The following is a 72,089-nucleotide window of genomic DNA, read 5'->3' as shown; positions in this document are numbered from 1 at the left end:
AACATAAATACCATCTTACAGTATAAGAATAAAGTAAAAGTGTAGAATTACCTTTTTTGCAAAACCCCATTTAGGAAAATAAACTATTAAGAGTTGCAGGCTGATAGCAATCTGAGAGTGTGAACACAAAAAAACATTAGTCATAATTCAAGTAAAACTACCCTAGGAGTACTACCAATTAGAAAATTGTGTTCAAGAAAGAGGGGGAAAAAATTAATTAGAAGAAAAAGCAGAGAAAACTGTGATTTTTGATAAAGATGAAAATGGGTATATATGACATCCTACTACATGAGATGGTGATTCAGTTATAGATGAAAATAGCTATTCATTGCTCAGATTACAGTCACCCGTTGGCATTAACTGGATATTTTGTTCAGCTGTTCATCCCAAGAAAAATTTTCTCTAGCATGTGTGATAAAAACCCCCACGCTTTGCAAATGTACAGATTTATGAATTGTATTTTCCCTTGTAGTATTTAAAAAAAAAGAGTTCAATTGTGACAGCTTTGTATTTTGCTTTAAACTCTAACAGAACTAAGATTTCACCTTAATTTTCTGTACATTCCTTTTATTTGGTGCTTTTGTAATAACTTTGATCCAAATTTGCTATCTTCTGTTTCATTTTATGATGAATTTAAGATTCTGTGTAAGCAAGAGAAAGGGAAATCTTTGAGACTTCTAATTTCAACCTATGATCATTATATAAACAGACTAGAAGGCAGAAATGTTTCATCCTGCCCCACAGCCAAAGAAAATCTCTTATGACTGTTGATGGAGACAGATTTAATTACGGCACAGTTTCACAGAGACCTGAGCGTATGAGCACAGAGGGGACGTGAAGCATTGTCAAGGTCATTTGGCAGTGTTTCAACTGCCAAGGGCAAGACTAGAGATAAAAGAGTCAAAAATCCTAATCGCTGCATGAAGCCTCATTTAGACCAGGCTTGCTGGCAGACCTAGATCAGACTCATTATTACTTTTGCTATTTCTAGTTATAGAAGAAAAATTAGGCTTGCCTATGAATGTTTAAAGGAAAAAGACAGAGATACTGAAGAAAATCCTTTATCCAGGGAATACAAGACCTTTTTTCCCTTAAATTCAAACTTGAGCACTAAGAATTTAAATTTTAGAGTTAAACTTAAGTCCCTTGTGAACTGGAGATTCCATCATATTTTGCTTGTGTCCTCTAAATCCCAATGGCCCCGAGGAATAAATCCTTTGTTGACTCAAGCAGAGTCAGTTAAAAGATGAGGTTTTGGATATAAAAAATAGGTCCTTCCTTTAACTGTTGCTTTCAGCGTACGCCAGCAGCAACCTATAGGTATGAGACTGCTGAGACATTTTTGTGTAAGTCTGTGCACTTGGTTAGAAGGCATGAATTTTTTTTAAGGACAAGGAAGACAAAAGAACTGCTTGCTTCAAGAGAAGGGAGAGAAAAAGAACTGTCTCCTCCCTTCCCCTCACCTCTCTTCCTCACAGAAAAGAAGGAGGGGTGCACATGCACTTACTTCTACATTCCTCTCTCTTGAGGGTCAAAAAAGTCTTCTCAATAAGAAGATGAATACATGTCTGTAATATACTTATCTTTTCCTGTTAACCAGAGAATCATTATCTTTGCTTGGCTAACACAAGTTTTACAACCCCAAGCCTGTATTCAAAAATAATTGAATTTCCCAAAATTTAAAACATGCTTTAAAAATAAATTAATAAATAAAAAAATAAATATCACACTCATATTTTGGAATGTGGTTACTCTGACACAGTTGTTGGTAGGGAAGTGTAAAGTAAAATAAGCTCCAGAATTTGGGTTTCCACTGGCTGTATAAAACCTTTGGTGTTAGAAGGCCCAGTTCAGTACCTTGGTTAAAGCGAGGCAAAGGCAGCTGTTTTGTCAGAAAATTGTTTCATAAAGAGCCTGCGTGTGGTGATTTTTCACCAGGTTCTGGGGAAAAAAAAACCAACCAAAACCAAAAGGTTAAAAAGCAGTAGGTCTCTGTTTTCTCCACATTGCTCAAAGTGCAAATGACCTTTCACTGTTGCTAAAGAGCTCTCTGAAGGCATTCTTTTTTTGATATTATCTAATCTTATTACTGAGAGAAAATAGCGTAACATTTATTGTGCACCATCTATACTGTATATCTGATACTTCCTGTGTCTCTTAACAACTACAACACTGACACATTTCTTTTCTCTGGAGCATCTGAGTAAAATTACGTGGTCATTAAATTATCTTTTTCAAATATTTTTCAATAATCCCCTATTATCAGCTTTCTGAGTGTTCATATAACCTTACAATCTGCAATAGCAGAACTAATTTTTGATGTTACATTTGAAAATTCATCCTGATTCAAAATTCATCATTTCAATACAACACACTTGTCTCATGAAATAGACTCTGGAACTATTTTCCATTAATCTGGTGGGAATTTTGCTATTTGAGTTCATGGGACTGGGACAGGACCAAAAGATATTCTTTATCCTGGGAATAATTCAGAATGCAGATTTACTAACTTCTTTTCTGATAAAACCTTTGGGATTTGACTTTTTTTTTTTAAGTGATCAATGTTTAACTGTCAGAAAACAATCTTTACTTCTACTTTACTTGTTGTGTAAGCTATGAAAGGAGGAAGTGGGATGGAAAATTGCTGAAGAAACCTGCCAACCAGAGGAGGGGGATTTTCTGTAGTCATCCAGTCCAAAATTCTCATGCGTCCAAGGGCAGTATATCAATGCCTACTCCTTTTCCTGTCCTCCCATGTTTCCTCTCCTTAGCATGGCATATGCATCCTCATCTTAGTCCCTCATTTCTGTAGTGATAAAATTCTTCTGCCCTCATTATTGAGAAGCCTTGAGACAACTCAGTTGCATAAATCTTTTTTGGTTTTTGTTCTGCACTTTCTTTTTCTTCATATTTTACAAAGTTTATGGCAAAATAACATTGACATAGAAATATCTCTGGAGCTTTCAAGACAGAACTGAAAACATGACTCAGTCTGTAGTTGAAACCTGGTAATCAGGTGACAAATATCCTTTGACAGATGCATATGCACCCACCAGACCAGATTATAAATTAGTCTCCAAAAGGGATTTTTTGTGGTTATGTCTGAGCCGCTCAGGCTGTATAAGGAGACTTGACAGAAATAGTTTATACTAGCTAAGTATTAAAAATAAATCTTTTGATTCAATTTGATTTAATTTTTACTAATTGCAAATCTCCTCTTAAAAGAGGCAGTGTAAAATGTCCAAGAAGATGTGAGTTTGGATTTGAAAGCAAAAACTCTTTGCATATGTTTATCATGAGTTCTATTTCAATGTTTTGGTTATGTCTTCACTTTTTTTTAAATACAGTAACTGATCACCAGTTGCAGAAGAAGCCTATCTGCTATCTGTAGTATAAAGCCTCTCTTTTCTTTACGATACAACCACAGGGATTCTTCTAGACTGAAGAACTGTGACCTGCTCTTGGTCCCTCTTGCTGGGCTGTTTCACTGGATGATAAGTGCATCAGCAGAATGTAGACAGACGTATTTATCTATGAAGATTAGTGAGAACATAAAAACACTTCCACGTTCGTTTTAAATAAGAATTACAGAATCGCAGAATCAGCTGAATTGGAAAGGACCCACAAGGATCATCAAGTCCAACTCCCAGCCCTGCACACACTATCCCCAAGCATCACACTAGTGCCTGAGAGTATTGTCCAAACCCTTCTTGAGCTCTGTTAGGTTGGTGCTGTGACCATTTCCCCAGGAAGTCTGTTCCAACCACCCTCTGGGTAAAGAACCTTTTTCTACTACCCAGCCTAAACCTCCCCTGACACAACTTCCCTCAAGTCCTGTTACTGGTCACCACAGAGAAGAGATCAGTGTCTGCCCCTTTTCCTTTTCTCCAGGAAAATAGTTTAATGGTCATGGATTAAACTCTAAGATACAGTTTACAGAAATAGAAAAGTTTTAGTTCTCTATCTTTCAAATGCAGTTTCAAAGAGTACAATTTTTTTTGTTATTTGTTCTCCAAGATTTCTAAAATATCACATATCTTCAACCTTCCTGTATGACTATTCAAGATAAACATTTTTAAATGGCACTGAGGAACAAATGAGAGAGATTAAATTGTGGTCTCTCAGAGGAATGTTGAACATCATGTGAATATCCACACTGCGGATGAAGAATTATTAAGATGACCTTAGGAGAGCACTTAAAAAAATCTGCTAAAGAATGATATTTTTCTGTGGACACACTCTCTGAAAATGTTTAACTCATTGTGTTGCAGGGGAAATTATGAAAAAAATAAGAGTCCAGCATAACAGAAATACTCAGCTCAAAATACTCAAAAGGGAACAATTTATGTCCAACTTATGAACCCAAATGGCTGAAAGAAGTAATAAGCACCTTTGATTTACAGACGTCCCCTAAAAAGAGAGAGCTATTGTAAACACACGTGATAGCATAATTCACCACATATGCTACAAATGTGTTCTTAGTTCATCATATTATTGAAAGATGCAAACACTTTTCACATTAAATAATGCTATTGAAACTTGAAAATAGGAGTCTTCTAAATGACATTAAGTGTGTTTACTAAAGAATGCCATACAGAGAACCACAAAATTTGAGAAAGCCATCTGTAAAACAAAAGTTCAATAATTTCTACTACAAAGTTCTGGTCATGCCTGCTTTTACATGACTGCTTCATGACACTATATATCTCAAACTAACAGCACAGAGGACCAGTGTGTCTGGTCTTGGGTTGAGACTCTCTGGCTGAAGCCCTGCTGGCAGCACACCTGTGCAGCAGGTGAGCGCAGTGGCAGGATATTCACTTTGCTTCTTGGAAGATTTTCCCTATGTGACTATAATGAACTATTGTACAGATAATGAATGAAAGGTCTGGGAATTAGGATGGCATTTCAGTTGAGAATTTCCTGAGAAACTTGCTCTTGTTGTTGCTCAGTTGGGGAACATCACCCTCAACTCTCAAGCTGTGTAGTGCATTAAGTTCAGAAGGAGTGCCCCACAGCATCCATAGCAAAGATATTCCATGGGCTACCAGTCATCTGCTGGGGGGAAGAAGAAGCTTGACCTGTAGATTCTGTAATATCTACAAGTCAGGCCTCTCACTTCCCAAGAAAGTGCTCTAACTTCTTCACTGCTCATCTATAAGGTAGATACAGTTACCATGTGCTTCTCTTCTGGCAAATGAGATCCCAAGTGGCTAGAGGTTCCTACCACCAACAAAAGCTTCTTTAGGGTAAAAAGGGAGTGTACAGCTTAGCAACATTTCTGCCTTTAGTCAACTTCACAGGCTTTATATTTTCTCACCTAATGTATGTGAGTTTTTCAGACTACTAGCTCAGTAGCAGGCCAGCCATCTGAATCTGAGGGAAATAGTGCTTCACTGAAGTAACCTAAATGGAAAGGCACTCAGAGTATATTCTTGACTTTATAATTTAATACCTGCACAACACATCAGAATACAGTGATGTCTGGAGTGGAAATGAGAGCTGTACTGTAACATTAAAATCTGCATATGCTACAGCAAAAAAACAAAAAAAAAACCCAAACCAAAGCCAAACCAAAGCAAACCAAACAAATAAAAAACCCCCACCCAAACCTAAGCTTTTTCTGGTGTTTTTATAACAGCTCCCCAAATGAAATAAATTGTGTGCTGAAAAATCTGTTTAAAATGTGATGGCCCATGGATCAATTCTAACATTTTTGTTAAAGTAATCCCCTCCTCCCTCCAAAAATTAAAACAACTTTTTTTTTTCTGCTGCAGCTTGTGTCATAAACACAGCTTGAGACAATAACGTTTGTATCATGTTTCTGAGCAGAGGAAAAAAAGAAAGAGTGTGATAGAATGGAGATTGCTAATGGACTGTCAGTATAATAGAAAACATTTCTGTCCCTGAAAGTTTGGTGCTCTTCTCTGCCAGCTCAACAAAACATAGATTATTTTTGAAGTTTGCAACAAGATGATCAGGGTTTTTTCTGCATTTAATTCTTTTAGCATTTCCATAGGTATAATTTTTATAAGAGGAAGCAGGATGAAAGATATTTATCTGTAAGATTTTTTTAAGGTACTCAGAATATTTATGGATGTAAAAAGTTCAGCTTCTTGCCATCTTGACATCAAGCAATGGAATAAAATTTATAGCATAATGTTGAGATGGTTTTAAAATAGTTTCTTTTTCTATGTTATATGTACAAGTATAGCTGCAACTTTTCAAGAACTGTAGCCATATTAAGATGCTGAAAATTATGTTCAATTAGAAATTCATAAAAGAAGAAACATTCAATTATTTTGGTAGGCAAATTTACCTGAACATGTATCTTCATGCAGCAAGAATGTATTGTTATTAATCACAATTATCTTTTGTACATTTAATCCACATGTTAGGCTACAGATCTGTGTAAATATTTCTGAGAAGTCAGTTAGCAGACATTTGCTATGGAAAATGAGTGACACATGAATATTGTATTTAGGACATTTCCTGGAAAAGAGTAACAAAGTCAGAGAAAATTATATAAATACTGCTCCCTAGAAATATTGAATAGGACCACAAATCAGCAATGGAAAATCAAAAAACAAACCAAACACTACTCAAGACCATCTTCTCCTCCTCCCTAGCATGACACCACTAAACCAACAGCCTTTAGCATGCCTTTTCCAAAGTTTAACTAAAAGTGAATAAAATGCCTGTAGGAATGCAGTGGCATTCCTTCTAAAACAGGTTAACCAAGTAGCCTCATGTGTGCCAGGCCTTCATCACAAATTTTATTCGACCTACACAAAAAGTTTCCTGGTGGTTCTAAAAACCTCTCCAAGAAATACCTGGATGAAGGTATTTAATTTCATGAATTTCTGTTCAAATGACTTCTTGAAAAAGTAATTAGATTTTCTGGATTGTTCAGCACTAACTAAACTGAAATGCATACGAATCAATTCCAACTTGCTGAGTAAAGAAAAACCTAGGTGATCTTCAAACATGTAGAGGGCAAACAGAACAGCCTGGCAGTTTTTACTGTTATGTGTATCTACTTGCATACATACAGGCATGGACAGAGCCCTGGAAACACCAAAAGAACTATTAACACAGGTAACTAAGAGTGAATTTTGGCCTAGCTCTTGCCCCGTCACTGTACTTCATAGTTTGTACATTTTGGTACAAACATTAAGAAAATAAGAACTGCAGACATTTCAAAATATTTTACGCATCTTTAAATTGCTTCTTGTTGCAAGGTGCTGAAGGGTTGCTATAGAACTCATTGAGGGGTAATATACAATTCAGCATGAGTCATGGAGACATAACAAAGGAACAAACATGTTGTGGGTGAATGATGAAAATGTATGTTCTGTTCTAATTCAAAATACTCAATGCGCTTTTATGTAGTCTGAAATTAAAATGACATCTCCACGTGAATATTGAGCAAAGTTGGTCTAAATATGAATGTAATGTAATCACAATCTCACAGATAAAACTATTGCAGGTAAGTATTTCATGTGTCCTAATCAGGCTAAGGCATTACTAAATCAAAACCAAGCGTTGCCATGGCACATAAACACCTCTGTCTCAGAACTGCACCATTTGTATGGACTTAAGTATCTGTGAAGTCTGAGAGAACTGGATTAGGGTGAGGAATAAGGAAGATAAATTTGTATGAGGTCAAGATGACCTTTAAAGGATAGTGCTGAGACAAATCCTAGTCATGTTCCTGTTTGGCTTCTGTATAGTGATCATTAAGTTTATTTCATTCCTTGAAAATTTACATTCTTATACAAGTTTAAATATGAAATTACAGATTTCTTTCCCCCTGAAGAGATATATTTGCTATCTTCATCTCAGGCTTTTTTTTCGTTGGTTTTTTTCCCCCTAAATATTTTCAATGTAATTGTTTTATTGGGTTCATATGGGGTACAGTGAATGGGGTCATATGGGGTACAGTGAATGTGATTCCTGGCCTGTTTTTGTCAGCCATACAAAACAACTTATGCAAATCCTAACAGTTCTTAATTCTTTTTAGTTCTACAGTGGAGGGACATGCTCCTGAAAGCTCTGTTGCGGTCAGGGTTTTTATGACAGGAAGGTGGTGGAAGTTACATCTTGGAATGAACTTGTCTGAAAACTAAAAGCAAATCTGAAATTAAACACAACACAATAATTATGATAAGATAGATATATTAAAAACATATGAGAGGACAGTGTATATTGCATATATATGTATTTTTTTCTGCATATCTGTCCAAACAGTTATGAATCAGGATTGTTTATATTCCCATAAACAGAAATATTTTCATTGCAAAAATGGTTTTAAAAGCCACAAATGTTTGCAAACAAATAACTAGCCCAAAAAAATTACAATTAATTTTAAAGTGCTTCTTCTATTTTGTATTTCAGTATCTGCTTTTCAGGTTTTTTGGTCCTTTCAGCACACATGGGTCATCTTTTTAAAACTTTTTGTAGCAAAAAAGCTGGAAAATTTGTATGGGATTTTGGACAACACTTAATTTTTCTACAAAATCTAGTCTTTTTTATAAAAAATAGGATTAAAATTGCAATTTTTCATATATGATATACCTTCATCTAATACTACAAGAAGAGAACTAAAGGGAGATCCAACTCCATATGCACTATTACATACCACTCCTCCCCATGATTTCCTATGGTAATAAGTAATTGAAGCACTGTGATGAATCTGGGCCTCAAATCCTTTTCTGTGTACAATTTCAAATTATGTCTCCTTTGTAATACAGAAAATTTAATATTCACTTCAATATTTTAATATAATGAGTTATCATAATTAGAAAAAATTGAAAAACCATATTTATGTGAATGCAATTATTCATAATTTTACAGAGAAGGGAATTCCTTTTTAAAGGAGTGATGGTTCATGAACTGATAGAAAAGATAAGTCTTTCTTCAGGAAATGGCAACATGCAAATATACTACAATAAATGAAGATTTGAATTTGTGCATTGGTAATTTTTCTACAGGGGAGAAACACTTGATTCTACAAAAGGGTTTTTATTGTTTGTTTTGCTCCATCCATCCATCCATCCATCCATCCATCCATCCATCCATCCATCCATCCATCCATCCATCTATCCATCATCTGTGTATATCTATGCATATAGGCTGGCATTAAAACACCTCAGCTCCAGTTTTCATTGTAAAGAGAGTGATGAATTCAAAGACAAAATCATATGTGTACAAGCCATTCATTATGGCTGAAATGCTGGCTTTCTGTGGATGAGAGATATAGCAGTACCAACAGATAAACTCCATAGATATGGACAATCTTCTTTTTAGTTTGTTCATCTTAGGAGCAAAGTCACACGCCGTGGACATTACGTTTAGGTTGCCAAGGGATGTATACTCTTCTGAATACTAGAACTGCAGAAGCCCAGTCACTTTTAGAAATGAGGCTATCACAAGTATAATTCAAAAAGCTCAACAACATAATACCTAATCTGAAAGATATTTTCTGATTGAGAAAGAGCTTGAATATTCTTCAAGGACCCAATTGTACTTGAATAACATTTCAGAGACCACCATGTGCACCATCTGTGGGGTTCATGGAACACAGCAGCCTTTCTTTTTCTTGCGAAGGTTGCAGGCTTGAGTGAAGGGGAAAATAACAGGAAAAAAAAGATGTCTCCATTCAATAAGCAATTCAGTTAGTGTACGAAATCACTGGCATGACATAAGTTAGCACATAGAAATCACAGTGTGCAGAGAAGCAGAATAGAGCTAGCAGAGACTGAATTATCAGAGAGGCATGTGACTTGTGTTATGGTCAGAATGAAAGCAGAAATTAGAAGGATTGTAATTAAATAATCAAGTCTTCAGGTCACAGAAACAGTAATTTCCTACAGTTTTCAGTTCCCAAGAATCAAGTTTAATGTTAACCCTATGCCTGCAGTACTTAGTGGAAGTATTGTTGCAGTTCCTTAATTATACTTGAAAGAGTGGGTAACAGAAGAGTAAGTAACATTCCTGCAATAGTAGCCACAAGTGGCTATCTAGTGAAGGGGGAAAGGACACAGGAAATACACATTTCCACAGAGGAGCGTCACAGTCCCAGACATCCTCCCCGCTTCTGGTCTTTGTCCCCCATGGTGGAAGTTTTGGGCTTAACCTGCCTCTCTCTGCTCCTGTCAGGAACCAGACAGGTTCTGGGGCTGCTCAGCTGCTTCTGTAGAACCACAGAATGGTTTGAGTTTGAAGGGACCTTAAATATTATCTGCTCTGAAGCCCCTTGCTGTGGTCAGGGACACCCGCCATTAGACCAGGTTGCTCAAAGTCCTATCCAACCTGGTCTTGAATGCTTCCTCTGCTGGGGCATTCACAATATTCCTGGGCAAACTGTTCCAGTGCCTCACCACCTTCAGTAAAGAATCTAAACCTAGTTTCTTTCAGTTTAATGACCACAGTAGATTACAGCTTGACATCTTAAAGTAGACTGCCATCAATTCCAGTTTTCTGTAATATGTCAGATTGTCATTTGAGACAATTCAAAAGCAGCTGTCTGAGCAATGCACCCATACCTGTGGTTTAGTGTTAAGTGGCAGCATGCTGTGGGTCACACATTCCTAGTGTGGAACTTCTTGGCCTCTTTAGGAGTATTGATATATTGATATGCAATGCCTAAAAAACCCACAACAACACCTAAGAGCACTGATTTGCTACATAATTTTAATGAAATATTTAGTAGTTGATAATGGCTGACAAGTGTGGTAGATCAGTAATCTCCATTCTCTGCGACAGACATAAGAATTAATATTGTATCAGCTACAAGCTGACAAGAGGCTGAAATATTGCTACTGGTCACTGCTATTAATTTTGCCTCACACTAAGGTGTTTTTGTAGGCTTTAGTATATATTTCTGTGAAAAGGAAATAATTTACTTTATATGATAGTGCCATGCAATTTAAGAGAGTTATTATATTAGCAGAAATAAAGATTCCAGTAAGGTTTTACAAAATAATCTAATGTGAACAAAGATTCACATTTTTTTACCTTGAAAATGTGATATATTTGAAACAAGTCATCAGAGATCGTTTATTTACACTTTGGATAAACTGTATTGCTAAATATTCTCCTCTTGTTGTCTTTAAAGTATGATGTGTTTTACAGAATTCAATTACTTCTGAATTCTGTATAACAATAAGCAAGTTCCATATAAGCATATAGCACAAAAAGACAGCACAATTGTAAAGGAAAATGTTTACCAATTCATAATGAATTTCCCATTAAAATGCAATTTTTCTTATTCCTCAAGAAAATGCATACAGGAAAAAGCAATAGATACAAAAATAATATATATTTTACCAACAAAATAAAATACATTGAGTAACACAGTCAAATCTACTAAAACATAGGGAGAGGGTAATAGCATATGTAAAAGAAAACAAAGACCAGAATTTAATTGTATGCTTGTTTAATTGTATGTTGAATCTCTCCTTAAGATCTTTTAAGATGAGTGAATCATTTCAAACTAGAAGATCTATACTGACTTGGAAATTAAGGGTTGATGTGTGAAATGGTACATGGTAATCTTATTATCTGTTGAGACCATAATCTGATATATTTAAATCATTATGTTTGGAACAGTATTTAAAAGTAAACTCTGTAAGCCAAGACTGAGAAGAGATTACAGGCAAGTTTATTCTTGTATCATTTTTTCGTCTCTTAGTGTTTTATCTCACTTCTTTAGTTTCTGATTTTCCTTTCCTTCTATCCCTTCTATATCTTTTATTATTTCTTTTCTCATAGCATTTTAGCAGCAATTTTTTGGTCAGAAGTTCTGATATTTGTTCACCTTATGATTTCTATCCTGTTTTTCTAGTATTGGGAGCAAAATCTTGAAAAAAATTAGTCCTGAAAATTGTAATTATTTATAAACTACACAAATCTTTGTGTCTTCACCCTGCCTATATTTAAAAGCAAAAAAAAATTAAATGAAGCAAAGAGCATCATTTCTTCATAAGTCTCCTGTGGGTGTAGTTTATGCTATTCAGTATATTATTGGGTAACTTGTGTTTTATATTTCTTTAGAATCCTTTAATTACCAAGATTAGTTAAAGGATACTAAAGAAATATAAGACATCAAATTAATCTTCAAAATTTCTTTGTCTCAATAGCTTGAATTTTAATAATTTTTGGGACTTCTGAGAAAAAAAAGGAAAAAACCCTCAAACCAACAAAAAGAAAGAAATGCAGTCAGAAAGAAATTGCAGAAAGCTTCCATCCTTTCAGAATAATTTTGAAAATAGCTAGAAGTTTTCTTTTTTCCTATGATGAGAAGGAAATTATCTTTCACGTTACCTGAGAAGTGATGCTTGGAATGTGTTAAATAGAAAATTGAAGGTGAAAAATTCTGTTTCCGGAGGTTTCTAAATTAGCAGCCAAGTACGATATGGCCTGACTGGCAAATCGAAGACTATTGATCAGGTGAGAGAAAAGAAAGAAAAGAAAGAGAAGAAAGAAAAGAAAAAGTGAAGACACATCAAAATGCAGCCAGAAAACTTGTTTGCTATAAAATTCATTACTAGATGGGATTACGTTTTTCTTCTTACCTATGAAAGAACCACAAAAGCAACCCAGTCCTCTAAGACGTAGATAAATTATTGTGCCAAAATGATTGTAAATTATTGTGCAATATATTATAACTATCATGATCACAATGTAAGACAAAGGAGCTTGAATTATCTTTACATGAGTGGTTGAGGGAAGGGAAGAATTTCAGTGGCAGCAGAGGCACACAGTGCACTTGGGCTTGGGCACAGCTCACTTAGGCAAACAGCAGTTGCCCCAGATGTGTATGTGCCTCTGCCTCTGCCAGAAGTTGTCACATCCATAACCCAGGATGAAGTGTTTGCTTCCTAATTAAGTTTTTGAAAAGTCAGGTGGCCAAATCGGACAACTGACAGACAATTTTCAGTAGAAAGAAATAAATCAATAAGCTGCATGGCAAAAGAAAAAAAATCAATGAAGAATCAGTTTGATAAATAAAACTGAACCTTTAAATATTGCTTATGAAGCTAAACAAGACCCAAATTCTCTACATTCCAGCCTTTACATTGGAATATAAATCTAAAATTTAAGATTTATCTTAAAAGGAAAATTGTCTAGATGTTGTTACCATATCAAAATTCATCTTTTTTTCAAAGGTGAATAAATATAAAAATATTGCCTTTAATTTTTCTGTTAGCTTTCTTCCCTTTGCAAATTTTGTCAAAATTCTTTAAGACAACAAATTACTGTGAATCATAATTATAATGGACATAAGTTGCTGGCTTCCACTGATGAAAAAATTATGGGAATATATTAAAAGACTGGTAAAAGGTTTCAAACATATGATGCATTTAGTTATTTTAAGGAAAAGTTGCTTAGATTACTTTTGCTAGATGGTACCATTTAAAACATTTTTTCCTTCCTCTGAAAAGATAAAGGAAAAAGAAACCTCTTCCTTCTTTACACTTTGATTTGGTTTATTTACATCTTTTCCTGAATTGAAACTAATTTTCAATCTCTTATGGCTGAATCCTATCCTGTACAGCTCTTGACTTTGGTGGGATTAACCCTCAGAAAGGCTGAAAGACTGAGGAGTACTTGCTTCTTTGACTTGCCTGCTATTTGAACTACCAGTTTTGTTGTCAGTATAGGGCAGCAAAGAATCACCTTGATGCTTACTGCATTTATTTTCCTTTGGAATGACTGGGAGGCCAAAACCTCTTAAGCTTTGTATTCACTTGTATTCCTTTCACTAATGTCCCTCAGAGAGGCATCTTTTTAACATAATGTTTTACTAAATTAAGCAGTAACAGGGGAAATGATATCTCTCAGACTGTTATCAGTCAGAAACAGATGGGAAAATTGTGGCTGTGATGCAGAATACATTAAACTGGGGATTGTAGGGTTTTTTTTGAGCATGTTTTCCTTAAGTGTTGTCCAGTTGACTTGATTGTTTCATCTGCTATTTATGTCCTATCCTTCAGACTGAAAGCTTTTAGGGAAATAGACTATTTCATTAGTTATGTTCATGCAGTGTTTAGCACAATGAGACCAAGACTTGTTTTTAAGTGGTAACAAGGTAAAAATAACTGGCAAATACAGACAATATTAATTATAATAAATAAATAAGTAAAAATAATTAATAATAATGCAAAACATTGGCTTCTCTGTCTTGGTTTGAAGAGGCCTTATTTATAGTTGACAAGATGAGATCAAGTGGGATGTCTGGAGGGATGTTGCATCTTTCCTGTGGAAACTACAGAGGGGAAACGGCAAAAGCAAGAGCTGCTCAGTCTCATGTAGACACTAAAGAGAGTGCAGTGGGCAGGAAGGACAGACAGACTTCAACCCTGCCAGATTGTGCTTCTAGGGACCAGTCAGAGGTGGTGTCACTGAGAAAGTCACTGACATTCAATAAAAAACACTGAGGGATCAAGAGCAAGGTCTGACCTTCAAGAACACAGATGGCAGAAAGACAGGAATGTTAAAGCCCCTAATTTGGATTTTCTCCAATTGAAAGCTGCACATCCAGTTTCAAAATGGAATTTCTATTGTCACTTTAACCAAATAAAACTGATTTCAGAAATTCTTACATCCTTGTGGAGAAAGTTAAGTACATCTAGATCTAGCCTTATGAGCCTATTGGAAAATACATACAATTTGTAAAAATATGAATCTGTTATTAAGACAATGCGAAATGTATAAATAAAAAATTTAAAATGTCATAGGACAATTTTTTTACAGAGAAAACCACATAGAACTAGTTGAATCTTCAGTCTGTCTTGCACCTTAATTATCATCAAGACTACAGCTTGCACTTACTTGGTTTAAGAAATACAAGCTGGCTCATGTGCACTCTGGCTGTGAAATAGACTAAGAATGAACAGAGAAACCATTGTTTTCCCCTTAGAACATAAGTAATTAGTAGTAATAAAAATATTTTAACAGGACAAGAACCTGCATGATACTGTTATTAAAATAATCCATCTTCTCTTTGCTTGAACACTTTGAAAGACAGTCCTTTTTCTTCAACTCTATGTAGAAGGTCATATTAATTTGTACAATTTGATGTCACATTCTGCTGTTTAATACTAATTTTATATGGCTAGGGGAAAAACCCACCTTATTCTGTGTAGTCAAGATAAACACCTGCTGCCATTTTATAAAATGTCCTGCAATTTGTGCTCATACTGCTTTATGCTGTGGAACAGCACACTGCTTTACCATGGTCCTTTCCTCACCACGTGTCTCCAAATTTCATTTCCATTTTATGCACATGCCACCTTTGCAGCAAATTGGAGAGGAAGCTACGAACTGAAAAGCACTTTGATAAAAGGGTAGCAGGGCTGCTGAGCAAATGCACGGATTGTGTTGACTGCCCTTTGTAGTAATGGCTCTGAACAAAGAAGGGGAAATATGGGTTAGTCTTCTTCAGATGCTGATGAGGATATTCTCCTGGACTTCACAAGATTTAGTACTTTTGCAGTCCTGTAGTCCAGGTGGATCTGATCAGCAGCATCCTGAAAGAGGTCAAGGAGGTGTTTGGAGCTATGGTTCTGTTCTCCCAGCTGCCCAGGGTTCCCTGACCAAGCAAACAACATGCAGCAGAGTGCATAGTGCCTCATGATTTAGTAAAGGAGAAAGTCAAGGGGCATGGACTACACTGAAGAAATCTGCATTTAAAGGTGCTTATTTATCACATCCTGATATTTGATCAAAACAATACTAAACCCTTACTCAAAATGTGTCTTACTCTAATGTTATTGTTATGTTCAGGTCAGAGTAAGGTTTTGCAGTCACATAAGGAAGCCAAATGAGATTGGAATGATGACTTTAACTTTTAAACAAAGTCAGCACCAGCATAATTGCTGATCTTCACAGAGGAAATAATGTGTAATACTGTGTAAGTTACAGATGAATATTTATCTGCATTCAACTGTGGACTAGTTTTAACAGTTAAAAACAGCCTGCAGTCATATATTCACACCAAATAAGGCCTCTTTAACCTGTCAGAAAGATTCTGAAATCTCTGTAGCTGACCAGATAAAACATTGAAATATTAAAGGATTCTTCTGTTTGTGTGAGCTTGCAATTTTTTCCAAGCACTTACTTTGTTCGACAATCTTTACCTTCCCCTCACAAAAGAAGCTGTAGCAAGCTGCTGCACTGAAAGAAAAGATGGATGGTGGATCTGAAGCTAAGTTCATGAGCAACAGAGCACAAGGGTACAAAGCTATGTTAGTGTCATTCTGACAAAATTTCTGTCTCAGACCAAGGGCTTTTAGCATGAAATCAAAATTACATTGAAGAAGTAATACTGTCTATGTGTGGATTGTGCTAATTAGTTTCTCTTAACAATTTTTACCTATTCTCTGAAATCAATGTTGATTTTGACATTCCCGCACCCCTTCAAGAGACCATTTTGTAGTTTGGCTTTTTATTTTTGGCATGATCAATATCTGTTCATGTTTTTCATTTTAGCAATAGCATGCTAATGGGATATTGTTCCAGAAATTACATGAAAAGGTCAATTATAGTACCCATAGTAGAAAAACTATAACATTAGTTTGAGTTTCTGACCATGTACAGTGAAATACTTCCTTATTTGCATTTTCAGCACAGGAATTTAGAATAGATTGTGCTTTGGACAGTGAAACTTTTATCTCTGATTCTCATACCTAGATTGAGATAAGTCTCTCTGAGTGTTGGAAACTCACATTTTCTTGGTGGAACAATGAGAGAAGATAATATTGTTGTGACTCAAAATCAAAAAAAACTGCAGAAATGCTGAACATATTTCATGATTCAAATTAGATTACAATTTTGATACTGTCCTTAAAAATGCTTGACATGCATATATAGTATAAATGAGAATGATTTGCCTGTTAAATATACAAGAGAATGTGTGCTTCATTACTAATTTTTCATGCTCTGTGATCTTTCAGAGCTGCAACTTCATCTACCTTAGACTGATTAGTTCACTTGTTTCGATTGCATCTCACACGACTGGATAATGAGCAGTAGTATAGGCTTTGTAATCCTACATTGAAAGGAAAGATTAGAAATTATAGTGCTCATATCAGAGATATAAAAGTAACTTTGAAGTCAAGATATTTCAGTTTAAAAGGGTGTTTTGTTTGATGTACAATTTTTATTCATCTTATTCAGGTTAAGCCCCCCAAACCTTTGGCTTATATTAGTTTAAACTATTAAAGCCGGTGAAGCTTTCAGAGTCTATGTTTTAATCACTTTCCAACATCTTCCTAGTTTGAAGAGCTCTTAAATTGAACGAGTTACATTTTCTCACTTAATATTCTTCCAACACCTAATAAGAATAGAATAAAACCCTATTAATTTGATATTTTGCAGGTACCTGAAACTCATAAAATTCTAATTAATTCAAAGGTTTTATTTTTTAGCCTGTATAAAACTTATAATCCTTTCATTCTATGATCTGATGATTATAGCCCCAAGACTTCATTTTTTTGTTACCTGCAAGGTAAAGGTTCTATTACAAGGAAAATAAAAATGCACTGTTCCAGGTTCAGAGCCTCAAAGCAAAACTTAGTTAAACTTGAATGGAGTCTTGTAAAAAAACATGTCAAGGAAAGCAAAAGAAAAAAAACCAATGTTATTTCTTAATTATCCTCTAAGGTTATACTTCAGTTGTTTCTCTTCACTGCCAAGCAATTTTACTCAGAGTGAGTACTGGTGTGTGTGAGCTAGAAGTAGCACACTTTAGGGTTGTATATTGAGATTTGTTTTTCATATGTACTATCATCACCTTGGTAGGGAAATCTCTCTGAGCAAGAAAAGTGGTGCATGTGCGAGCGTGTGTACGAGCACGTGTGCAAAAAGAGCAGCAGACCACAGCAGCGAGCTCACTGCTGGAGGCAGGTGAGTCCCAGCAGCTGCTCCACCTGCCCCTGGCCCGTGTGTCGGCAGGTTCCGTGCCAGGGTGGCACCGGGTGTGCAGGCTGGAGGTCACAAAGGCGGCCGCGGTGCCGCGAGTGCCACGGCTCAGTGGGCAGAGCAGTCGCGAGGAACGGTGTGTGCTGCCTCTGCACACCCTCCACACGCTCTGTCCATGCAAAAGGCAAGCATTTAGGTTTGAGTTTAGCCATACTTTGACATTCTATATCTGTCTCCCTCAATGAAGATCGTTACAATTCATGAAATTCTGTTAAGTAGCAGCAATAATTGATTGTCCTTAATTCAGGATGACATGGTTTGGTTTTATTTCTAGACTTCAGATCTCTCCCTCCCTATAAACTCCCACCCTATAAACTTGCAAAATTTTATTCTAGTAACATTTTGGGCATCATTTCTCAATACATACTTAATATCAAGCAGTTAGCAGAAAGTGCTGTAACTACTAACTACTCATTTTGATTTGAACATCAGAGGTTGAACATCAAGATAGGTCTTTGAAAAATGAATTGTGTAATAAGCAGAGGAAAAAGAATGAAAGAGAGGACGATGAGACAGCAGGAACACACATCCATCTGGTATTGTACTAATAATGGAGATGTAAAAGAAACCAGTTTACTCTTGCTGACAAAATGCACCAGCCAAACATAAACAAACTTTCAGTTATGGAAAAGAGGAGCCAGAGCAATTTCCCTTAGCTGGGAGGGAAAAAATTTAGGCAAAAAACTCTTTCAGCCAAGCTAAGACATGCAGAGTAACATGAGATGCTGCCCAGAGCTTTGAACATGATGAAATGCTCCTAACAAGATGTTAAAGCAGAAAAACACCCCAACCAACTAAAACACAAAGCACTGGTGAATTTTCCCACTCTTAAGGGATCCCTAAACATGTGTTGTGAGCCAGTGGTGGGTGAGTAAACAGATGAGGAAGATGACTACCTGCTTTAGTACCACAAAGGGAACCTTGTTCTTGCTATCCCTGCACAATGGGTGTGCCCTGCCAGCGTCCTTGCTCAGGATCTTGAACCTAGCAGCTGAAATTTAAATTCTGGTTATCTCCTTTCTGGTTATCATATGTCTAAAGGATGATGTATCCACTTTGTTGATGCTTTTCCATGCCCTCAATATTGTCACTCACAGAAGAGAATAAAACTGGGCTCTGAGTAATAACTGTTTTATTGTAGAGTATATGGAAATCATCAGGGAGGCAAACTGTTTTGACTAGTCTATGCTTCCAAGGTTTCCCAACCTGTTGTGGATTGCCTTATTCATCCCACAGAGTTGTAACTCTAAGACAGTCCCTCATTGCCCATTTTTTCAGAATGTATTTGCAGTATATTTTTCAATTTCATAGCCCACTGGTCAACTTAAAAATAAGAGAGAAGGAAAAAGATTGAATTATATAAAAAATAAAATATAGTATATTCAAGCTGACTTTTAAAATGTTTCCTACTCCTCATACCCTGAATGCTGAATTAATTTTGAAATTGATTGTTATAATAAAAGAAAGTTCAGAAGTTTCCATGGTCAAAAACCTGTGTCTGTTTTAAATCATATATACAACCTGCTTTTAGGTTATTGGACTATTCAGTCATTTAAATATGAGGTTGAGTAATATTTTAATTTTACTGTTTTATCTGAGATGTGACAGAAAGTATATTTTTTCCTATGGGTGAGTTGGAATATTCCCTACACTATCATCTAAATGAAGTATCACCAAAAACAAACAAACAAACAAACAGACAGACAGACAAGATATTCTTTCTCATATATAGAAAGGTAAAAAGATAAAAAGCGGTCTGTGTCCATATATTAGGGAATCTGAATACATGTCACTAACATGAAAGGCAACCAATTTTAAAGTATACCTATAATTCAGAAGCATACCTCCATTTCAGACTGATAAAAATCATACCTTTGAAGTAATTTACTCACTTGTGATTTTAGAAATCATAGCCAGAAGCAAATACCTATTGTCAGGAGAACAGGGTTATATCCTAAGGGAAAGGATTATTATCTGTATACCAAAATATGGCAGAGGAATGTACAACTTTGCTGGTTGTTTCAGATGATTTTATTTCAGATTTAATTTGGCAATGATCTTCACCCCCAATACCTTTCAGAATTACTTTCTTCTACTCCTCAGGAAAAGAAATAACTGGATAATGAACAATAAATATTACATTTTATATTTAGTCCAACAAGATGCAAAATGTTAAATAATTTCTGCATATTTGCAAGTTAGGGCAACATTTTAAATTTGAGATTTGTGTAGCCAGAAGACAAATTTTGTGGCTTACAACTGGGAAGCTGGCAGATATTGTTCCTTTGATTATATGCAACAGACATAATGTCATCCAATATATGGTCTAGAATCTGGCATTAGCTGCTGAATTATGTCAATCAAATAAAATAAGTAAAATTATCAAATAAGTAGATTTTTTTCTGCATGCTGTTTTATCATCACCCTCCTTTGACCTGTTTTTAAGTAATTCCCGCAAGAATTCACTCACACAGATATGGAAAGCAAATAGCATTTCTACCATGCACTTCTTTATCCTGATGCCCTTTTTTGGAGGCACAGTCTCTCCCTGTAGTTATGGATGGAAAGGTGTTCGTCCAGGAGACACAAAGTTCCAGATTTGATTACACCCTTGGACTAACTCTCTCCACTGATCACACTTTCAGGCCTGGCTGGTCTCCTGTCACCACTGAGTGTCAGCACATAATTCCCGAAGCAAATCCATTCTGTGCTTAGGAACAGCATTTTGTCAGCCCCAGTCTACACAAGCAAACAGCGCTGAGTTGTAGGAGTTGGTGGACCTGACAGATGGATATGCATCTGTCTCTGCCTCCCCCTACCCCCCTTCTCTCATTCTCTCTCTAATATATGGTCTATCCATAGGTTAGTGTATGTATGTATACCCCTACACACAAATATCCATGTATATATACCTGAAAATGCATATGTACAGGTGTATACGTGGGGGAACAGTGTATGCATTCTTACAGAAAGAGAATACATGTCAGCTCCAGTAGAAATATGTATAATTTTATGAGTACTATCTGATAAGAACACCTGTTGGTCAAAAAGAGTTAAATTTTGAAGCTGTTTTCATGTTAGTCCATCATTTCTAGGATGATTAATCTTATTTTTGCCAGACTTGCAATAAAAAAGCAAATGGTACAATGATGAGTAATATAAGCACTACCATCTAAGTACCACAAATGTACAGTCATACTCTTTCTTCCCCTATGGCAAACAAAATCCTTTTGCTAAATTCAAACACTACATGTTTACTAGCTCATTTGTTTTCCATGAACTTGAATATGAACCACAGGTGTTTTATTTTATACAGAAGCATTTAGTAACAATGCTTTTCTTCTATTTTTCCCTTTACCTGCTAATCTGTATAAAAACTATGGCTAACTCATAAACTATGGCTAACTCATAAACTATGGCTAACTCTTTCCCACCAAGCATTTTGCACAAAATTGCTATCCTCCTTTGGCTCATGTGAGGTAGTGAGAGCTATCTTTTTTTCTTCCTACAACAAAAGCTGTTTCAGTTTGGATTTCACAGTGGTGTGTCCAAATTAATTTGCACAATTTTCCCAAGAGACTTAGTAGACTCTGTTCACAGGGATTTTGTGATTTATAATCCTTCTATTTCTCACATCAAAGGAGATGACATAGAAGAGATTTCAGTGTTTTGGCTCAGATATAAGAGAGAAAATTTTAAAGAAACTAAACATAAATCTGCTAAATCACTGCAAAGCAAAAAAAAAAAAAGAATATCTGTTTGCCTTTTTTTTGAAATAAACTTTCTAAATATGCAAAGCTAAAATGTCTGAAGCCATCTTTCCCTCCTCTGACCCCATTTTAGTTTCTAATGCCAATTCCTCAAGTATGTACTGTACTGTAACCCTAGGCAAATTCAAACCACATGAACAAGAGAGCTGGCTTAATGAAGTTATACAACAGATAATTTGCTTTTTAAAATACAAAGTCAAATTGTCAAATGTATAAATATTCTACTGGCTCAGAAAATAATTAGGCTAAAATATTAACAGTTTTAAATTATCTAAGATTTTTAAAGCATTGTCTTTAAATTTTTGGTTTTTAACAATTCTCTGTTTTCAAAAAATGAGCATGTAATTTCTATTGAATAAAAACTGAACATTTTCCCACTCCTAACTGATCATTAAAGACATGTTATGAGCCAGTGGTGAGTAAACAGGTGAGGAAGGTGTCTACCTTCTCTGGTATCACAAAGTGAACCTTGTACTTGCTATCTACTTGAACCTTCTACTTGCTTCTGCATGGCACTGCAGAATGGCTGTACCCTGCCAGAGTCCTTTGTTCAGGACTCTGTACCTGGCAGCTGAAAATTAAATTCTGCACCTCCTTTCTGGTCTAAAGGATGATGTACCCACTTTATTGGTGCATTTCTATTCCTCCAATATTGTCACAGAAGAGAATAAAACTGGGCTCTGAGTACTTACCCAAAAGTGGAAACATGTAAACATATATTTGAAGAACTTTAATTGCTACACTAAATCACCTTTTTCAACATAGTCCACTCTTGACTCTTTCACTACCTACTCAACTTAACTCTTGGTGCTGCTGCTTCCCCAAATCCACAATTTGTGCTAATCTTCCAGCAAACACCAGAGTTCTTATGCATATGTGAATCTGGTTGCCAAAATTACACAACACTCAAGTTGCCACCATGAAGTATGTACCCAACCTCATCCTCCCAACTTTTGCCATATCAATGAGCTTATTTATTCAGCAAGACACTCTGTCCTCCATTAACTTTTTTGCTTATTTTGACAGATTTATGAAAAGCTTTTGAAAACATAATCCTCTGTAAAACAGCTGGAAAAATACTCAGTTGCATTTATCAGTTCTATTGGGTAAACATGATTGTAACTCTCTGCCCCCAGTATAAATAAGCATTTCCCATAATTAAGAACTAAAGTTTGATTGTTTGTGTTCAGTTTACTTTTACAGGTTAAATAACAATATTACATGCTTTTTCAATAATGCATGCTTTTTCACTGGGATCCCTTTGGAAATCCATGATATATTTCCACTTTTTAAAATAAAATCCATCCATTTCATTGATTAAACAATGATATCAGCACTACGAACTAGACAAGGCTTGTTTTGCAGGGGTTTTGTCCTCATTTGTCATGTTTAAATAGGGCCACTGCATTTTAAAGATAAGACACCAGGAAAATCAGCTTTCTAACTGGTGCTTTCATGTAATGCATCCAGTATTAATTGTCTCTTTGTACATATTTGCAAGAGATTCATTACTTTGACCTACTATTTTTGTGAAAAAATGTGTAAATATGAGGAACCTTTCGGTCTTTTTAATCATATACTTCACCTGAAGTATATGATTCACCTGTATATGATTACACAGACATCAACCTTGACAAAGTTTCTCAGTTACCACTTGAAATGTTGGTTACATGTGCTGACTTCCTGAGAGCTTTTGGCTTAAAGCAAGTCTGGTGCCCAAAGCAGCAGGACTTACAAGTACCGTGTCTGTCTGCCCTGAGGCACTCATTCCTGCCTACTTCTCTTACTCTGGGGAGTTATTTCTTGCTAGTTCATACCTGCAGCAGAGTAAAGCTTTTGTTCAAGTGTATTTTAACATTGTCAAGGATTGGGAAACTCTAGTTGTTACTTACCATGGAAATTTTGCCATTGACTTTGCCAGGAACAGGATCGATCCCAGCTGCCATAGGCCTGAACACTGTAAACCAAATAATATCATAAGAAAAGCACATGTACAGAGAATTAAGCTAACAATCTACTCATTAGTTTGTGATTTCAATTCCACAGTAGAACACCTCACACTGCTCTCAGGTGCAGAGTAGTGTCCAAGCTAAAGCAACAGCCCTGAAAAAAGAACTAACCTAACAAGGTCTCCACAGCCACCAAACCTTGGTCTGGCACCTCAGTCCCTACAAATTTCACTATCACCTCTGAAAAGTGCATTTAAGGTTTGCTTTTGAGTCACAAGCCCTGTATAGCTGAATGTCTCTCATTTTGAAAATTTGAACTGCATTGCTAAAATGACTCTTCAAGGTCTAGGTCAAAGAAAATTCTCACCATAACAACATGAATTCCTTGATACGTCATTTGTCAACCAGTAAGGGGAAACTAAATTAGAGTATTCTGTAAAGAGAGCATTCTACAATATCATCAGTGTAAATATTGCTTATGTTGATTTCTGTGTACAGAAAATAGTGCTTATTTTCAGGCAAATAAGAGTTCAATATTTCCAGCATTTGTAAATGCATATTCAGAAAAATATAATTTGAGAAAGTTTTATGCCCAAATTCAATTAGTCTTTTTCTAGTATTCATATAGTACTTAGGATGCAAAATAATATCTAGAATCCAAAGTCAATTTTTCTACGGCCTGTTATTTTTAAACTAGCATTTTTACATTGCCTAGCAGTAAATTGTCATTCAAGCACTGTCATTTTCAAACATTTCTTCATCACAAATTCTAATAATATGGATTTAGTCAAAGTGTACAACCAGTTAGCTTGAATTTCAAACTCATGTCAAAATATTTCTGTCATAATGAGACCAATTTAACAACTTGGGATCTCATATCTCTATCTATGTAAAATGCCTAGCCGAGAAATAGAATTTTTTCAGCTGATGCAAAATTAGGAGTCTGGATTAAACTAAGGTTCTTCTTTTCAGTTGCTGGAAGAACAGGTATCCACAACCAAACTTATCACATCGCCCCAGAGGAATCTAAATAACAATGATGTTAGGCTGGATGACACTGTGGTAGGTAAATCATGTCTGTGAAGTAATTGTGATACACCAATAGGTATTTTTGCATTTAGTACAGCAAAACCAACCAACAAACCAAATCCCCTAAAACCAAACCTAACCAAAAAAACCAAATCAACATCTGAATTTCATGAATGAGCTAGTTTGATATTTGAAGGAATTACGAGTCCAAATGGAATTTCTAATCCAAACTATAGGCACCACTGCAAATTTGAACTTGGTCTACATAAACACAGGGGTTAAGTAATTCCATAACTAACATTTTAGTTTCAGAGAAGCCAAGAGTAAGAAGTTAGGAAACTTATTACAGAAGTTTGTGGACTTATGCAATGAGTAAGTACAGAGTGTCCTGAAGTAAAATATGCAAAAATTCAGATAACTTGCTAGAGTCTTCAAGCAAAAATTGGTGGTGAAACTCTTGGTGGCAAAGGCAGCTTCCCTAATGAGAATCATTAAAATTGAGCACATCTCAATAATAAAACTTCCATTTCTGGAAGTGTAGCTGGAGACAGCCAAGGGAGGAAAAAGCCAAATTATTTCCATCCCAGAATACCAAGAAGTACTATGCATGATAGATTCTAATACATGTTTCTAAGACTTTCCTTAGTAATTTTTGACAATGAATAAATTAAGAATAGTAAATACATCTGAAAATAAATACATTTAAGAAAAACAGTGAGACTACTTATTTGACTACAATCATATGCTGATTTTTCGATCAAATTGAAAGAAAAAGTAGTCAAAGAGAAATAAAAATTGGTAAGCTCTGTATGGATTTGCTAAGGATAATTCATGCAGACTAGCTTCATATTTTTTATTGAGTAAACTAATATTTTACTTTAATTATAGGAAATGCTGTCAGAAATTTATTAAACATTTGCTATAATATCAGAAGTCCTACTTGCACTGTTCCTCATGCTTTTCTGCAAACATCTAGCACATAGCACTGCTGAAGGCAGATACTGCGCAGGTGGACCTTTGTTCTGGTCCTGTATTTAAGTGGAAAGAATGTGTACTGCATGGGCACTGTACTGTGCTACAGGGGAGCTACTCGTTGCTTCGCACAGATGTAACAGATTAACTCGGGACTAACACTCCTCTATCACAATATTGGAGTAAACTATCACATGCCTGCTCCTTTTCAGACTCAAGCTAATATCTTTTCATGATCTGCATGACTAATATGCATGAGGCTAGTTTTGTATCATCTTTCATTGTTCTAAAAACCCTCAGTTTTTTACTCTTCGAAAACAAAGGGAGGGAACAATGCAGCGACCCTCCAAAAATACATAATGATACATAAAATAGAAAGGCAGAAAGCAGTTTAAAAACCTTTTGGCACAAGAAAAAATAATGATGAACAAGCTGTGACTGTTCAAACGTTTCAAACCATCGCAGGAGGGAAGTTCTAGAGAAACTTCAGCAAGATGCAGTAGTGAAACCAAAGTAGTTTTAAGAATGAACATGATAAATTTAGGGGCAGGTTTATACAGGCAGGTTAACTAGGATATCACAGAACTAGATTTGCTAATGCCAGTTGTCCCCTCCAGTCTCTTAGTCCTGTGAATGAACACACGTCCTGATCCTCACTCCCTGGCTTTAAATTAAATTCTAATTCTATTAATGTACTATAGGCTTACATATCCTCATTGCTTTATGACTGAAATGTATTAAAATAAAATTATTTCACATGAATTGCTTGTGTCTTTTGACACAAGGGTCAAGCTGTGGTTGATTCATAAGGGATTCAGATCGAGGCATATGGAAAACACTAGTCCCTTGTAAACAGATTTTAAACAAAATTCCATGCAGGAGAAAAAAGTAACTTCCATCCTTGCCCATCAATAACTAAAAATGACACAGTGTGTGTAAGACATGGGCAAAATCTAACATGAATTTTATATTATGATAGAATAACCCAGTTATTAGGCTGCAAGTAGAGAACTATAGTTTCTGTGGGCAGTGATGACTCACAGGATTGCACACATTAGTGGAGCCTTACATTTGCCCCTGCCAGTCCTGGGATTAAGAAATATGCTTGGGTTTTTTAAGCCCAGAACCTGTCATCACAGGACATATGTTAAAATATACTGGCAAACTGGATTGCTCTGAAATCTCATGAGACAAGAGACATTTTGCAACTTTTTTTAAACCACTTTTCATCAAACCACTTTTCTTCATGCAATGCACAGATTAACACAGCTCACGCTATCTTAGATCCAAGAATTTTAGAATTCATTTTGAGGACAGCACAATTCCATTCTGGCTCACGTCCTTATGCAATGATAAAAAAAACGCCAAAGCATAGCAAAACTTTATATTTAAAAAAATGTACCTAGCTCAAACATAAGGAACAATTCTAAGTACCATGTGCACTTTTAAGCAGGAATTTAACATGAAGGCCATTCTGAACTGACACCTCAATATAATATCTAAAATGTGATGCATTTTTCTACAAGCAATAATAATTTTTAGATGACTGCTCTCCAAGCTTAAAAAAAAGAACACACTTCCTGACATCATTTTACCTTCATTCAGGACAGTACACACATAGCTCAGCTGTATGTTGAACTATTATGTGATGTCTATGTATGTGTATATATAATGGTTTATATTAATTTAAAATGTGCTAAAACTGAGCATATGACAATTGAATTGAGCATATGACAATTGAAATATTCCATGTAAACATTTTCTCTTTTGAATGCTGTGTTGCAATACATATCTATTTGTGATGTAAAGAAAACAACTCAGTAAACTGCTGGCTTCTTAATTTTCAAAGTAAGTATTTTTTAGCACAGCTGTAGCAATGACACCCATGGCTGAGATCTTGTTTTTCTTCTATTTTCTGGAGCAGAGCACTTGCTATTCTCCCTACATCCTGTTATTCTCCCGACATCTCCCTACATAGAAAAGTCTTCCTTATGTTGGAAGACTGCAGATCTGGATGCAGCACTCCAGGTGGGGTCTCAGAGAACTGAGGAGTGGGTCAGAACCACCTCCTCATCCTGCTGGCCACACTGCTTTTGATACAGCCTGGGATGCAGTTGGCCTTCTGGGCTGCAAACTCACATTGCCAATTTATGTCACTCTCCTCATCCACAAACACCCCCAAGTCTTCTGCAGCTCATCTTGATCCATTCTCCGCCCAGCCTGCATTTGTGCTTTGGATTGCCCTGACCCTGGTGCAAGGCCTTGCACCTGGCCTTGTTGAACTTCACAAGGTTTGCATTAGCCCACTTGTCACACCTGTCCAGGTCCCTCTGGATGGCATCCCTTCCCTCCAGCATGTCCATCACACCACACAGCTTGCTGTCATCTGCAAACTTGCTGAGGGTGCACTTGATCCCACTGTCCATGCCACCAGCGTCAGACCCAATACCGACCCCTGAGGAGCCCCACTCACCACTGGTCTCCACTTGGACATCAAGCTGTTGGCTGCAGCTCTGGGCAGCCAATTCCTTATCCACAGAGTATTCCATCACCAAATCTGTCTCCAGTTTGGAGAGCAGAATTCATGCAGGACAGTGTCAAATGCTTTGTACAGTTCCAGGAGGAATACTAGTTACAGGTAGGTGATATCAGGCACAATTGGACCTTAGTGAAGTCATGTTGGCCTTTACCAATAATCTCCTTATTTTCCATGTACCTTAGTACCATTTCAGAGGTTCCTTTGATGGTCTCAAATGCACTATAGAAACATCCACTTACATGCCTAAATACATTTAAGTATCTTCATGGATGGCTTGCAATTGAACATCCTATGCTTTTTATTCCTTGCTGTCACAGAAATTATTTGATCATTAATTAAATCTGTAAAAGTCTTTTGGGGATTTCTGAAAAGAAATGCTCTTCTTTTGTCTTAATATTAGTTTCTGTTATTTACATGGTACTCTGAATTGTAGTAATCGAAATAATAGTTCCTACTTGTTTCATTCTATCATAGAAATATTAATTTTTTTTAAAAATACATCCCTGACAATCTTCTGGAAAACTGATCATCTCAGAGCACATCATGAGAGGAAATTATTTTTAACTCATGCAGAGTTTTGAGTTGCTATAATCTTCTTCTTCTAGTCTCAGTGAATTTTGGGGGTCGGAAAGAACTTCCCCTGGGTATGATTTTATTGCTATGATTCTACGGTAAGCACTGCATCTCAGAAGAGATTATAGCTTCTAAGGTTCTCATAATGTGTTACATAGATGAAAATAACACATGGAAGCATTCATTAGTAAGCAGTAGGTTCTGTATTACTTTCAAAACCAAAATTTGTAAGTTTATGGCTACATTTATACTTTATGTGATACTTTGTATCTATCTAAACATTTTGAATGCTATTTCTTTCTTCTCTGAGTAAAATAAGGTACTTAATTTATTCTGCTAAAGAAATTATTGTCACTATACCATTCCATTAATTACATCTAAACTTTCAATTTAGTGAAAATTTATCTTCAAACACCTATCTCAAACCCTAACTAGCCATACCCTCAAATGACAGTGTCCTTGGAACTATTTTAATCTCTGTACTGGCCCAATGCTTGCAATGTACTCGATTTCCCCCAGTCTTGGAAGAAAAAGGTGCCTTTCTCAGTGTCTCCAGAACACAAAAAACAGGTGCTGCAGTCAGGAAATCCATGCTTGCTATGTCCAAAGGGATAATTTGTGTCGTGAGCAATAAGGCAAAATCTCCTTCAGAATCTTGACCAGATGCCATCTCTTAGAGAACTAAGAGCAGCCATAATGATGAAGCAATATGAAGTCACAGTGACTGTCAGTGGCTCTGTTCTGTTCAGCTGAAGTTCCTCAACATATTCATTATCATAAAATCAGTAATAATAGGCAACTTATATAAAACATCTTTACTCTCTGTCTTTTTAATTAATCCTACTGCCACTCTTGGAAACAGCATATTTTTGTTTTCTTGAATAGATGACTACAGTTCTTAACTAAAGAGACTACATTTAATAAAATGAAAAAAAATGTTGAAAAGGATCATAAGTGATTTAGAATTACTAGATCATGAAACCTTTTGAAAAATATGGAAAAAATAGGAATGGCTGTTTGTTACACAAACTAGTATAGTTGTTAATTACTGATATCACTGAGTTTATAATCTACCATATTCTGGGGTGCAATATTTTAAGGTAAAATTCAGTGCTGAGCTATCATTAAGACAGAATATTAACAAAAGTGACAGATTCAAAAGGTGTAAGATGCAATACTAATTCCACATTTATCCAGCATGTGAAAAACTGTCATTTATATGTGCTGAGAATATTAATGATACTTGCATGCAAAAGGCCCAAGTGTCAGATTCTGCACCTGGGATGGGGCAGCTTTGGATGTATGGACAGACTGGGCCAATCTTGCAATGCACTTGATTTGCCCCAGTCTGAGAAGAATCAGGCACCTTTCTCAGTGTCTCCAGAACAAAAAAACAGGTGATGCAGTCAGGAAATCCATGAATCCATCCAGAATGAGTTACTGGAAAGCAGTACCACAGCAAATGACCTGGAAGTCCTGGTCGATGGAAGTTGAACATGAGTCAGCAGTGCCCTGGCAGCCAGAAGGACCAACCCTGTCCTGGGGGACATCAGGCACAGCATCACCAGCTGGGCAAGGGAGGGGATTGTCCCACTCTGCTCTGCACTGGGGCAGCCTCACCTTGAGTGCTGGGGACAGTTTTGGGTGCCACCATATAGGAAAGACATGAAATTCTTAGAGAGCCTCCAGGGTAAGGACATGAGGTTGGTGAAGGTCTTTGAGGGAAAGCCACATGAGGAGTGGCTGAGGTCACTTGGTCTGTTCAGCCTGGAGGACACTGAGGAGAGACCTCACTGCAGTTACAACTTCCTCATGAGGGGAAGAGGAGAGACAGGCATTGATCTCTTCTCTGTGCTGACCAGTGACCGGACCTGAGGGAATGGCCTGAAGTTATGTCAGGGGTGGTTTAGGTTGGATATTAAGAAAAGGTTCTTCACCCAGCAGGTGGCTTGGTACTGGAACAGGCTCCCCAGGGAAGTGGTCCCAGCATGAAGCCTGACAGAGCTCGAGAAATGTTCAAACAATGTTCTCAGACCCATGGTATGTGAGGAGTTGTTCTGTGCAGAGCCAGGACTTTGGACTTGGATGACCCTTGAGGGTCTCTTCCAACTCACGGCATTTAAAACTCTACATGAGTGACAAGATAGCAAAACCTAGCAGAAAAATAAAATTGGCATAACTGCTTTTCTTCCAGTCATTTTCTCTCCTTCTGCATTTTTTTTTCTCTAGAGGTTTGATGGTGTAGTACATCAGCATCTGGGCTTTGCTTTTTACAATAATAATTTTTGTCTTGCTGGCATTTCTTGCTTTCCACTTAGATTTTTTTCTCTCTATCCTCAGATCTCCTGAGTCACAAGCAGAGAGACTTGGAGAGTCAGGCCAGCAATGAGGCTTTCTCTGTGTCTGTGTAGCACCCTACCTCAGATCTAAGCTCACCATTAAGGGCACACAGAACTTAAAAGGATCCAGAAATGACCTCTTCCTGTTTCAATTAACGATGCAATCATATGATCAACATTACTAGTTAATTTACTAAATAAAAGTATCACTCATGATCTGGCAAATGAAAGCATAAATTCTTCCTTTGATTAGTACTTAGTATAAAAGAAACTTAATTCACAGTTAGAAACTTACTCAAGGCAAGTTCATTTTTCCTAAGTTGCAAAGAATATTCAGTGAGTACATAATCTATTATCTACAGGGCCGTTTTTATACATAATTAAAATACACTGTGGAAATTATTAGTTAAGTGAACTAGCACCAATAGCAAGAGACACACAATACTCTGATTAATTACTTTTAATAATGAAGCCAAAATGAAAATAAGTTTGTATCACAAGTTTCGCAGTACAAGATGAAGGAAATGCAACTCATATAGGCAGACTATCTTCCATACTCTGGAGGAAAATCTCTCCTTGATTCACGAGGTGTAATAACGTTATGTATGATAAAACTGAAGCTGTTGCAATAATTGTTCACACAGCGAGCATTAAAACCAGCTCATTCTCCATTCGATCGTGCCTATCCTCAGCAGAGCCAATGGGCCTCTCCTACCTGGCTGCCGCGCCTTTGAACAGCTCACTTCCTCATCTTTACTACGTCTTCCTTGCCAGGCAGGATCGATCTGCCTTTTTTCTTTTTTTTCCCCAAAAGAGAAATGCAAGCAGAGAAAAAACTGACCGAAGGGCAGTGAACACTTTAAGACAGAACCTTTCGGGGAGGCCTTGAAGCCAAAACATCACCTTCTTGCGACAGAAGCAACTGCAGGAGTCAGAGCTACAAGACCTGTGCCCCATCACCACGGGGATGGTCGCTGCCTTCCACTCTTCTCACCGTCTCTCCATCCCTTCAGCCCCCGCCCTCGCTCCCGGCCGCCTGCCGGCCTCCAGCACGCAGGTGTTGCGCTTGCTGCGGCCGCCCCCCTGCTCCGAAAGACCTCTCTTCCTTCCTGGCTCCCGCAGCCCCCCTTCCCACTAACTCCCTTCTTCTGGAAAACCTACGTGTTCCCCGAGGAAGCTCTCTCCTGTGTGCCTACCTCCCGCCTCCAGGCCGTCCCGGAGGCCACCCCCGCCCGTGTGCCGCTACCCCACCAAGAGGAAGGCCAGGGCGGGCCGCTCCAGCCCGCCTGAGAGCCACAAGGACCTGGGGACCGTCACGAGTCTGGGCGCAGAGAGGCGGAGGCGGCAGGGAATAGGAAATAAGGATGAGGATAAAAATGAGGAACCCGCGGTGCCTAAGCGTGGCCGCGGGGATATTGGCGCGGCGGCCTTCTTGTCCTCACGCTGCCGCGCCTGCCTCCTCCCCGCCCGCCTCCGGCAGAGATGCTGCTGCAGGCGGGTGGGTGGGCGCTCCTCCCTGCGTCAGGAGGTGCGGCTCCCCCGGCCCGGCGCTGCCCTCCCCTTTCCTCTCCCCCCGCCGCTTTTATGTCTGTCTTTAAACGCCGCCGCAGTGAGGGTTGGGCACATGTGGCTGCTACCGCCTGCCCGCCGCTGAGCCCCGCGCCCGCACGGCCCCGCTCGCCATCCTCGCCCGCGGGGGCACCCGGCCCCCCCTTTTCGCAGCTGGCGCCCGGCGGGCGGAGGTAAGGCATGGCACGGCAGGGCAAGGCACGGCATGGCACGGCATGGCATGGCACGGCGCTGAGCGTGGGTGCGCGGGGCGGCCCGCGCCTTCCCAGCCCGGCCATGCGGCTGGGGCCGCGGGGGAGCGTGGCCGCCTCCGTGTGTCGCCGGGCGGGAAGGGGCAGGATGTATGGAGGGTTCCTTTCCGCCCGGTGTCCGCCTTCCTTGCGGGTCGGGGGTCCCCCCAGCCCACCCGGTGCTTTCGCCCTGATGCCAGCCTCTCGCTGGCGCGGAGAGAGCCGGCGCCTCGGGAAACAATAGCGAGTGCCGGTTAGAAGCCGCCCATGTGTTTTAACTCGGCGGTGGGTTAAAAGGATGTACGGGGCTGTTTTAATCAGTTTTATTATTATTATTGTCATTGGCAAGGACGAGGAACTTTTATCTTTTTGCGAGTGAAAGAAATTTCATTCATTTCCCGTGTGTTGCGTAAAAAATCTCAGATGCATGTGTAGCGCGTGTTCCGGGTAGCGCGGGCTGTCCCCCCCCGGGAGCACCGCGGTGATGCGCCTCGCCGCACGGACCAGCCCGGGCTCGGAGAGAGCGGGGCGAGCCGGCCGCTGAAGGAGCCGGGTACCTCGGGGAGCGGGGTCCAGCCCCAGCATGTGCCGCGGGCGGACGCGCTGCATTGTTGCTGCGGAGCGTGGGCGTCGCCCGGCGGGGCCGCCCGGTGCCTCCGGCGCCGCGCCACCCGCGTCTCGCCCCGCGAGGGCGGGGGCAGCCCCCGCGGCCGGGGGCTGCTGCGCCCCGGTGTCAGCCATGTTTGGGTGGGTATGGTAATGAGGACCTTCTCCCAACCTTTGTGCCTCTTGGATTTATTTTCTGTGCCGGATTTTGATGGTTGTAGCCCGCCGTGTACTACGACATGTCCACAGGGTCGATTCATACCTACAGTGTTCTCCCAGTGATTCTTTTTCTCTTCGATTTTTAATCCTTCTGATTTTCTATGCCCGCATTGCCCTGTTTTGTTCTCATTTTCCTAGTGTTAGAGCGAACTGGAATTTCTTCGTAAGCCTTTGCTTTTGTTGTGGAAGTAAATGAGATGATTGTAATATGTCTGCACAGTCACACTGATCTGGCACACGTGAGAGTTGTGATGGGATTTCATCTATTTAAGTAGATTGCACTGTGTTTTACTTGTTAAAGACCACATTATCATCAACGATTTCATTTTCAGTGTTCTACTGCTGCATAACAAGCTCACTGCTGTAGTGTTGTTTTCTAAGATAATTCTAATAATTTCTAAATAGTATGTTACCATCTGTGTGTCACTGTGGAGTACCATAGGATATGGACCCGATTTCCCCCCTACAAAGTGTAAATGAAGTAAAGATTTTGTTATCTGATGTCATATAAATGTATGCTGGCTGTATTGTGCAGGCAGCTTTCTCCATTTGATTAAAAAGCAATGACAACATAATCAGTTTCTGTCTATTTAGCAGTATATTTCCGATTATCTGCCTCACCTTAGAAAGGAAACTATGAAAAATACTTAGGAAAGATTGCTTAATTTCATTTTGGCTAATATAGAAGTGGTTTTTTTTACCCACACCCCATATTAAGATAACCATAGACTCACAGCCTGCACGCAGTGCATATTGGACACTCCCTTCGGGCTCAGCTCTGCACTTCAGAATCAAGAACAAAAAATCTCATTGGTTTTGATCTGTGCATGAGAAACCAAACCATTCATAGCCGTTCAGATGTGTCACCAGTACAGGAAACCGAGAATGTGAAACTGTCAAGGTATCATGAAACTACTTTTACAGCATAATCTGATTCCTTTTGACCTTTCATGTCTTGTTGTTCTTGCAGTTGTCTTTTTTCCATATTGCAAAAGCCCGTATGCACAAAATTTTTCAAATGCTGAATTAGTCAGAAAAAAAAATCACAAATTATTCAGAAACACAATCTACTGATTGCACCTCTTCCTTTTGATTTAGATGACATTGTTGAGGAGTAGTCACTGCTCAAGTGGTATGGAATTACCACTTGAAGTATTTGTGGTAGAATCTTTCTGGGAAGATTTTTTTTTTTCAGAAATTCTCTAGAATAGTGTACCGGAAGTGTACACAACATTAAGGACATTTTTACCTGCTTTTCCAACTACTTTCCATTGTTCTGACCATTTCACTCATCTTCATTAGTAATGTTCTTAAAAGACAAAATACCTGTTGATATTGGAAGAAGTTTTCAGTCTCAAATTTTAATAGATCAGCATAGTAATGGTAGCAGCTTTTACACATGACTTTAGAGATCTCTGAAATCTCAGTTGCAGAATAACTTTGACATATCAGCAAGTGGCTGCTTGGGCAACTCCATTTGTCCTTGAAAATTGATTGAAAGTAACCTTGCCGTTACTCAGGAAATGTATTGAAATAATTTAGGGGGAAAAAAAGCATAATTGAAAAATGACAACCAAATGCTATTCCACTGAAGAGCTGGAAGCGCAAATCCTGGTGGGACGGTACAAAGTGGTGTGAAAATGCAGTGGTAACTGCCAGAACGGTTGCATTAGGCAATGGCAGTAACTGGACTGAGCTTCCCATAAGCCTACACTGAAATAGGGCTCTGCATTCTTATCCTTCACTCCTAAGGCTAGGGATGCCTTGTTTGTATGGAAGAAAGCAAAGAAAAAGTTCGTGTAATGTTGTGCACAGCAGTGCCTCGAGTCTTGGTGCCAGTAGTCTGTTCCCCACTTTGGGGAAAGAGTTTCTTGCTGCTGGCAAATGATAGTTTTGCATTTCAAGTGTCAGAAATGTGTACTGCAATATTAATAATTCAGCTCACCTTAAGCCAAAATGGAGAAGGGATGAAAACTGTAGTAGGACATTTACAGTGTTCATAACTTGAAAGCATGATTGTGCAATGAAATCAAATAATCAGATGTGATGAGAAGTAAGATTTCCGCTAAAGCATATGTTCAGTTTGGCTTTTTGCTTGTATATAAAAAAAAGGAAGAAGTAATCACATAAATTCTTCCCAAGGACAACTTGATTTACTTATTAATGCATTCTAAAGCACAGAGGTCTGAGAATTAGGATCTCGGGGCAACTATATATCTGGTAATATCTAATTTTCAGTAATTGATTTTGCAACTTAAGTAACTTTAATACTTTATTGAAATATTAAACATACTTTTGCAACCTCTCACTTCTGAGAAGTGTGATAAAATTGTACAATAAACTCACGGTTCTCTTGTATCTTATATGATGAGTTTAGAATACGGAGATTTCGTTTGAAGTTGCCAGTAGCTACACCTTTTCAGTTTGACCAGCCAGGGGTAGAATTTCTTCATAATTGCTGAGATTGCTTCACTTGAAGGAGTGGTACCACTAAATTTGTTCCTTCAATGAAGTACATATAAGAAAAAACTGCTGAATTAGTGATATACTTTCTCCATTTGAAAAGGAGGTTGCAGTTAGCTTATCCTGTAAGTCTCTGAAATATTTCAGTGAGGTTGATTTGAGAGAAGAAAATACTGAGAAACCTGTACAGAAGTGAGAAACTACAATAAGGCAAATTAATTCTTTAGAGATTATGTGTAGTGAAAAAAACCCCTGACCTTTAAGAGCTCTAGGTTGTAACATTCTGTCTCTAGATGTTTCTGTTGGGCCAGGGATTTGACAGTAGTCATACAAGCTGTTAAGCTCAAGTTTATTGATAATGAGCAAACCTGAAAAAGAAACTTTGCTGGTTTTATTGTGGTTGTTCTATAATAGTAGGAAGTATTCTCCTGTAACTAAAATTTAAGGAGACTAATCTGGACCAGATTTTTTTTGCATTTGAGTCTGTGCAGGGTTTTGTTGTAGGATAAAGCCATGAACAAAATTTTGTACGAATGGAGAACAAATTTCCCTGCAGTATGAAACATGCAGTGTCACTGAAGACTGTATAACCTGTATGTGCAGCAGGTGTGAATTCAGTCTGGCATTTTTAAATAGTTTTCCTGTAATATAAATGATTTCTGTTGTAGACACCAGAATAAAAACTTTCTTCTGATTTGATTAAGTCTCCCATAGCCCACAGAGCTCTTATTTTTTACAGTGTTGTGAACGTGTAACAGATTTCTTTGCATTCTTCAGTGATGTTTTCTGAGACATGCTAATACAAGTATAACTGTACAGAATAAAATTATCTTTAATTGCAATTGAGTTAAGCACCTATTGAATCTTACTGACAGGCTATGTTAAACTAGGTAGGGAAAAATGCTAGCTCATGTAGTTCATACTGAAGAGCAGCATGATGGTTGCTTCAGTTTATAGCTATAAGATGGGCTTGACTAGGCAAAAAGGTTATGGTTTGTATTCCAATTTCCGCCAAAGAACACAATGCTGCATTGCAGCAGTAATTCAGTCTGTGCAATGAGTACTGTAACACAGTGTAACTCTTCCTGAAATAATTATCTGTACACAGATTCCCCCAGCGATAGCCATTCTTCACAGTCACAGTACTCCCATGAAACTTGGTTTGCTCCTGCAGTCTTCTTCCTCTCTTTTTCACTCAGATATGATGGTCACTAGGTATTCCCCACATCCTGTCTGGGTAGTTTTCTTTTTTGTAGACTTACAGCCATCCGTTGCTCCTAAAACTTCAGTTTTCATTTTCTGTATTGCTTGTTCCCATCATGCTTTTTCTTCCCAGCTTGTCAACTCATATTTGAGATGCATTTTGTACATTTCTTTTTGGTGCAAAAGGCTCCTCTTCTGCACTTTTGCATATGATTCTTCTCCAGTGATTTCATACAGACTGAAACACTTGGCATGAATACCAATAAAAATCATTTATGAACATGTGTCATCATGACAATCCTGACTTTTAGTTCCATGTCCTCTGCTTAACCATACTGGTTTCTTCATTGGGATTCAAAGGAGACTTGGTGAACAGCAATGTAAGACACGAGCTTGTGGGACTGGAGTAGTGCACCACACTAGCATAATCTACTTTCAAAACTGAGATTATAGTGATGTGAACTGGCTGCAGCTTTTTATTGCATTTTGCCACCCTCACAGCAGCATGTTGGTATGTAACTGCTTCCTCAGGGAAGAAAGCAGTGCTCTGAAGAATAGAATGTTGATCTCTTTAATCCCTTCAATGGTAAACATTGAACCAAAAAAAGGTATTGAGGATTATTTGTAAACATTAAAAATGAAATGTAAGTAATTTTGTGAAATCACTGTGTTTCCATCAGAAGTAAAAATAAGATTATAAAATAAAAAAGTGCACTGTGTTAGAAACTAATATTTTTGGCTCTCCTTTTCAGAGGGAAGTGCTGGTTTTAAGAAGAAATGTGATGTAAGAATTATTGTGTTGTAATTTATATTTGAAAAACACTGCTAGAAGTTCGTTAATACTTAGTTGTTGCAATAGTATTGTGGGATGTTTTAAACATGAAATTGCCTTACAAATGGCTTTTTATAGAGGTTTGTGCTGAATTTCCAAGAACGTGGGGCAGCTGTACTCATTATACTTTCAAATCCGTAAGTGAGGGGATTTTTTTGTGCCTCTTTTTCTGTACATGTTGGGAAAATCTCCAGTCTTGTAACCTTAATTGTTTATTGGTATTAGACAGCTGAGAGAACCAGAAGAACAGTGTTCTTCTAGTAGGTATCTCTATATTGATTGGCATGCAGATCTGATAGAGATGGATCACAAGGAGCCCAACACAAAGATTCACTGCCAGCGTAATGGTGAAGAGGAGCCGCAGTGTTGAACAGAACCAGGACAACTCCCTTACTAGGCATTCCTTGCAAACAAGATTGTGAGAAAAGGACATGCAGCAATGTTTTTCAATGTGTCTTTTGGTGCTTTGACTAATGACGTTCCTTTGGGTCTTACTGCAAATGCTTGCAAGTTTTGTCAGTGGAGGCATTGCAAGTCTTATCTCCCTGTGCCAGCATTTCTGAATGCAGGGCTGAAGCTGAAGCAAAAGTTCTATAGCGAGCTTGGATCTCCCAGGGAGCTAATTTGGGTCTGAATTCCCTGTGGCAAAGGATTATTATTGCTTAATCTGCTAGTGGTGTGGAGGTCTAATAAGGTTACTTCACTTGTGCATGCAGGTGCATTGGGTTGATTCTTTTTCCATGGAAAAAAATAACAAAATTCCTGCTGTGTTCTGAGAGAGAAAGGTGGGATCTGTAGTTTGCTTGATATCAAAAAAGTCAGAAAAGACTTATTGTTTTATCTTTCAGTATGTGAAAGAAATAGATATTAGCATATCACGGACAATGCTAGTAAGACATAATTAAAATCTAGTTCATATGTTTGTTTTAGTAAAGTTTTTGCAAAAGTTTGTTTATGCCAACTTAGATTATTGATTGCTCTTATTTCAGTGACAGAATAATTTTCTAAACGTTCCTTTAACTGAACCATGTACTGTTCATCAATTTCCATTCTGTTAAATTCCATCAAACAATACAGATGTTTGTCAGGTCAGTTTAAGAGTAATTTTAGATTTCTTTATAAAAGGAATTTTACATAAAAAAAAGGAAAATCATTCTTATTTGCTCATTTCAGTCATGGAAAATTCCAGAATAATAGTATATTCTCCAATAAATGTGGTAATAAAAATTTCCCTTCAGTGTTTTCATCTGACAGGTAACATCATTTGAGTCATGAAAAGGATGAGATGCTGAGAACATAATCAATTGATCAAATTCCATGATCTAAATTCAAGACAGAAGAAAAATACAACCCACAAACAAACAGCTTTAATGAGGCTAAATTACATTTTAGGCATTTTACTTTTAATCCAAGGTACTGGTTAAGTCATAGTAATGTTTTAAAATAGCTGACAAGATTTAGGACTTGGAGTCCTAATATAATGATAGTTTCTCCTAAGTATAATTTAAAAATCGACATAACAAATCCCCATTTTACTAAGGATTTACAAAATTACCTGTCTCATCATACAGTTCTGTATTTCTTTACAAGGCAGTGTAGAAGGTAGCAAGTACTGGAACTAACTGAAGATGTTTAACAGAATTTGGTGTGATATTTCCTAGTTTAATGCTGATGAACTTCAGTACCGGATTGCATCCAAGTGATGTGAGAGCATAGAATAGCATTTTATGTGGTGAAGTGCTCAAGTTCAATACTCTGATGAGGAAAAAGAAAGCCTGTTCAGTGGTTCATGTTTAGCTAATCAGTGCTGGTGAGTAACTCTACTCTTTCTCCCTATTCAGACTTCACACAGGAGCATTCATATCTCTACCTGGCTCAAGCTGAGTAGTTTGATACCAGTCTTCTGTGCAGGTTTGTTCTGGATCAAAGAGCAGCTTCTGTGCGTGTCACTGACTGCGCTCTGGGAGTGCTGAGCACAGAGCAGTAGACTCCTTGCACAAACATGCTGGGTTCACACTTCAAACATTTGTACCTGATGGTAGTATCTCTTGAGAGAGGACTCCTTATTTGCTTTAGTACCAGCTCCTTGAATACAGAGAAAAGTTGTTAAATCTGACAGTAGGAGAGTGCCTTTGGATTTGTGATGTGTCCGGAAGGACTGTCCTCCATCCTTGGTGCAGTCTGGCCAGTGATAATGTATTGAGCTGGGAAAGCAGTCCTGTTAGAACCATGCACCAGTCTGCTGAGCATGCCTCCCACATTTTCTCAAGCCCTGCAAATGTTGCAGTCTAGACAGGGATATTTCTGTGGATAACATACTGCTTAATGGAAGGTTAATGAAAGGGAAATTATTATGATACTGTGCTAGGAGTAGAAGTCTCAAGCCCAGCTTGTCCTGAAGCATAGCAGTGCAATGTTTAATGCATGACAGGACAGAGTGATGCAATTTTTGTTGGAATTGACTCATCAGTGAGAGCTCCAGATAAATCATATTGCTGCTCTGCAAGTTACTCTATCTAAAATAATTAAAACAGGTATGACCTTTTAAAACATTTCAGTAAATACTTATCTATGGCTTGCGTCTTTTTGGCTGAAAATCTCTTTTTGTTATTACAGTTAGAGAAGGATTTCAGACTTAGAGACAACTACTGATGTTGTTTCACATGTGCAGCTGTTTCATTTTAATGTAATCCCTGAACTTATTACTAATTACTGGAACTGAGAAGCTGCTTTCTAATTTACATCAGTGGAACAAAGGGAAAAAAAAGTTTGAAATGTGACAAGAAGTAATATTTGAAGTATCAGGTGCTGTGGCTTATAGTCTCAGAGCTCCATTAGGATTGCTTAAATGCTTCAGCTTAATGTATTGTTTGCATTTTGGTTCTACATAGGTATCTCAGTCAGAACTAAGAGCCACTGAATCATGTATGAACTAGAAGGGGGTGTAGTCCTTTGAAGACTGCAATGCAAAAGACAGAACAGATGAAAAGAGGCCCACATAGACATTCATTTAGCCCAGATACACAGGATGGAGTATTAGGATTTCTCTCCTGTACAAACAACTTTTCCCCTATTCTGCTGTTCTCTGTATAGCTCAGAGAACACCTAAATTTTTTTTTTTTTTGGAAGAACTGGTATCAGTCAAAGCAAAGCCTGGTGCTAGTCCCACTACATATCAGAAGGAAGGTTTATAGGACCCTGAACTGTTCAGTGACAGTAGTGAACATGAAGCAGATCACAAGCCAAGTAGGTTCTACTATGCTTTAAAAATTTGGGCTGACTGCCAGAGCTAGAGTTGCTGAGAGGAGGCAGTAACAGAAGGGAAAGTGAGAAGACAGTGACCGGAGTCTAGGGAATCAGTGAAAAGAGGTTACAACGAGAGTTCAGTAGGCAACTGGAGTGAACTTCAACTTCCAAATCCTTGGGAATTATTGGAAAAAGTAATTGCATTGTTGGCTAGGAGGCTGGTGATAGGACTTGTGGTGGCAGAGTTTTGTTTCTGGTGCTGTGAAGTCTCATCTTGATAAGCTGTGGGCTGGGTTCCAGTGGCGTAAAGTCTCTCCTTTGGCTCTGGCACAGAGGCGGCTGCGAGGTGCTTGGCCTCTCAGTGACTGTGTGAAGAGTACCTTGCAGTTCTCCACTGCATGGCATTTTGTCAGGACATGACACAGCCTTCATACTATGGATCAGATAGATGTTGCAGCAAGTCCATAAGCAAAAGCTGTAAGGTCTCATTTTCCCTCAAGTAATTTCTGATTCTCATCAGTTAGCAGTTCTTGATTAGACTTCTTGTGTATTCTTTACAGAAGTCCTCTTTAGAGCTTTCATGAAGCTTAACACATAATCTAAATCCTTTTTAAGACTCTTAATTGTGCAGATGGCTTTGCACACACTAGTTTTATCCCATGTGATTAGTGAAGAATTTATTGAAATACATTCCTCCCCAAAATCTTATGGTTACCTTTTGTATGGCAGCTGCAAGCAAGTCTGTCTTTTTAAATGATTGTGTTTAAGAAAAACACATATTCAAACGCAGGCATTTTTGTTTCTGTGCATACACATTTGAAGCAGTAGGCTTTTAAAATGGATTTGGCATTTCAAATATTTCAGATAGCTTCTTAGAAAGAGGAAATAATTAAAAATATCTAAAGCATCAAAGCTTATAAGAGATGAGCCTCTCTCCTTTCAAACTGTGATTATATATTCCAGGATGAAGAGTAACAAGAAAATAAGTTACCATTGCTTTTGAACTACTAGGTGCATCCTCTCTATCAAAATTTTAATTGCTGCATGACTTTCTGAAATGGTCTGAAAAACTTAATTTACTTTGGTTAAAATATACTTAAAGAAATTCAAGTAAAGCCATTAAGTCAGGAAGTAAGGGAGTTGGGCTCCTACATTTTATGTAAAGTGCTCCTTTATGCCTGATATGAAGAATCTTGTTATGGTATCAAAGTATGAGCAGTTAGCCTGTCAGTCCTTAGGAACTAAAACAAAACAAAACCCTTAACAAGTGAATGAAATGTATTTTATAAAATATTTTAGTCCAAATAGTGGACTTATTTCCTACAATTTGAAAGTGGTTTAACATCCCTTTCTTCTTGTTTTCTCCTCTTGTCAAATCATTGAGCTATGCAAAAATGGGTAAAACAAAGGACACAATTTCAAAATTAAGTTTCTTCTGCATAATAATATAATATCCTTTTTAATTTCTTTTTCTACAGATACTTTCAGTAGAGCAAGTGTTGAGAAACAGAAGGCCTTACACTTGATTCCCTGGTATCAAGGACCCATAAGGCGCTATCTTCAGTCTTTTTATTCAGTATTTTATCCCAAGCAGAGGGAGAGTCTGCTTCAGTGTCCATCTGTTTCAGCTGAACGTCATCTCCTTGCTGTTTGTTTCAAATTACAAATGCCTAAGAACAGCAAGGTAGTGAAAAGAGATCTAGATGATGAGGTCATTGAGTCAGTTAAGGACCTGCTCTCTAATGAGGACTCTTCAGATGATGCCTTCAAGAAGAGTGAACTTATGGTTGAGGATCCAGAAGAAAAAGATGCAGATGTTGAAGAAGGCTCAGATGTAGAAGATGAAAGACCTGCTTGGAACAGCAAACTCCAATATATTCTGGCACAAGTTGGATTTTCTGTGGGATTGGGGAATGTGTGGCGATTCCCCTATCTGTGTCAGAAGAATGGTGGAGGTAAGTTTTGTGATACAGTTTTGTGCACATGCTGAGACAAGAGTGTATTTGGCTTTTAACAATAATATTGCACCATTTTAGCAAATGGCAGCCTTCTGAGCAACAGAGAAAAGGCTGTACCTAGATGATGATGCTGACCTTTCAGATTTCAAAGTTAGCAGAGAGAGCCACAGTCAAACCTGCTCCAACACGTCAAGTTTTTCTTTCAGTTTTTGCCAAAGCCTATGAGGAAAAACCTGCATTCTCTTTATTTAGAAAGAGGCATTTGTTAATGTAAGTAGCAGATCCTTCCAAGATGCCATTTCCACATTTTAGGGTAGAAAGCTCTTGATACAACCTTAGCTACTGCTCAAACCAGTGGCTACCCATAACACATAATTATGGAGGGTTGCATTGTTTAGGACCTGGTTATTGTGCTTAAGTGTTCTTTGTAATAATTTGACAATAAATCAAGACATTAAAACTACATCCACTTTAAAGACCAAAGCAGCATTTATCATTTAGTATTTAGTGGTACTAAGTTTCACAGCTGTACTTTCTAATTGCTTTTAACTCCTGGCTGTTTGATCATGATTTACTTCTGGCAAGAACTTCAGAATACTCTGAGAGGGAAAAAGGAGGGTTTTTGTTTTGTTTTTTTACTGATGATCTGTTTTTGTGCTGTTAGACAGTTTACTATTTTTGTAAATAACATACCTTTCACTTAAAACAATGGCATCAAGCTGTTTCTTAGTTGACCATCTGTGGTCTTGAATGCAGTTTGAAGTATGAGGCTGGAGACTTTCCTTCCTCTATGAATGCAGGATTAGTATTTCATGCAATGCTATGCCATAGCCAAATATACTACATTAATGCACACTCTATTGCAGCTGATTGTTAAGCTGAATTCAAAACAAACCTGTCACTTTTTGTGATACAGAAAGTGAATGTGTACAGAAAATGAAGAATAACATTCTACTCCTGCTGCTTTTTTAAAAGCTGAATGATACAACTGATGTAATTGAGGAGTATAGAAATGAGCTTAGAATATGATAAAAGTGTAATTCTTTATTTGTTTTCTCTCAATTCAAGGACTAAAAATTAAGTTTATGCTTTTAAATACTCTATCTTCAGGATAAAGTTAAATCCTTTCATATCAGTAGTTTGTTGGGGTTTTTTTGCTATCATTTAAGTTTTGTTTTTTCTCTTATTCTGGAGAGAAAGTCATTAAATGATTGATTTAAAGTATGGTGTCAAGATGTAGTCTCAGGGACAATGGACTACAGCAATTTATTTAGTGAAGTTGTGTCCCTTTGAAAGTCTGTGTCTAATGTAGTCAGGAATTTTGCAAGCCAGTTGGATTCTCCTTTGAACCAAGAGAAGGGATCCATTGGTGTGTTCCTTGGGCTGTTGGTTTCATGCCTTCAGGTGCTTTTGAAGTTACTCTGTCCGGGAGGGTAAATTTAATTCTGCTCAAATATAAATAAATTTAGTTAATAATTTCACATTTCAGGAAAAGAAAACAACAAAAAAAAAACCACAACAAAACCCCTAAAACAGTAAACTAGCCATTCTTCAAGGATTATGACACTTTATTAATCAAATTTGAAAAAGTAACTATGATGCCACTTGAGATTGTAGCTAAGTGTTTTCTCCTGTGCTGTGATTGCAGGAAATTGGATGCATAGCGTAGTCTATGGAGATACAGTGCTTTCTGCACATGCTGAGACAAGAGTGCATTTGGCTTTTAACAATAATTTCGCACCATTTTAGCAAATGGCAGCCTTCTGAGCAACAGAGAAAAGGAATTTATCATTAGAGCTGAAGCTTACTTGGTTTTCAAGTTAATCATAATGTAAGATGGAGAAGGTGGTACAAAACTTGGAAATATGTAAAGTACATTGGTGCCTGTATGTGTGTGCAGATGGACAGATAATTGTCACAAGTGCATAGAAGAATAGGGGGAGGGAGTGAAAACTTCCAGCACATGGTAAGAAAACCCACACACGTTTTGTATGTGGTTCTGTTTTCTGCTACACATAATATTTCACATAAATTTCCTAGGTCAAATTGGAGTGGTTTTATGTAACCCATGCAAACATCAGTGTCAGAACTGTTCTGTAATCTTCTGCTGATAAAGCTGATAAATACCTGTTGAAGTCTCTTGGTATAAGATAAACTTTCCCTAGTGTATATTAATCTCTACCTTCAGTTTAGACCTTCATTTTCTTCCCTGTGTTTAAGGAACTTATATCTGGAAAATACCATGTGAGGGGAATGAAGTATATTAAAAAGTAGTAAACCAATAGATCCAGTTCCAATTTAACCAAAAAGAAGTAAAAACCATAGTTACTTACTAGTTTCCTTCACAGCCTTCTTACAACCCTAAAGCCACAGTAAAAGAAAAGGCAAATCCTAACTGTGACATAATCTCAATTTTTATCTTTTTTTTAACTTCTGTAACAAGAGCAGCAAAATAAAGATAGATAAGACACAGCAAGGTTAGCCCACATAGATATATGTTATTCAAGAATTTTGTGGAAAAAAATCTGTGTGTTTCCCACCCTGTTTTCAGTAGAGATCTAGTTTGTTTATGGCTGTGGCCCATGGTACAGTGGCACTCCTAATGTCAGAGCTCTCTACTGCTTCAGTGAGATACCTGTGGTACCATCTTTAAAAGTAACTTGAGTAGCACTATGCTGCAGTGAGAATTTGGATGTCTGTAGATACGTTTGCAGTCTCTGTTTCTGGGTCTGGTCTGTTTTACCAAACCAACTTCCTTCAGTTTATTTCTTGTGATTATTTAACACTTGCTCCCATTGCTTTAATTCATAGCAGCTCATAAATATTTAGAGTATTAGCTGGTATTTTTTTGTAGTTAACTAAGTTAAAACTAGACTGGGAAGCTCTTTGCTGACTTTCACTCTTGTCTTATTCCCAGAAAAATGTTTGTTGGGAGAGGTGAGAGAAAAGGCTGGTATACAGCTGGGAGATACTTGGATCCCCTCTGGGGATGTAGCTGTAATGCCAAATGTATCGAGTGGAAAAAAGAGTCTGGGAGCAGCTAAGAGCACTCCAGGGGTGCTGGTTTTCCTGACTTTGAGAGGGAGGGCGCAAAGGAGTTTTAGGCTCTGTGAAATAGGGGCTGAAGATGTTCAGTAAAGTTTTGAGAACTGACTATGGATCTCTCTGTCCTCACCACAGGCCCTTCTTATCCCAGGCAGACAATGCCCCGACTCCATCTGGCACTTAGGGCACCTCTTCCACTCTTTGCAGCCTAACAGATAAAAAAGCTGTTTCATTCTTGATAAAGACAATTTATGCTGGAGCTGAGTATGCTCAATTTCATTTTTGCTCTGTAGGATTTGTTTATTCCTCCTTTGCTCCATGAAGGTGAATATGTGTGTTCGTTCAGATAAGCACAGTTCCTATATAGCAATTTCATAACCTCTGTTAGCATAACATAGGTTCAGAGCTGCCTCAGCTTCCTGTGCTCGATAGCCTTAAAAATGAACTGCTCAAGTCTACCCAGTCTTGCCAAGATGCTCATAAATAGTGACAAACTAGATTTACAATTTCCTGCTGCTCCTAACTGTCATCTGGAGGAGATAACACACTTTTCACCTATTTTCAAACAAAGAAAATATTTAAAGTTTCTTCTGTTTGGTTGTCTTTTCCTTGTAGGATTAGCAGATGTCTAATGATACTGTTACATAATTAGAAGTAACAAATGCAAAATACATTAGCTATTCTGCTGAAATGACTAAGTGTTGGAGAAAAGTGAGGAGTCTCCAAGATACTACATGTCCAAAGATTTTGTGTTGCATTTTTGTGAGCATTAACTTAATTTTTCTTATTTTTTTCCTTTTCTTTTTTTTAAGGTAAGTCTTTTTTAATATCTCTGTGATGTAAAAATTCAAAAGAACTAAACAATTATAGATAAAAGTTGTAAGCAAAATAGGAAAAATCGGTAGCAGATGATGCTGTCATTATGTTTTGAAAAGATTGACTTGGGTAGAGTCACATTGTGAGTTTTTACAGTTAATTAGTCTGAATTTTTTACTGAAACACCGACAGATTGACATTAAAGTTCTGTGGTCTAATGAAAAAGCATGGCAGTTGTACTTTTCCTCTGCAGTGCTCTTGGAAGCAAGCAACTAATGAAAGAGAAATGGGAGCAGAGCAAATATTCCCTTGTACTCCAACACTCGAGTAGGGATTCAGAGGCTTTATTATGTAGCTTTGGATCAGTAATTTATATTCAGTGCCTTGAGTTCACTGGTAACTACAGTATAATCTTTTTGAGTTCAGTATTATCAGACTCAAAATTTAGTTGTACTTTGGTGTACTGAAAATGTCGTGTTTCTATTTTGCAAGTGTAATTCTTCATTGAGGCGATTTGGCTAAGGTGATGCTCACCCTTTAAGCACAGTTCTGTAAACAGGCACACCTGAACATTCTGAAACTGAAACTAGTGACAGGAAGACTATGATATCTCAGGATACAGATAAAAACCTGCAGATAAAACGTAGAACCATTTATCGGAGTTTTCCTGACAAAAGCAGATTCCATTTTGTAGAGGTAAATAATTTTACTTACTGAAGCTTAGTGTACTGGTAATTTAAAGTGTTTTATTGCTCACTTGTCATAACTTCAAAAATTTAAGTATTTGACATTGAAAATCAGCATATCCTCATCTGAATGTCAGCTTCTTGCTTGCATTCTGTTCGAAAGTGTCTAGTAAGCGATAAGAGCTGGGATCACTCTTCAAGACAGTAGTAAACTACCTTGATTGAATAAGAATTAAATCAGATACCAGACACTTAATTAAAATCTAGCACAGCAGCAGCTGAAACGAATGTGGAAAGTTAATAAGTTTTTCAGGTTACAGCAAGAATTGCTAGGTGAAGAAAATTCATCTGTAGTATCAAGGTGGTAATGGTTATGTTGCCTTGGGTTACTGCTTTGAAAGTATTTTCTAACTCTTTAATCACTAATGAATCATGTAATTTTATGATTTTTTGGAGCATTTTTAAGAGCTTAGATCAAAACCAAGGTCATTATTCCGCTTCTGTCAATAATATTGCCAAATGCAGTCCTTATGGTAATCTCAAGAAAGACAGTTTACCAGATAGCCCATTCTGGTGCTTGATTAAATAAAAAAAATAAGGAAATCAAAGTAGTGCACAGTTTTAACAATCATGAAATCTTCTTGAAATCTCTTATATCTTTGTCATTCATTCTAGTAAAGAAGGATGAGGGGTTTTTTTCCTTATTGAGATGATTTTTTTTTTTAATATGGAAGCCAATGTTTAAGATCACAACAGGCAAAAACAAAAGTGACTTCACAGTTGAATAATTTTGTAAGTGTAGAATGGAGACCTGGGGATTCTGAACTACACAGAATTGTAATATTCAGAAGGCAGCTTAGCTGATAGGTGTAGCAGACAACTGACTGTAGGATGTTGTTCAAGGCCAATTTATTACTCAAATTCAAATTAGAATGGTCCTTGTCCAGTGTTATAACTGCAAGGTCCCATGTTTTCATGCACAAGCAAGAGACATGCTGGGATGTTTCTGTAGTGATTCTTTTTTAGGATGAAATTAGGATGTCTTAGAGTTTTTTAAAATATGTCTAGCTTCAAGGGAAGACTTCAGCAAAATACTTGCCCAGAGATGCTGTGGTTTCCTATTGACTATGGGGCATAGAAGCCCTCTGCAGCTGTGATACAACTGTATAATCCAGCTATATCCAAGCTCTATTGTACTGAAACTCACATGTGCACAATTTTCCATTGTGTCCATTTTGGCGAGAAGAACAAGATCAGAAGGAAGCTCAGGAGGTTTGAATAATCAGAAGAACCAGCACTTCAGGTGCTTTGCACAAACCTAGCAGTATAGAGGTGAACTCTGCTGTTTGGCTACCCACTGAATTCCAGAGCTGCCGTGTCTAATGTAATGTGGATTTAACACCACATTTATTGAACTCATTTAGTAGAGTCTAACTGATAAATCTTGCAATTAACATTTGATACTGCACCATAAAACACCCACATCAGCCCAGTCTTTAAACGTGTGCTTAACTTTGCAGCCTTGTGATTAAGGTTGTGGACTGGGACACTGAAGAGCTGGGTTCAGTTCCTGCTCTAGTACAGTCATCCAGTGGGATACAGGGTAAGTCACTAGGCCCCAATTTTTTTGAGCTGTATAGGTTTGTCTCTGCTCAATTATGGCACATCTGTCTAATTAAGATCTAAGGTATAATTTACAATAGCATTATATGATAAAACACCTGTGTACTGTTGGCTTTCAATGAATTGTATAAGCAGATTTTTTAAAGACAGTGATGCCAAAGCTTCTCACTTACAATGTAAATTCCGTGTTGCAGAAATTTTGAGAGTCACTCAGGGGTATTTAATTGTTTCTGTGTCATACGTTTCTAAGGCAGATAGTCCCCCTCATTTTTGAATGTGGCTGTTGCTCTGTTCCTCAGCTTTCCTCATATTTATTTTTTTCTGTCTCTTTTCTTAATAGCAAGTAAGTCCTTTTCATTCTTTCCATTATGTGGACATAGAAGACGAACTGCAAGAGACACCAAAGTACTGAATATGAATGTAGCTGCTACCTCAGTAAAAACAATGCTTCAGTAGACACTGTCAGACAGTATCATTGCATAGCATATTATCATGGAGTTCATGGATAACATAGCCTGTGAGGCTATGTTAATAACATAGCCTGTGATAACATAGACTGTGAGTTATATGAGACCAATATTCTTTGTCTGGCGCGACAGTAGTTTTTCATAGAATCATAGAATTGTTTGGTTTGGAAGGGACCTTAAAGATCTTCTAGTTCAAACTGCCCTGCCATAGGCAAGGAACCTTTCCCTAGACCAGGTTACTCAAAACCCCATCCAATTGGCCTTGAACAGTTCTGGGGATGGGGAGTTCAAAACCTCCCTGGGCAACCTGTGGGCAGCCAGTGCCTAATCAACCTTATAGTAAAGAATTTCTTCCTAATATCTAATCTGAATCTACCCTCCTTCATCTAAAGGCCCTTCCTTCTTATCCTGTCACTACAAGTCCTTATTAAAGGTCTCTAGCTTTCTTGTAGGTCCCCTTTAGTACTGCTATAAGGTTCTGGTAGGTCTCTCCAGAACGTTCTCTTTTCCAGAACTGAATAACCCCAACTTTCCCAGGTCTGTTTTGCTGTCCTGTGACCAGCTTGGTGCCTGTGGACTCATTCCAGGTGGTCAACATCTTATGTCAGGGCTCCTATTTTTCTCAGATTTTATTTCTTCCTTTTTCCCCCCTAGTTTTGAACTCAAGACTGCAGTTAATCCATAATTAATATCTTTATAAGATCTTTGTAATGGAAGGGGGTGTCCAGTTAGTGTGTACTTTGTGAGGAGCAAAATAGTAAGTTGACCTAAATGGGAATGAATGCTACCAGAACATCTGAGACCTCCTGCACATCCTAGGAAGGTTTAGCTTTCCTAACATAAACTGTATTGCATGAGATAAATTGCCCACTAAGGGTATGAAAATGCCAGTGCATTTTGATAGATTCCTAAAAAAGCCCTAGAAAGTTGACCCTGGATGAGGGAACTTGAAGTAGGACTTAGCTGGAGTTGAGGATAAATGCCAAAATGGTTTCTGAACTTTGCTCAGCTTCTCTTTCATCACAGGATGAAGACATTGATTATACAAGTTAGCAGCTCTGAATCTAAGCTTCTGAGGTCTTTCGATCTTTGCTTTGTAGCTTGCTTCAACACGCTGCAGTCTGCACCTCTCAAAGGTTTTCCCTTAGCCTTATAATGGTTTCAAACAGAAGTTTTAAGGCCTTTGAGTTAGTTGTCCAGCACAGTGGTCTATATTGCAGTGTAAGAGCCACACAAAGTCAGGTGCCATGTTGCTTATGCTGATGCCTGCATGTTTTACTAGCGCTGGTACTAAATACTCCACAACACCAAGGAGGAAGTTAGGCTTGAAACTTGTCAGTGTGCTTAGTGTATGAATATATTTGCTTGTATTCAGGCTTCCTGAAATAAATGGAGATGCATCCTTAAGTTAGAATTGTGTATGATCAGTTCCTGGGAATAAGACCTTAAAAAACAGGAATTGCTTTTTATATATATGTTTATGTAAAGGTGAAGTTACAGTTGCATTTTCAAATATGACTTGAAGAAGAGAGTTGGTGAGTACTGGAAGATACAGCTCTACAATACTCCATTTCGCTTCCACCTCATGTTTCTGTTTTCTGTCTGGAGCCTTGTGGCAACAGGCTGATAAATAAGTTTTCTTGCTTAGCTGGGTAGCATCATTATTATGTACAATATGAAATCCCCTTTTTGAGCATCTGAGAAATGGAGAAATCAAGAGATATCTTCTGAAACTTCTTATGATTGAAGCTCACTCAGAACGTTGTGTACAGAGTGTTTTCTATATTTCCTTTATATTCAGTCTTGCTGCTCTGTTACAAGTCAAGCTCTAAGGTTTTCTAAGAAATGCTGATTTAGCTCCTGATGATTCTGTATCTCTAAAAAGTTTGATTGAATGTCCAATGTTTCAAACAAATAACTCATTTCAGTAATATCTCACTTGCAGAAAGGCTTGCCTCAAACATGTTACAGTGCTTTATAGATTAGGTGACTTTGGGATTTTGACATCTTACGAGACTTATGACTGAGGTTCAGCTAAAATTATTCTTGCATGTGATCAAAAAAGCTTTGCAATGAAGGACACTAATCAAAATTTGAAGCTGTTAGAAATTTTCACATTTGTTCTGTCAAGTTCTGACTCTTCTTCCATTTACTCTGATTTATTCTTTGTTCCCCTCATAGGTGCCTATCTTGTGCCATACTTAATCTTGCTACTGATAATAGGGATTCCACTCTTTTTCTTGGAGCTTGCTGTCGGGCAGAGGATCCGTCGAGGGAGTATTGGTGTGTGGAATTATATCAGCCCCAAACTTGGAGGGATTGGATTTGCAAGCTGCGTAGTAAGTTTTTTAACACTGTGTTGTTTGCTTTCAGATGTTATGATTTAGACTTCCTGTTTTGCTGCAGGGAGAGCCCATTGATTTATAGCTGGGCATCAAGGCCAGTTTTCAGTGGTTTTGAAGATCTTAGAACTCGAATCAAGCCATTTAAACTCTTGACATATATAGGTCTGTTAAGTCAGTGAACTTGTATTCTGTGATTCTTTTGAAATTAGGAACTGTGGAACAGAGTACCCTTCTGGAGGAAAAATGCCTGTAACAGTATACGTGTAACGTAAATTAATAAATATGGAGAAAAGTGAAAATTTAGAAAATGTCAGGTACTTTAAGGGGACAAGTCCTTCTCTTCTTCTGATTTAGTTGAATAAAACTAAATTTAGTTAATTAGGTTCATTGACTGATGTACAGAGATATGCAGAAGTTCAGCAGGCATTATTTTATTTGCTTCATAAATGTAACTTTTTGGTTGTTTTTTTTTTCCTTCTTACTAGGTATGCTTCTTTGTGGCCCTGTACTACAATGTCATTATTGGATGGAGCCTGTTTTACTTTTCACAGTCTTTTCAGCATCCATTACCGTGGGACCAATGTCCTTTAGTTAAAAATGCATCTCATACCTGTAAGTCTGTATTAACATGAAGTTCTTAAAAATCATATCAAGTATATAAAAATTGAGGTTTTCAAGCAAAAAGGAGAAAAACTACAATTTAAGAAGATATTTGTGTGCAAAAGTGTTCTATTTGTTGTTTTTAAGTGTCCTATAAGAGCACTGTTTTCTATGTAAATTCAATTTCTTTGTAAATAGAAATGAAATAATGAGTCCTTTGAGTTTTGCTGTAATGAGATAATCTCTTAAAAGACATATTCTATAACAGCATGAAAAGTTCCTTGTCCTTTGGGTTTGGTTATCTTATAACAGTAGATATTTTGTATTTTTATTGCTATTGAAATATGAATTATTTCTTCTTTTCCTTTTTTTTCAGATTCTAAATTTTCTTTAATTATCTTTTGTGGGTTTATATACCACTTGAATAAAGAACAACCAGGGATGTTTGAAAAGTTCTACCTTTTTGTACTGTCCTTTCCAGAGTTGTTTGCTTCAGTTATTATTCAGAAATAGTACTTGTAAATGTTGACAGTCAAACTGAATGTATTCCACAAGCTACTGTCCATTAATTGAGCAGCAGTGGTTGTTTATGTACTCTTATCCTTCTTAAATATTAAGACACAGCGTATCAGCCTAAGTTGAGCAGAAGCCATCTGAACTAAGCTTAAAAAAAGAAAACTACTATATTTGATAACATCTTACCATTTTAATAGGTTATTTCAGTGAAGATCTGTCATCTCTGTTAGGTTAGGTTAAAAAGAGTGTATTTCCCCCTTTTTTTCCATTAATTATCTTGACTCAGGACATGCATACATGTATGGTTTGATTGTTAGGTATAAATAATTTATAAAGATTATTAAGTAAATATTTTCTCTGAAGAAATCTTTCTGTTTATGTATTACGTGTCTAGATACACACAGTTTCTTAAACTGTTTAGTAACATGACTATAACAGAATTACAATATGATTCAAAGAATCACTTCTGGAATATACATAGCAACTTTCACGAAATATATCTGTGTAGGAACCACTTATTTTCTTTTCTCCTTTTCTCATTACTTTGGTATCATCAATAAAATAATAGATATTTTATTGTTTATAATGGTAGTTAAGTCCCTGTTTATTTGAGTTTCATATCAAAGGAGACACAATTCATTTTCCATATGTCTTCAAGTTTGTGTTCATTGCAGAGAGGTAGTTTTCATAGTACATAATTCATAGTATCATATGCAGATAATGTAATTTTATTTGTGATAAATAGAATATATGTCTTCATCTAAGCCTGCCTACTGTTTAGTTCTGAAGTGAGAAATAAATTCTGCCTTGGAGTAAGTTTAACCATAACGCAGAGGAATACATTGTCCCAAAAGGGTGTTTTAAAACATATACCCAGAAGCTTTCACTGATAGCAGTCACTTTTTCTTTTAGACAATGTCTTAACACTGTTTTTTGAGTTTAGCTTTTTAATAAATGATGATGGCACAATTAGAAATATTAAGAAGTGATAGAACACTGTTATGAAATATCTCTCCCGAACCCTTTCTTTACTTGCTACCATCTCTTTGACAGTTGTGGAGCCTGAGTGTGAAAAAAGTTCTGCCACCACTTATTACTGGTACAGGGAAGCACTGAATATTTCCAGCTCTTTGTCAGAAAGTGGGGGTTTAAATTGGAAGATGACTATCTGCTTGCTGGCTGCTTGGGTCATGGTATGCTTAGCCATGATCAAAGGCATTCAGTCTTCAGGCAAAGTGAGTATACTGTTTACCTGCATGACTTTGTTTAATTTTGAGGCATTTCAGGACATTTCTGTTCATCACACTGTCTGTTTACTCTGATGAAATCTGTAGGAGCAGGTTAAGTGCTTTGACCCACTCCTGCATTTGTATAATCTCAAATAGAAGAATATTAGTAGTTAAGAATTAAAATTCTATCAGTTTTATTGGAAATGGAAGTTATTTAGTGGGACTTGAGATCTGAAGAAGAATCATTTTGCTTCTCATCAGCATAGATGTTGCTTGTAATTGTACCTCAGCTTTATTGTGCAGCATAAGTCTCTGTGTTTTGAGTGTCTAAGGAAATAAATTTCCATGTGTACTCACCATATGACTGCAGTGCATTCACATATGCATGCTTCTGGCATTAACACAGCAGCTTTCCAGGATTCTGGATTGTTTCTTTTGACTAATGATTTACCATCCCTTTGCATCTGAGTACTGGTAACTTGTCTTCTTTCCTTTGCATGCAGCCAGCTGGATTTGCTGGTGAAAGATTTACTAGATCTGTTGATCTCGGTGGAATTTTCAGAGGGAAAACAATTTGTCCCAGTAGCAAAATTCTTTGCTATTAAAAAGTTTGGCACTGACATGGCACTGACTGATTTCTGTGACCTTCTTGGGGCATTTCAGTTAAAGAAATAAGTAGCATGTTTAACTAGAGAATCATTTTACTAAGCTTTACAGAATAAATTTTCTTTTCTGTCATGGGAAATGAAATATCAGATTTGATTACTATTTTTTGTTGTTTTGACAGTAAGCATGTGATTGAATTAATTGGTTATGTACTTTCTATTGATTCTTGTCCCCTTTCCCTCTGAAGACAAAATTAGTTTCTATTTATGCTGCATACCTTTGCCATATCCAGTCAAAGTGCTTTTGTAAAGAGAAGCATTTCTGCAACAGTTTACTTCTGTCTTTGTTTTCATCTCATTGAATTAATACTGAATTTCCCTGGAAGTCCAGAGGTTCTTTATCGGTTAGTGATAAATACATCAGGCAGTTGTATTGTTTTTGTACAGTACAGAATTTAATTTCTTTTTACAATCATGTGATTTTGCTTTCTTCTGCAGAGACAAGAGGAAGGGGAAGTGTTCTGCTTATTTCTTAGACCATATGATCATCAATTCAGTCATATATCCAAAGGATACTGTGCAGTGAATGAACATATTGAAAAGAAACTCCATGTTAAATGTCATGTTACATTTTTTCCTTGCCTTCTTGTATTTCAGATCATGTATTTTAGTTCCCTTTTTCCATATGTGGTACTTTTATGCTTTCTGATCAGAGGACTGCTCCTTAATGGGTCAGTGGATGGAATTCGTCACATGTTCACCCCTAAGGTATGTACTTAATTTCTGTTTGCAGGGTATTAAAGTTTCAGTGGAAACATGACCATTTATGAATGCTCTCATTTAAGCTTATTGTTCTCATAGAACATTTGGCTGTATTTCTGTTTGCTTAAATTGCAAAATTTTTGTTGATCTCAGTGGCACAATACCAAGCCCTAAAGTCCAAAGGCTCTAGGTGTTCCAAGGGTCTGTAGAGTTACCTCTCTTAAGTGAGGGCTCCCAGAGCTATACATCCCTACAAAGCTAAACATCTGGGGTGCAATTTAGAGGATTCAGGAAGTTTAGAGAGCTTTAAATACTGAAAAGAGAAGTTTGCCATTTTCTAATAATGAAATGTCTAGTTCTGGGTTGTCAGTGCTTTACTTTGCACTTTTATCATGGCATGAATAATTAACTTATCCCTTTTGGAAAAGAGTGGTTTTTTCCCCTCCTTTTTAGAAAAAACTTAAAGCTGTTTACATAGTAGCCCAAAGTACAGGTGACCTGTATTTAATAGTGAAGTAGTGTAAGTACTTGCCCCTCAGCTTTCCTTATCAATTTTCTTATGACTTGCCAAGACAGCAGCAGTTCTAAGCATATTTTTTTTTACTGCCAATATTTTTGCCAGGAACGTGCCTTACACAGCTTTAGGTTTTCTAACTATGGAGGTGATAAGGAATGTTATGAATCACTGTTTACCTTGAAGATCTAAATACTACCCACACTTATCTCAAATGCTTGCAACTACATCTATACTACAGGAACAGCATGTTTGAATAGTCAGAGCCATACTCAGGAATGAATAAGTCTGGGCTTCATATTGTATTGTGAAATGGACTTTCTAACTAGTCCACTTCACAATACAGCTGAGAAAAACAGGACTATTATTTCAAAAATGAAAGCTAAATAATAAGATAATCAAAATCAATGCACATAGTGGCTAATGCCAGATGACAGGGTGTTGTCAGTTGTTTTGATTCCAGGTGTTTTGAGTCTGGAGAACTGTCATTCTATAAAAATGACCTTTGTTGTCTCTCACGTTGATGCAGTCATGTTCCACTTCACTCACTGTCATCACTTTAGAGAGTCATGCTTGTGCAGAAACTTGCAGGCTGCTCAGGCAAATTTGAGAAACCTGAGGAAGAGAGAAATGTAATGCCTACTTACGAGAGAAAGTCTAAAGTGAAGGTGAAATACAGACCTCTATAAGATATAATTTGGTTTCTCAACCACGGTGTTAATACTTCCTTTGGAGAAGTACCACTAGATACTGAGGGAAAATAAATACAAAAACTGCCCTTGGATATCAACACCTCTTCAGTATTCACTGCTTCATGAGTTATACTTAAAAAAAAAGTTGCAGCTGGTGTTTACTTTACGGTTACATTATACTTAATTATACAAATGTTTCAACTGTTCATTTAAATGATACAAAAAGAAAAATGGTTCTTAATTTCTTCTCACAGTTTCCAGTTTTGTATCAAAATTTAGGTTGTGGTTTAAATTTGAAGATAGGAGGCCTGTATGTGATATGTATTATATGTGAATATAAACCTTACAAAATATTTCCATTATATTTTTTTTTGTACTTTAGCACTAATTTGGACTGTAGGTTCATAGGAGACTACTTGAAGAAATTCAGAGTCCCACACCTGTTGTTTCATTCACTCCACTGTGCTAACAACACTTTATTTGGGCACCCAGGCTCTAAAAAGGAATGCTAAACCAATCTAGCATGAAAATTATCCAGGTAGATAGATGTGAGAGGGAGAAGCATCTTTTTGGCCCAATTAGCTGAACAAATGGCCATCTTTTGAGCACAGGCGATTGCAGCAAATTCCCATCAGTGGGAGAGGATTGGCACACATTGGTGCAGGTGTGAGAGTGCAAGACTAATGCAGAAGGGAAGAATTTCTCTGTTTGGCATGGCTGTTAAACAAAGCAGAAATTCTAAATAAGAAAATTCATGGAAAACCTAAAGAAAGGTATGTGAAAAGCCCACTTAACTACTGCAGTTAGGGATTATGTGGGATTATATGAAACTGAAGTACAGAGACTCCAAAATTTCACATACAATACCTAATAGCAAATCAGTCTAGAGTTAATTTTGGAAGTCTGGGCTACATGTATCCGAAAACACACTACTTCTGATGGTACCAAAGGATATATTATAGGAAGTGAGTAGGGTTTTGGTATTTCAAGCAATTAGAGATTTGTTACAGTTAAGAGTGTTCCTTGCTCTCCCTCTGGTGGGAAAGCTCTGGCATGACAGTGCCTGAGTTAGAACTACGTGCAGTAGCCACTTGTGCATTGTATTTATAATCTAAATTGTAAGTCAGGAATATGTTTATTGTCATAAACACCTTTTCCCAATTTTATTGTATTTCAGCTATATATAAGTGAATAAAAGAAGTTTTCTGCTGCTTATCTATAATAAATAATATATCTCCGTGGGAAACAGACATTTTATCCAAAATGTTGTAACGATAGCAGATTTCTTTCTCCTCAGAGTAAGACAGTCAGTCTGATAATTCTGGCATCTATGCTGATGCTTTTCAGTTTTATTTCTATGAATAATCGTAGGGCTTAAAGAAAATAAAAGTCACTTGCATTAATAGAGGCCCTGATTCAGCTTGAGCAAATCTGATGTTTAAATTTGACATGTTTTTCTTTAATTCTTTTTTGTGAATCAGTATCTAAAAGAATTTGAGATAGATGATGACTCATAACTTTGTAAAAAAGTGGGGTTTTTTTTTGAGCAATGCAGTTGATCTGAGTGAGCAATGCTGATAATTTTTTTTATAAAAGACTTAGTTGCCCCTGTAATACATGACCCATTTAACAAAGGGTTGAAGTTCAAGGCATCTGACTTAAGAGATTTGACTCAGGCACTATACAGCTTGTGGCGGCAAGTGTTCATTTCATGTATTTCGTTTTGTTTTACTTATTTTCATGTAATAGAATTCCATATAAGCATGTGTATCTCATGTTCACCTTCTTTTTGTTCATTTGAAAAGTGACAGCAAGGCAACTTTAATCATACTCATTGCATTTCTTAAAAGGGTTGATCAATCTAAAATACATCTTAAGTCTAACAGAAGTCAGTACATATACTGTAAATAAAAAGGTATTGTAAAAAAAAACCTTCTCTTATTTCTCAGTATAACTAGCTGATATTTCAGTTAGATAGCTCCAGTAGTGTCTTGTTGTTTGGAACATATGTATAGCATGTTTCTCCTCAATGTTTAGATAATATAAAATAAGTAGAAATTCTGGCCCTTAAGTTTGCCAGCTTCAGGGGCTGCATTCAGCTTTCATTTTATCATAATGAAAATACGGTTGTAGTGGAGTATTAGCATTTTTATGATGTAGTGTTTGTTCTGTTGTTTTTTTCATATCATAGAAATGCATTTTATAGCTGACATATATTATATCTAATTTCAAACAGCTTGAAAAAATGCTGGAGCCCAAGGTCTGGAGAGAAGCTGCTACTCAGGTGTTCTTTGCCTTAGGGCTTGGATTTGGTGGAGTCATTGCCTTTTCAAGCTACAACAAGAGAGACAACAACTGCCATTTTGATGCTGTACTGGTGTCCTTCATCAATTTTTTCACTTCTGTCCTGGCAACTTTGGTGGTGTTTGCGGTTCTGGGCTTCAAAGCCAATATCATAAATGAAAAATGTGTTACCCAGTATGAATATCCATTTCTTTTTTTAAAATTATTTTTACAGTTTATTTCATTTATGAATTAACACAGACCACTGAGTTTGTTCTCTCTGTTCTATTGTGTTTTACAGAAATTCAGAGAAGATTTTAAAACTTCTGAAAATGGGCAATCTCAGCCAAGATATGATCCCACATCATATCAATTTCTCAAGCATTACAGCAGAAGATTACAATTTAGTTTATGACATTATACAGAAAGTCAAAGAAGAACAGTTTGATTCTCTTGGTCTGAAATCCTGTCAAATTGAAGCTGAACTTGGCAAGGTGAGATTAAGTCTTGAATACAGAGATTAGGAAGAGATGAATGTTTGTAAGCCTTAAGTAAGCTGTGACGTGTACCTACATGGAGTGTCAGTACAGTGTACCTGTGAGCCATGCACCTATAAAGACCTGGATGGAAACATGGTTGCATTCCAGCTCACTTGAGGACTTTAAGGTCTGATGTCTTACTGTAGTCTTCACTGATTTATAATATATTTTGATCATTATAGCATTCTTCTCAGGAGGTGATAAATTTTTTAAGCTTTGTTCTGTTCTTCAGAAGAACTGAGCATGAGGGTTTTTCCAAAGACTAAACAGAGGTGTTTAGTTTATTCAATGTCTCAGACTTCAATTTATATTTATATAATAAGATTTATTCATATAATAATATTTATATAATTTATTTATATCTAATAATAATTGTATCTTAGTGTTAAGATACAATTATTAGATATAAATACTACTTCACTAAAGCAAAAAATTATTATCTGCTTATTAGGTAGTTGTTTAATGAGTATCATCCTGTTTTTAAATCTTACAGTAAGCCAAATCTGTTACAGAAATTATAGTTTTCTAGCTTTAGAGAGGCAATTGCAGATTGAAACACTGACTTCTATATAGTTGCACCAGCATCTGAAGATAAAATATAAAATTGGTGACTTAGACTTCTAAGTCTAAGTTTTCTATACTGTGGTCACTCTTTAAATTTGAAAGAAAAGTATAGAAATTAAATCCTTTACATGCTTACTGTAGAATACAGAGTGTATTTTGTAACAGTCCTATATAGTAGCTGTCATGCAAAATTATCAGTGAAGGAGAGAAAGAAGTTCTGATTGGACAAGAGAGGAAAATTCTTCATAATGAGCGCAGTCAGCCCTTGGACTAATCTCTCAGTGGACGTGGTGCTTTCCACATCATGGGACATTTTTAAGATTCAGCTGGACAGGGTGCTGGACCATCCTGTTTAGACTGCTTTTGTCAAGAAAGTTTCGACCAGATGATCCATGAGACACCTTCAAACCTCATAGTCTATGATTCTATGAAAGAAATGTGTTAATGCTAATCAGCTTACAAATTCTCATGCTTCAGTAAATAATATTTATTGGAAGAATTATGTATTAGATAGCAATTTCCCTCTCTGCCTTCAAGAGTTAATCAGTGACAGCATATGAGCACAAAGTGTCAGACTTGTCAGGCTGTCACACTACCAAAAAACCAAAAATAAATTCACAATTAATGATATAATTTTTTTTTCCTCATTGACAGGCAGTTCAAGGAACTGGTTTAGCTTTTATTGCATTTACAGAAGCAATGACCCACTTCCCTGCTTCTCCCTTCTGGTCAGTCATGTTCTTTCTTATGTTAGTAAATCTGGGACTTGGAAGTATGTTTGGAACCATTGAAGGCATTATCACGCCCATTGTTGATACCTTCAAGGTCAGGAAAGAAATTCTTACTGGTGAGTTACACAAACATTCTTTTCTCCATAGAGCAGTAAACGAATTTTTTTTTGGCACTATGAATTTTTTTTTTTTTTTTTTTGGACATGAAGGTTTACAGAGCAGTAAATCACTGTGTTCAGACTGTACTTCCATGCACAGGCACATTAATATCTGCCAATAAAACCTTATCCTGAATGTTATAGTAGCATAAACACCCTAAAACTTAAATTTTAATTCAATTTCTGTTACAAGTTTCTATATGGTCAGTCCTTTTGGGCTCTTTCAGAATGCTTTCCATTCCATCCCGTGTCACACATTGGAGAAACAAAGGAAAAGGGAAGAGTGAAAATACATTGCAAATGACTGCAAATTATTCCTGAGTAGGCCAGATGAAATCTTAATTTATAATGAAATTTTTATTATGCTAAAATCAATACAGTAACTCTCTAGAGAAACATATTTTTCCCTGTTAAATGTTTATAAAGTCTTAAACAAGCCGTCTAGTTGTTTTGTTTGGGGTTTTTTTATTACTTAAATGCCCTAAGTTACTTGTTTGGGGTTTTTTTTTATTACTTAAATACCCTCAGTTATTTGAGGTGTAGCATGTTCACGTAGCCTTGACTTGTAGGGATTTCTCTTTTTTATATAAAGCACCAGCAAAGGTGTGAAAGTTAGGTTTCTGAAAACCTTCAGGACAGCTGCAAGAGATTTGGTGTCTTATGCACAAATTCAGCTTTCCTATCAATGCCTATAAAAGGTGGGATAGAAAACAAATTTTAAAAAATGGTGCTTTAACATTGGCTAACTCTATGAAGAAAATAATAAACTCTATGACAGAAATAATAATACATTTTATGAGAGTTAACCCCTGATGCAGCAGAGTAACTGCTTTTTTCCCCAGTTGCTTTCCTTACTTTACTGAGATAACAAGTAATATTTGACTGGTAAAAAAAATCAAATTTTTAAAAAAAGATAAATAAATTGATTTTTCAGAAGTCCTAAGTTATTGAGCCCTTTTTGGTCTGTTTGGTTTTTTTTTTTTTTTTTAATTGGGTCTTAACTTCTTGCTGAATAACCAGTACAACAATTAGAAATTAGCTGTTCTTCCTAAGTATGTGTGCAAGTACCATGATTTATAGTCATTACACTGGAGTAATGGAGCATTTTACAATAATTCCTTGTTACTCTCTTAGACAAAAAAAAATAATTAAGATAAAGAAACATTCAAGGACTGTCTTTCTCTTGTAACCTTTTTAAGTGGTGTGCATGCATGATTTTAGTTAAACTCAGTTGTACTCGAAAGATTACAACTTGATGTGCTGTCCTGTTAATTAACTGGAAAAAATTGAAATATCTGGATTATTTTTCATGCAGTACTAGTGGTATTTAAGAAGGATTATAGCTGCAATAGATTTTGTACTTACAAGACAGAAACTTTCAACTTTTACAGGATTGTTAGTACTTTTGCAACTCTTCGAGTTCAGAGAAACCAACTGAAATGCTTAAATTTATTTTGCATTCAACAATGCCTCATGCTGAGTGGTGGAAAGTCCATAAAGACATTATAGTAGTAGTTCAAGACTTCTACCATAGTATTTAAAACAGTGTTATTGTTTTACATTCAGTACTATAATCAATAATAATTTATTATCTTGGATTCATGCAATGGGTGTATTCTGTAAAGATATTTTATATTTTGACACAGATCAATTTCACCTCATTTTGGACTACTTAGATGCATCCTTAGCCTAAGTTCCCTGTGAGGAAAAAAAAAAAAAAAGAGCACTTAAAACTGTAAGAATCAGTCTTACAGCTGTCAGCCTACAACTGATTCCATGATATATTGAAATTTGACTTAAGCATTAAGTCCTGTTGCTGACAAATTTAGTTGGAGAAAATTTTATTGAGATCCATTATGCAGGATCAGCCATTCAAGAAATATATTTTGGGTTGCCCCTACAGAAGGGACAGAAATGTTGCTTAATGAACAAACACATTTAGACAGATCTAATAGAACTTTATGCCGTTAATGATCTTCTAGGAGCAGTCTATTCACCCTTTGTATTTTTTAGAATCATAGAAACTTCTTCATATTATTTTTTCCCCATATTTTCACTTCTAAATTCTTTTCACTTCTGAATTCCAAAAGTTGAGCTGGTGACCAGTTAACATGATATGTTGTGTTTTGCCTACTGGTTTATTTTACCTCTGCATCTACATTACATTTAGTGAGAAATAGTCACTTGGTTAATCTCTGCTGATTAATCTCGTAATCAGGGTTGCTGTCATATGGGGACTCTAGTAATTCTAATTTCATAATTCTCTGTTTTGTAGGAAAGAAGTAGGATAATGAATATTCTTAAAATTGAGAGACCCTAAACAGTAGAATGCTACTGACTTGACTTTTATGAAATAATGCGTTAGGTCCTCCTTGTCTGTGGAACTTTGTTGTAGTTATAGCTCACATTTCTGTCCTTTATTCCAGTCATCTGCTGCTTGGTAGCATTTTTTATTGGCCTGATCTTTGTGCAGCGCTCTGGAAATTATTTTGTGACAATGTTTGATGACTACTCAGCTACTCTGCCCCTGCTTATTGTGGTCATTTTGGAGAATATTGCAGTCATCCGAATTTATGGAATAGACAAGTAAGTGAAGGAAATGCATCTCCCTGTCCATATCAACACCATTCTTTACAATAATTATTACTATTTTAATTAAAGTGTATGAAGCATCTGCATTTTACACAGGAATACAAATAATTAGAAAGCATGACAGTCTGGTCCAGAATCTAGTCTGTTACTAAGAACAGGTTTGGAGCAAGATACACTACATCAGAACAAGAGGTCCAAAAACAAGAGAATGAAGCAAAAGAGACAAAATTAGAAATTTAGAAAGGCTGCTAGATAGAAAAGTATAGGGAGTTTGTATTAACAAAGACATCAAGAAGATCTCAGAAATAACCATGGTCTAAGCAACATATGAGGATGAGTATTTCAATGCAGTATTCAGGCAGCCTGAGAAAGAAACAAAGCAAGCTCTAATGGCAGTAAAAAGAAAAAAGTTTCAATTTAAGAACTAAATTGAGTTTGGGGCATTATAGCAATTAATTTTTCTTTGCATTAGTTGTGAGAGAGGAGATGACAGCAAAAACAGGGTCAGAGCTTACTTGAAAGCAGCGCAGCTGACAATGAAGTCAAGTGACCTGTTGGGGATGGATGAAGAGGAATGACCATAAATCCCTTTTTTTTTTGTTGAATTAATTTTATGTCTAAAATCAGCAGAATGTGTTTACTAAGTGAGATCAGTATATGCCGTGCTTAAGGAATAGAAGGGTTTGTATCAAAAATAACTTATGCCTTGCACAGGTTAAACAGAACATGCTGTAATAACATGTTGTAGTAATTAAAATGTTTGTAATTCCTTTGCATGAAGAAAAAGTGTGACATAGAAGAAGTGGGGTTTCATTTGACTTTTCACTTGTCTGATCTGAGTAATCAGCAATCATTAATCACAATGAAACAAAACTATAAGAAAATTTAATTTTATGGTTTTCAGACATTGTTTCTGGACTATGCAAGTAGTACTTGTTCTGCTTGCTTGCTCAAGGAGAATTCCAACTTGGACCACATGTATAATCCTATAATTGATCATTTAGATATAAAAACACCACACAGATTATTTTACACATGCAACCAAAAGATAAAACAGATGACCTGGTTATAAAGTTGGTAACGTCCAAGCACCACTGTGAATGGAAGTAGATATGCCAAAAGTCAGCAACTGACCTGTGAGGAGGTTGATGTTTAGGCATAGCTAAAATATAGTAATCCTTTGCTTATGACTCACAGTGCAGGCAATTCATGTTTATAGAAGGGCTTCTGACAGGATACAGTGAAAAGTTAACAGCCAAGTTTCTCATTTATAATGACCACCTGAGTATTCCCTCTGCAGTATTTCTAGTATTTCTTCTGATGGATGTTTCTGCAGAAACCTAGCAATTCAGTTTGCAAAAACTGTCAGCATCAACAGCCTCAGGCTGCCATTGGCTGTGATAGTACCAAGGGTTTCCTGTAGATAAAGTTCTGTATAAATGTCTAATTATTTGACATTAAGTCTTTGATCAGATAGTAGAAAACTAAAGCATAGCATCCAAAGGGTGCTATAGAAAAGAGACAACGTGAGAATTTCTGTAGCCAAGAAGGAAAATCTCCCACACTGTAATCAGTGCTATAAGGAGCTTTAGCTAAAGGAGACTTTTAGAAGAGAATGAGTAGGATGGTGACAATGGAAGACTACTTTAAAGTAAGGATAACAGATTCATGTTTAACTGGTAGAAGAACTGGAGATCTCAGAAAGAGAAGGCTACCTGTAGAGGGCACAACCCATTTGTAAATTCAGCTTCCTTTTAATGATGTGTTTTATTTCAGTGTAAACAAACAAAAGAATGCCTCAAGCTGTGCAGTTAAATTTTTTTTCTGAGAGTTTACATGACAGAAGCTTTACATATGTAAAAAAATATTGGAAAACATCCTTCTATAGAGCTTTTTTGAGATACACATTTCAAAAAGGAGTGGGACCACAAGGGAGTTAAAACAATCATTGCTTGCGCACACTCCAAAAGTATTATTTCTAAAATCATTCTCTGTTTCTACTGGCTCTGGAACCATGTACTCCGTCATGAGTATGAAAATAGGAGTTTTGTTCATGGCTTAACTTAAAAATTTGAGGAGAAAGGCAGCAGTTTTATAGCTTGGAAGAGTTTTATTTCAGCAGCTTATATGATGCAAAGCATAGCTTATGCATAAAGTTGTTTTTTTTTCAGACTGCAGCACGTGTGTGGGTTCAAAATTAATGTTACACATGTGTAAGATGTGCTGGTAAACAACCCAGTAGACAATAGAAGAAAATGTAAAAAAGAATCTTCTAAAAGAAATATGAGTGTAAATATCTTCAGCACAGTCCAGCAAGCAGCTTACTAAATCACTGTACTGTGCAGTGATTCCTTTTGTTCATCTGGTCTGAACTACTAGTATAAGCTCTATTTTTCAGCCCATCAAGTAATTTAAACTACAGCTATTTCTATATGCACATTTTTTTCAGTGTCTTGATTCCCTCAGGTTGGGTGCTATGTATCAATTATAGTGCTCAAAATCTCAGTGTCTACACTAACAATAACATTTTAATCTTTTCACAGATTTATGGAAGACCTGAAGGATATGCTGGGGTTTTCTCCAAGCCAGTATTATTACTACATGTGGAAGTATGTTTCACCCTTTGTATTGTTATGTTTGCTGGTAGCTACCATTGTCCAAATGGGTTTGAGTCCTCCTGGTTACAATGCTTGGATTGAGGATACGGTATGTATATGTAGGGTTTGTATTTAAGTATGATACCATCATCATCATCATCATTGTGATCGTATCTGAAGCATTTGAAGCACATGAGCAGACAAAAAAGTTACAATTAGAAATTCAAAATCAGCCTAAATAATGACATGATTGCTTTTATCTCAAGTAACTTTGATGTAAAATCAACAGTTTTTTAATTTTAAGCAGTTCTGCTTTAAAATATAACTGATTGACACAAACCTGTATGCTCTGGGTGACTTACTTCCTAACAAATGATAAAGAAATTCATAATCATGGGAGAGGTTGTTCACATTCATTAAGTCTTATTTTATTGCAGAAAACAGATGATAGCTGCATAAATCATTTCAGATATCACAACAGGTTTTTTATGTGTCATAATTTTTTCCCTTTGGGAACGCATATCACAGTGTAGCAGCTGTATTAAAACCTGACTCTGATAAGAACTTGTCTCGGTGAGTGGCAAGACAGTTCTGAGCTTCGACTTCAAAAAGAGATTTTAGTCAAGGGAACTCTGAAGACTTCAGCTAGTTGTAGGCCCATGAGCCCTCAGCTATTTCTACAGGCTTTTTATGCAAAACAGACAGAGAGAAAATGTCAGAGACATTCATCTAACAAAACTTTCCCAAATTAGCTGGGGGGGAAGTCACAGCAAAGACAGGTAAAGGATAAACACAGGAGGTTGGCTTTACTAATGATAGTATCAGACAGCTACATGATTCTCAGAAAAATGCTCTTGTTGAGTCTTGCCCTCAAAAATTAGAGAGATACCTTAGAATACCAAACATGCAATTCCTTTCCACATACAAAGTCAGGCAAGCAGAGCCTGTTGGCCGTTGATGCCTGGATGCAGTAGAGGTGTGGGGTATAGTAGTGCCCCAACATTACAGTTTACCTGATGCTTATGCAAAGTGCAATAACTGAGATGGTTCCTGTCTAGACCAACTATTAGCCTACGGAACAGGGGCTAATTTTCCAGGCATAGTTACAGATACCCACTGCACACTTGTCTGTTCTGGACATCCTTTAAAGGATCAGGAAGCTACAGAGAAATGTAGCATAATGCCTAAAGTGAAAATCTTCATTTGTGTGCTGCTGAAGTGCTCTCAAAAACTGTTCAACAGTGTTCTAGTCCTGCTCACTGGCTGAAAGATAGCAATCCTACATCTCCATGACTCTTCAAACCTGAGATCTGTAGTGGTGCCCACACTGTGAGTGCCGTGGAGTTTTCTGCTTGAAAACTGCAAGCCTCAATGAGGACTGCAGGTTTTTGTTATTTTTCTGGTAAAGATGTATTAATCATTTTTCTGTTGTGTTTCTCAGGCTACGGAAGAGTTCCACAGCTATCCAACATGGGGAATGATTGTCTGTATATCTTTGATGGTGTTGGCCATACTGCCAGTCCCAATAGTCTTCATGGTACGCCGTTGCAACCTTATTGATGACAGTTCTGGTAGTTTGGCATCTGTATCCTATAAAAGAGGTCGGATAATAAAGGAACCTGTTAATCTGGAGGGAGATAATACAAGTCTGATTCATGGGAAGAGTCCAAGTGAAGTGCCGTCTCCAAATTTCGGCAAAAACATATATCGAAAACAGACTGGCTCGCCGACTTTGGACACGGCTCCAAACGGGCGTTATGGTATTGGCTACCTGATGGCAGATATGCCTGACATGCCAGAGTCTGATTTGTAACCACAGAACAAAAAAAGTGCTGTGTTTCTTCTCTCACTGATCACGGCCCTGCTGTGAGAAGTGGTCAGTGTCACTTGCTAGGGTGCGATCTCAGGTGCTCCACAGTGACAGTCTTTAAAATGTCACGACAGTACGTACTGGTTGAGAAAATTCTGAGTTTTTATTTGCACTGAAGGAAAGATTCAAATGCAATGGCAGCCTACATCTGCCAGGATAGCCAAGAATTTGATTTTTAAATTAACTTCTAAATTTAAAGCTTTCTATTTCTGAAGCCCAGGTCTCGCTCAAATGTTAAAATATTTCTGAGGTTATATCATTGAAAATCAATTTCTTTCTGCTGAATTTCAGGTTGACTCCCAAGTATTAATGGTGAGCTCAGTAGTAGTTCACCAAACCTGTGTTTGTGTAAACACCTGTAATATACCTTATGTAGATATGCTGTACTTATTTTATTAGCACTGATAATTACTTAGGCTATTAGCTGAGTAAAAAACAAACCGGCAAACTATTTTCTTATGTAATAGCTGTATAGAGCAATAGTATTAGAAAATCAAGGAGTAGACTTATAGGAGGATGATCAAAGATTCCCTGTTCACTGGGGACTGCGTAAACTGTGGCTGTATATTTTGTGTAAAATATTTGCTTTTTCAGTGTGAAAACAATGTTAGAGTGAGTCACTCCAAGAATCTTAAGGATTGTGCAGATTCTGCATTTTTTTCTATGCTGTGTGCCTAAAAAAGACCTTGATATTTATTGTGGTTACAAGATTACATATATATTATATTTATATAATATACTTGTAATGTAAATATGTATATTATTCTGTATGTAATCGTTTCAAAAGTTGAAGCAAGATGGCTTTTTTAATTAGTCTCCTTCAGTTTTGCTTCTGTTTTATGCAGATAATTTTTTTTCAGTCAGTAATTGTTAAGAACTGTATGGCATTACATTTTAATCTATGAATAAAGAGATTGATAAGGTATTTCTCTGTGGTATCCTAATACACTTACTATAACACAGCCTGCTTTTTCCTCATCTGGACTACCTGAAAGAATGACATTTCCTAGATGAATAGAGATGCTAAAAGAACTTGAAAACAAAAAATCGGTCAAAATAAACTTTTGGACAAGGCCGTTTACTGTGAGTACAGGAGGTGATGTAGCACTGTAAACTGGCAAGATACACTGGAAGCTGGTACATGATCTACACCGTACCTTAAAGTGTTTTAAAATTAGGCATAAATTCTGACTTTTCTACCTCTACTAAGCAAAGAAAAGAACTTGCTTACATTGTCCCTGCATCAAAGAACTAGATGAATTTATTTGAGGTAAATGCAAGTCTCTGAAACTCTGTCTCAAGACTACAGTTTCGTCCGTGTCAGTATGGAAAAGCTATGACAAATAAATGGAAAGAAGCAGAATGTTAAAACAAAACATTTTAGCAACTTGATAAAATTCCTTATGGATAATTCTTCTGTCACAGGAGAATAAACTCAGATAATTTTCTACTTTTAACCTGAGAGCTTTTGAAATCATTTCCAATCATCATAAAGTTGAACTAGAAGCATTAGCTGACAAAAAGCTATATTTAATTATCAGGCTTATTTTACATGTGATAGAAATTGTGCACATAAAGAAGCATTTAAAGAAGTCCTCTAAAATGCACATATTGGAACATATGGGGTAGAGTTGGCATAATTTAAGCAGCTTGTTCTTTTATAACTGATGTATTGGCAACATTAGCATGTGTGTAATGTCTCACCATTAGAGACAGAGCCAGCATGTACAAAATATTCCTGTTGTGGCAGAGCAGCAGCAAATTTCCACCATCATACCACATGAGGTTTCTAACATGACTCTTCAAGGTAGTTGCCATGCATCCCTCTGTGCCCAGTCCACAGAGTGCAGAACTCTGTTCTTACAGATGAGTTACCTGCACTGACACATGCTTTTACTTTAATAAACCCTAGTTTTCAATGGTCAAATGTTTGCTGCTACAAAGAGCTCTTAAAATGAATGTGAGCAAGAACTTAGTATTAAGGTGCAATAGCTACTTCTGTTTAAAGCATCACAAAGGGGACTAATGCTCCTTTAGCCAACTGCTGAAGATTATTCTGCCTGGATATGTCTGCCCTTTTGCTCTTTACTTAAACACTTTTTAGAAGTATTAAGATTTTCCACTCATTTAAACCATTAGTTCTCAGTTGGTTGCTTCCTATTAACTCCAGTTAGCACATCACCTGAGCTTCATTAAATATTTCAGGCTTGAGAAAACCCAGAATGTATGTCCTGTCTGCTGTCAGATGTTCAATTCATCATTTATAATAACTATGATTGAACATGCTCAAGTGCAGAAGTTCTTTAGCTGTGGTTCACTATGATGGTCTCTTAAAAAGGCACAATATGTCCAGCCTAAAGAAGCAGTACTGGTCAAAAAAACCAGCCAGATGTGAAGACTTAAAAAATCTAAAAGTAATTACTATAAAGTGTGCCATCCAGGTTCTTACATATTTATGAAAGAACTACTGAAGCAAAGAAATTTTATGTACATTTGCTGTTAAAGCCAAGGGAATCTACGTTGCTTTGATTCTTCAGCTTTGGGAGCAAAGTAGTAAAAGGAGAGGGCAGAAGAGAGAGGTTTCATATTTACCTACTTGAAAGTCTGTGTGTCATGTCAGTTATAGCTACATTTAATCTGGGGGGTGAGGGGGGTGGTTTAAGTAAGAGATCATTGCAGAAGTCAGTCATGCTTAAAAGAAAATCCTAATTGAGTCTTACACAATTTTGTTCTTAGGAAATGGCCTAAGAACAAGATCATCCATGTGGAAAGTGAAAATAGATTTCCAATATATTTATTGCAGAAGGCATAAGGTTCCTCTAACCAATATTAATTTTGGGATCTGATTTTGCTACAGAAATTTAAAAGAATCAGTCACAATTAATATGGCACAAATGAAGGCCACATAATTACCTCCATACTCATCAGTGGAGATTCCCAAATGCACTGAAGTACAGGATAGACATACAGTCTTGATGCCTGATTTTAGTCTTTTTTGATGGATCAAAATTTTATAGATACCTTACAGAGTATCATACAGTGAAGAAAAGAAAGGGAATAGGGAGAAGAAAAAGGAAAATATATAAGCATGAAAAAAGGGTAGAACAATCTTACCCCTGTTCTCAGGAAGCAGCAGATACAGTTTGGTTGATGAATCCTTATTCTGCCATAAGGGGAACAATGGTCTTGTACACTAGGGAGAAATCAGTTATGATTGTGGTAGCAGTAGCAGAGAAAAAAAAAGGATGTGTTTGCAAAAGAATTTTAGATACTCTGAAAATACTTGCCTATATTAACCAGCATGGAACACTCAAGTGCCCTGTTCAGGTGATATGCAGAGTATTTAAATAAAGCTTTCTACTTCTACCAC

General features: G+C 37.0%; 1 protein-coding gene across 1 annotated transcript; it reads left to right on the top strand.

Annotated features, from left to right (window-relative positions):
- Window positions 1-32,726: 32,726 nt before the first annotated feature.
- Window positions 32,727-69,644, top strand: SLC6A15 (solute carrier family 6 member 15). Its single transcript, XM_036401153.2, has 12 exons — window positions 32,727-32,901; window positions 43,006-43,482; window positions 52,304-52,461; window positions 52,953-53,079; window positions 54,637-54,818; window positions 56,075-56,185; window positions 59,622-59,863; window positions 59,970-60,162; window positions 61,426-61,618; window positions 64,087-64,246; window positions 66,796-66,958; window positions 68,291-69,644. The coding sequence occupies exons 2-12, from the start codon at window positions 43,194-43,196 to the stop codon at window positions 68,660-68,662; spliced, it is 2,190 nt and encodes a 729-aa protein (XP_036257046.1). The 5' UTR covers window positions 32,727-32,901; window positions 43,006-43,193; the 3' UTR covers window positions 68,663-69,644.
- Window positions 69,645-72,089: the final 2,445 nt, after the last annotated feature.

This window comes from Molothrus ater, chromosome 5, assembly GCF_012460135.2.
Source record: "Molothrus ater isolate BHLD 08-10-18 breed brown headed cowbird chromosome 5, BPBGC_Mater_1.1, whole genome shotgun sequence".
NCBI lineage: Eukaryota > Metazoa > Chordata > Aves > Passeriformes > Icteridae > Molothrus > Molothrus ater.
This window is presented reverse-complemented; position numbering and strand designations above follow the sequence as displayed.

Bases quoted from the DNA above. Each gene is read 5' to 3' on its own strand.
- SLC6A15 (XM_036401153.2), top strand. From the start codon at position 43,194: ATGCCTAAGAACAGCAAGGTAGTGAAAAGAGATCTAGATGATGAGGTC. The intron at 52,462-52,952 runs GTAAGTTTTTTA...CCTTCTTACTAG, and splicing joins TTGGATTTGCAAGCTGCGTA to GTATGCTTCTTTGTGGCCCT. The intron at 59,864-59,969 runs GTATGAATATCC...TGTGTTTTACAG, and splicing joins AATGAAAAATGTGTTACCCA to AAATTCAGAGAAGATTTTAA.